Below are 72,089 nucleotides of genomic sequence, written 5' to 3' on the forward strand. Positions count from 1 at the left end.
AGAGTGGAGAGAAAAAAAGACTTTACTTACACACAGTAATTGTAAGGCTCGTGTTGAGTTTGCCAAAAGACATGTGGGAGACTCCCCAAATGTATGGAGGAAGGTGCTGAGACCAAAACTTTTTGGCCACCAAGGTAAATGCTATTTCTGGTGTCAAATCAACACAGCTCATCACCTCAAGAACACTATCCCCACAGAGAAACATGGTGATGGCAGCGTATAGGAATGGCTAGCACACGACTGAGATCGGATTGTAAGGTGCTAGTGAACGGAAATTAATCCCATCAATACGTACAAGTCTATAATCACTGCACTCTTTGTGACAATATTATGCTTCAAGTGAAAAATGTGTTTATTACAGGTGAAGAGGCGACAAGTACAAGACGTTTCGGCCACTCTGTGGCCTTGATCACTGTGTCGCTAGAAAAAATGAAAACAAATATACATAAGAATCACAATATATACAATATATACAATATATACAGAAGAGCCATATAGTATATGGCATAGTGGGCATAATGAGGGGTCGAAGCCATGTCAGGAGGGCTAATGACTTGGGGGATAACCTCTATGGGGTTCCTCAAAAGGGTAAAGAACATTAGCTAGAGACAAGCAAAAAGTGGTTGCTATGTATTCATTAGGGATGACTGATTCAAGTATTCAAGTCTATCTGGATCTAGGTGGTAAGAGAGAGCGAAAGAACATCTAAGCCAATAGAAAGTGATGTGAGGACATACCGTAATGGAGGTGCGTCACTAGGTCATGCTTGTACGTCCCGGATAGAAATGGGCTAGGTATGGCACATATAACCTGGTAAGAGTGGTAGATACTTATTACAACCCCCCGAACAAAGATGGAAATAGCAGTGTTATAATTCTAGGATGATGTACTGTTTAGAGGAGCATGTGGAGGCAATAACCAGTACTCGTAATGAGGTACCGTTTAGCACTAGGAGGACTAGATATACAGGAGTATTGTAATGAGAGTAATATAATTACCACAGTTGGAATACAGCTAGTGCTGGAGCCACAAGGAGGGGTGGAGAGTGTTCGTTAAGCTAAAGGGTATATAAATACATACAGTAAGGGTACACAGTATGTACGATTAATATTAAGCGCAAAGGTAATAGAAAGATATATTTACCCGATTGACAGGGCTGCACAAGCCTAGACAATGTGTGTGCCACTAGAATAAAAGAGCAGATGAATGAACTGGTAAGTGTGGTGAGAGGTAGATGAATGGTATATAGCTGTGTCCAGTTGAGACTTACATGGCGGCAGAGTCCGGTACGGTACGCAGAATGACGTTGGTGGTGGAGTGGGAGGGCTGGCACAACCGTGCCTTAGCCGTAAATAGCCTGAGGGGACTTAGGGCTGAGAGCTAATTCAAAGCGCTCGTAGGTCAGAATGACGTTGGTGGTGGAGTGCGAGGGCTGGCACAACCGTGCCTTAGCTGTAGATAGTCTGAGGGGACTTAGGGCTGAGCGCTTATTCAAAGCGCTCGTAGGTCAGAATGACGTTGGTGGTGGAGTGCGAGGGCTGGCACAACCGTGCCTTAGCTGTAGATAGCCTGAGGGGACTTAAGGCTGAGCGCTTCTTTAAAGCACTCGTAGGTCAGGTGACCGGAAGAGCGGGGGAAGCTGGCGCCTGCGCCATTGTATCAATGGTGGCGCTTGTGTATAAAGGGTTGCCGGGGAACGCCAGCGCATGCGCTGTGCGGAGAACCAGCAAGCTAAGCTGCGCTCTAGTAATGGTTGCGGTGAAGGATGCTGGCGCATGCGCAGTATGTGGTAGGCGGGCCTGCTAACGTAGTCTATCCCTGGGCAGTATGTTAGTGCGGTAACCATGGTAATGCTCGTCAGCGGCAGAGAAGAGAGAATGGAGGAAGTGAGGGAAACGTACAGCTTGTTGAAGGAGTGGGCCTGGGGATTGGGGGACTCACCATGGATACATATATACGGGAACAAATACAGAAACATCAATGGATAAACGAGCCTAGTAGACAAATGTAACTGCTATATGCATATGTAGCGCCCCCACTGCCGCAGGGCCGAGGGGTACCCGGTACCGGGCCTCTGAGTCTCTGCTCTGGGGTTGTCACGGTGGCTAGACCCGGTCCGTGACCCTGCTGAGGGGCGTACAATGATAGGTGGAGGGAATGGTGATGATGTTGTGGTGGTGCGGTGCAGGTTGCAGTAAATAACGAGGACACCAGATTGCAGTCTCTTTACCTCTTTACTGAAGGCTTCTGAGTCCTCAATCCGGAATACTGTTAACAGGGCTGCGCAAGTCCGGCCGGTCCGATGGCACCTCCAGAGTTCCCTTTGCAGGTGGAAATCTGTGCCTACCCGCTAGCGCTTGTGTGTTGTAGTCCTTCCCTGCTGAGCACCACGGGATAGTCCTCACAACTGTTGTGTCTGTTTCTCGTGTTCCCTCACAACTCGATTCTCATGTTCTTCCACGTCCCCCCAGATCTTATGGTTAGGACGCACCCGTATGACGGGGAGGCTCGGAGCTCTTCCGGGACTCTAGCGTCGCCCCACTCCTGTTGTTACCCCCCTGTGTCTTCCTAGGTCAATTGGGTGAGACAGCCCGCCTATAACTGACTGTCCTGCCGTAGGTTTGAAGTTTGGCCTGGAGCTCTATACTTCCTCGGCGTTCCGGCCACCGGTTATGCGCCTCAATAGGATGTTGCCTCGTCTTACAGCACGACTCCTACTGGTATTCTGCTTGTTGCGTTGATCTTGTTTCTCACTCAGCACAATAAATCTCGCTTCTTATCCTTTCTTGGGGTACCGCCGCTATATCGTGCAGGTGCGGTCCCGTAACATTCTCTCTAGTTGCTAGGCCTCTGTCAGGATCCCACCTGTTATGATCCCTAGTGGCTGAGGATCACAAGTAGATCAGCAAGTGATTAAACTAAGGACGAGCTCTAGGGAGATGGTAACTGGACTGATCGCAAATCTGAACCTATTCAAAACAACTAGAGGTAGCCGGTGAACGTGCCTAAAAAATTCCTAGACGTCTCGAACCAGCCTGAGGAACTAGCTACCCCTAAAGAGAAAGAAAGACCTCGCTTGCCTCCAGAGAAATAATCCCCAAAGATATAGAAGCCCCCAACAAATATTAACGGTGAAGTAAGAAGAAGGCACATACATAGGGATGAAATCAGATTCAGCAAAAGAGGCCCACTAGTACTAGAAAGCAGAAAATAGAGCAGGGCTCTATGCGATCAATAAAAAACCCTTACAAAATATCCATCCTGAGATTTCAAGAACCCACACACCAACTAATGGTGTGGGGGGAGAAACTCAGCCCACCAGAGCAACCAGCAAGCGAGGGAATTACATTTTAGCAAGCTGGAACAGAAAACATGATAAACACTGCTGATCAAAAAATGAGCAAACAAAACTTAGCTTATCCTGGATGGACTGGGAGCAAGGTAGTCAGAAGGAATCTGAGTAGCACTGATTACATCGACAGCCGGCAACAAGTGCAAGTAAAACAGAGCTATATAGGAACCTCCCAGAGGATAACGAACCAGCTGATAGCCAGAGACCAGCAGGATAACAGACAAAGCCACCAGGGGGAGCCCAAAGCAAAAGTCACACCATACCACCAGTGACCACAAGAGGGAGCCTGAACACAGAGTTCACAACAGTATCCCCCCTTGAGGAGGGGTCACCGAACCCTCATGAAAACCACCAGGGCGATCAGGATGAGCCACATGGAAGGCACGAACCAAATCGGCTGCATGAACATCAGAGGCGACAACCCAAGAATTATCCTCCTGACCATAGCCCTTCCATTTAACCAAATACTGGAGCCTACGTCTAGAAATACGAGAATCCAAGATCTTCTCCACCACATATTCCAATTCTCCCTCAACCAGCACCGGGGCAGGAGGCTCAACCGGAGGAACAACAGGCACCACATACCTCTGCAACAACGAGCGATGGAACACATTATGAATAGCAAATGATGCTGGGAGGTCCAGACGAAATGACACAGGGCCAAGGACTTCCTGAATCTTATAAGGACCGATAAACCGAGGCTTGAACTTAGGAGAGGAGACCTTCATAGGAACGAAGCGAGAAGACAACCACACCAAGTCCCCAACGCGAAGTCGGGGACCCACACAGCGACGGCGGTTGGCAAAGAGCTGAGCCTTATCTTGAGACAGCTTCAAATTGTCCACCACATGATTCCAAATCTGATACAACCTATCAACCACAACATCCACTCCAGGACAGTCAGAAGGCTCCACCTGACCCGAGGAAAAACGAGGATGAAACCCCGAATTACAAAAGAAAGGAGAAACCAAAGTAGCAGAACTAGCCCGATTATTAAGGGCAAACTCGGCCAACGGCAAAAAAGTAACCCAGTCGTCCTGATCAGCAGAAACAAAACATCTTAAATAAGTCTCCAAGGTCTGATTAGTTCGCTCGGTTTGGCCATTCGTCTGAGGATGGAAGGCCGACGAAAAAGACAAATCAATGCCCAATTTAGCACAAAAGGTCCGCCAAAATCTAGACACAAACTGGGATCCTCTGTCAGAAACAATGTTCTCAGGAATCCCGTGCAAACGAACCACATTTTGAAAAAACAGTGGAACCAACTCGGAGGAGGAAGGCAACTTAGGCAAGGGCACCAAATGGACCATCTTAGAAAAACGATTACACACCACCCAGATGACAGACATTCTCTGAGAGACAGGGAGATCTGAAATAAAATCCATGGAAATGTGCGTTCAAGGCCTCTTCGGGACAGGCAAAGGTAACAGCAAACCACTGGCTCGAGAACAGCAAGGCTTAGCCCGAGCACAAATTCCACAAGACTGCACAAAGGAACGCACATCCCGTGACAAGGAAGGCCACCAAAAAGACCTGGCCACCAAGTCTCTGGTACCAAATATTCCAGGATGGCCCGCTGTTGTGAAATTGGATTCTGGGCTCCCCCGGTGGCCACTTGTGGAATTTAACTTGTGTGCATCATCCCCTCTGTTCACCTGCTCCTATCAGGATGTGGGAGTCGCTATATAACCTTGCTCCTCTGTCAGTTTCATGCCGGTCAACAATGTAATCAGTAGCCTTTCTGTGCATGTTCCTGCTACTAGACAACTCCCAGCTAAGTTGGACTTTTGTCCTTGTGTGTTTTTGCATTTTGTTCCTGTTCACAGCTGCTGTTTCGTTACTGTGTCTGGAAAGCTCTTGTGAGCGGAAATTGCCACTCTGGTGTTATGAGTTAATGCTAGAGTCTTAAAGTAATTTCTGGATGGTGTTTTGATAGGGTTTTCTGCTGACCATGAAAGTGCCCTTTCTGTCTTCATGCTATCTAGTAAGCGGACCTCGATTTTGCTAAAACTATTTTCATACTACGTTTGTCATTTCATCTTAAATCACCGCCAATATATGTGGGGGCCTCTGTCTGCCTTTTGGGAAAATTTCTCTAGAGGTGAGCCAGGACTGTCTTTTCCTCTGCTAGGATTAGGTAGTTCTCCGGCTGGCGCTGGGCATCTAGGGATAAAAAAACGTAGGCATGCTACCCGGCCACTTCTAGTTGTGCGGCAGGTTTAGTTCATGGTCAGTATAGTTTCCATCTTCCAAGAGCTAGTTCTCATATATGCTGGGCTATGTTCTCTCGCCATTGAGAATCATGACAGCCCGCCAACACCGAAGAATGAACCTCGGAGATGACTCTGTTGGTCCATCTATCCGGGACAAACAGTCTCTCCGGTGGACAGCGATCAGGTCTATCAGCCTGAAACTCTTGCAGCACACGTCGCAAATCTGGGGAGATGGCAGACAAAATCACCCCTTCTCTAAGAATACCAGCCGGCTCTGAATCTCCAGGAGAGTCAGGCACAAAACTCCTAGAAAGAGCATCAGCCTTCACATTCTTCGAACCAGGCAGGTACGAAACCACGAAATCAAAACGAGAGAAAAACAACGACCAACGAGCCTGTCTGGGATTCAGCCGCTTGGCCAACTCGAGATAAATCAAATTCTTGTGATCAGTCAAGACCACCACACGATGCTTAGCTCCCTCGAGCCAATGTCGCCACTCCTCAAATGCCCACTTCATAGCCAACAACTCCCGATTACCGACATCATAATTCTGCTCGGCAGGCGAAAACTTTCTTGAAAAGAAAGCACATGGCTTCATCACAGAGTCATCGGAGCTTCTCTGCGACAAAACAGCCCCCGCTCCAATCTCGGAAGCATCAACCTCCACCTGGAAGGGAAGTGAGACATCTGGCTGACACAAGACCGGAGCCGAAGAAAACCGGCGCTTCAGCTCCCGAAAGGCCTCCACAGCCGCAGAGGACCAATTAGTCACATCAGAACCTTTCTTGGTCAAATCCGTCAAAGGCTTAACAACACCAGAAAAATTAGCTATGAAGCGACGGTAAAAATTAGCAAAACCCAAGAACTTCTGAAGACTCTTAACCGATGTAGGCTGCGTCCAGTCATGAATAGCCTGAACCTTGACTGGGTCCATCTCAATAGTAGAAGGAGAAAAAATGAAACCCAAAAAAGAAATCTTCTGGACTCCAAAAAGACATTTTGAGCCCTTCACAAATAAAGCATTGTCACGCAGGACCTGAAAGACCATCCTGACCTGCTTAACATGAGACTCCCAATCATCCGAAAAAAACAGAATATCATCCAGATACACAATCATAAACTTATCCAGATATTCACGGAAGATGTCGTGCATAAAGGACTGAAAGACTGAAGGAGCATTAGAAAGTCCAAAAGGCATCACCAGGTACTCAAAATGGCCTTCAGGCGTATTAAATGCAGTTTTCCATTCATCACCCTGTTTTATACGCACAAGGTTATACGCACCACGAAGATCTATCTTGGTGAACCAACTAGCCCCCCTAATGCGAGCAAACAAATCAGTTAACAATGGCAAAGGATACTGAAATTTAACCGTGATTTTATTCAAAAGGCGATAATCAATACAAGGTCTCAGGGAACCATCCTTCTTAGCCACAAAAAAGAATCCCGCACCAAGAGGGGAAGAGGACGGGCGAATATGTCCCTTCTCCAAAGACTCCCTTATATAACTCCGCATGGCAGCATGCTCCGGCACAGATAAATTGAAAAGTCGTCCCTTAGGAAACTTACTACCAGGAATCAAATTTATAGCACAATCACAGTCCCTATGAGGAGGTAGAGAATTGAGTTTGGGCTCCTCAAATACATCCTGGTAGTCTGACAAAAACGTAGGGACTTCAGAAGGAGTGGACGAAGCAATGGACACCACAGGAGCGTCACCATGAATTCCCTGACAACCCCAACTTGACACAGACATAGCTTTCCAATCCAGGACTGGATTATGAGTCTGCAACCATGGCAGACCCAACACGACAACATCATGCAAATTATGCAATACAAGAAAGCGAATCACCTCCTGATGAACAGGAGTCATGCACATGGTCACTTGTGTCCAGTACTGAGGTCTATTCGTAGCCAATGGCGTAGAGTCAATTCCCCTTAGTGGAATAGGGAATTTTAAAGGCTCCAAATCAAAACCACAGCGCCTGGCAAATGACCAATCCATCAGACTCAGGGCAGCACCTGAATCTACAAAGGCATTAACCAGGTAAGATGACAGGGAACAAATCAGGGTAACAGACAAAATGAACTTAGGCTGTAAAGTACCAATGGTGACAGATTTATCAACCTTTTTTTTGCGCTTAGAGCATGCTGAGATAACATGAGCTGAGTCACCACAGTAAAAGCACAACCTATTTTGCCGTCTATAATTTTGCCGTTCACTTCTGGTCAGAATTCTGTCACATTGCATAGATTCAGGTGTCTGTTCAGAAGACACCGCCAAATGGTGCACAGGTTTGCGCTCCCGCAACCGCCGATCAATCTGAATGGCCAGAGTCATTGACTCATTCAGACCTGCAGGCGTAGGGAACCCCACCATGACATTCTTAATGGCTTCAGAAAGACCTTCTCTGAAATTTGCAGCCAAGGCACACTCATTCCACTGAGTAAGCACCGACCATTTCCGAAATTTCTGGCAGTACATCTCTGCTTCATCTTGCCCCTGCGAGAGGGCCAATAATGCTTTTTCAGCCTGATTCTCAAGATTAGGTTCCTCATAGAGCAATCCAAGGGCCAGAAAAAACGCATCCACACTGAGCAATGCAGGATCCCCTGGCGCCAATGCGAAGGCCCAGTCTTGAGGGTCACCACGCAAAAAGGAAATAATAATCCTAACTTGCTGAACGGCATCACCAGAGGAACGAGGTTTCAAAGAAAGAAACAACTTACAATTGTTCTTAAAATTCAGGAACCTAGATCTATCTCCAGAAAACAACTCCGGAATAGGTATCCTAGGCTCAGACATAGGACTGTGAATAACAAAATCCTGAATACTTTGAACTCTAGCAGCAAGATGATCCAGACTGGAAGCCAAGCTCTGGACATCCATGTCAGCAGATGAACTCAGAGCCACACCAAGATTAAGAGGAGGAGAGAAGCGAGCACAGCAGCTAGACACACGGCAACAACAACAAAAAAAAAAAAATATCTCAAGGCTTCTTTTCTCCTGCTTCTGCCATGCAATTAACACCTTGTTGGCCGGCTGTACTGTTATGATCCCTAGTGGCTGAGGATCACAAATAGATCAGCAAGTGATTAAACTAAGGACGAGCTCTAGGGAGATGGTAACTGGACTGATCGCAAATCTGAACCTATCCAAAACAACTGGAGGTAGCCGGTGAACGTGCCTAAAAAATTCCTAGACGTCTCGAGCCAGCCTGAGGAACTAGCTACCCCTAAAGAGAAAGAAAGACCTCGCTTGCCTCCAGAGAAATAATCCCCAAAGATATAGAAGCCCCCAAGAAATATTAACAGTGAAGTAAGAAGAAGGCACATACATAGGGATGAAATCAGATTCAGCAAAAGAGGCCCACTAGTACTAGAAAGCAGAAAATAGAGCAGGGCTCTATGCGATCAATAAAAAACCCTTACAAAATATCCATCCTGAGATTTCAAGAACCCACACACCAACTAATGGTGTGGGGGGAGAAACTCAGCCCACCAGAGCAACCAGCAAGCGAGGGAATTACATTTTAGCAAGCTGGAACAGAAAACATGATAAACACTGCTGATCAAAAAATGAGCAAACAAAACTTAGCTTATCCTGGATGGACTGGGAGCAAGGTAGTCAGAAGGAATCTGAGTAGCACTGATTACATCGACAGCCGGCAACAAGTGCAAGTAAAACAGAGCTATATAGGAACAGATTCAGCAAAAGAGGCCCACTAGTACTAGAAAGCAGAAAATAGAGCATGGGTCTATGCGATCAATAAAAAACCCTTACAAAATATCCATCCTGAGATTTCAAGAACCCACACACCAACTAATGGTGTGTGGGGAGAAAATCAGCCCACCAGAGCAACCAGCAAGCGAGGGAATTACATTTTAGCAAGCTGGAACAGAAAACATGATAAACACTGCTGATCAAAAAATGAGCACACAAAACTTAGCTTATCCTGGATGGACTGGGAGCAAGGTAGTCAGAAGGAATCTGAGTAGCACTGATTACATCGACAGCCGGCAACAAGTGCAAGTAAAACAGAGCTATATAGGAACCTCCCAGAGGATAACGAACCAGCTGATAGCCAGAGACCAGCAGGATAACAGACAAAGCCACCAGGGGGAGCCCAAAGCAAAAGTCACACCATACCACCAGTGATCACAAGAGGGAGCCTGAACACAGAGTTCACAACACCCACCCCTGACAGGGACCCCTCTGAATCTTCCCCTACAACACCCTCTGCCACAAGGTGTTGCCTGGTTCCAACCCAGTCAGCTTTCTGTCCAACTTCCTGCCTAACCCCCAGTTTTACCAGACTGTGAGGAGTGGCCTAATAAATAGAACCCTTAGCTCCCCCTGGAGGCCAGACTGTGAAATGTATTGGTGTCTGTGATACCTGGTCAGATGAACTCCTTCAGTGCCATCAGACGTACCATAGCCCCCCTTAGCGGCGGAGCCACAGTACTGCAATGACCAGGACTCTGGGGCGCTGCACTCCCCCCGGTTAAATCCAGTACTCCTGGACTGGGAAGAAAACAACAATACATGTCAGCAAAAAGACATACAATTTTGAAAATGCAAGTACAAGTAAACTTTTTAACAGAGCTTCCCTTTATGGGAGGTGAGGACACTTGAACGTTACAAACATAGTTAAATACCTTAACTAACTTACTATGAATAACTTTTCTTACCCAACCGGGTATTCTACTAAGTGCAAAATCTTTGAACAATAATTTAACATTGCCTTTAAGGACGTACTCGCTAAATCCACTAAAGACCTTCTTATATCACATATAAGGCTAATTAACTTTTATGCATTCTCCTTCTTTACATCTGCAGGACCGCCTGTCCTAACTGCTCCAGACCTACTGCCTCTCCTTTCTGTACAGGACCGCCCCTTTCCGCCCGGGCCTACTGTCCTTCCACTACTATACACAGTATAGAACATATCATTTCTCTTTCAGTTCAAGATCACTGAGCCATCTCTGTATGGCTCCTAGGAGGACTCACTAACTAACCCCGTACGGGTTCACTTCCTGTCCTCGTTCTTATATCAACATCATTAAACATTTCTTACAATCAACCAGTTAGCTACATATAACTTTTACATATCAGCATTATCAGTACTTTCTTTCAAAACATCATCATTCTTTAAGTGCTTTTGATGAACATCCCCTTTAAGAGGGGACCAAGTCTCTATGAGGTAGTGCAACTTCTCAAGCTGCAAGTCTGTTTGCAGTAAGGACTCCGATGCTGGTTCTGCGACCAGTGTCTTCGCAAAGAGTCCTTTCGCTTATAAAACCAGTAGAGAGCACCTTTAAGAAGGTGCAAACTATTTACAAGATCAGTTTTTGAATCATTCACCGTCCATGATTCGGCAGTCCTTTGATAACTGTGCAAAAATAGAAAACAAACAAAAAGCAATAGGGATCCCGGGTCAACAAAGGGATCCCTTTAAGAATAACCCTAGTCAGGTTTAAAGCAGCAAAAAGCAGGGAAACAAGCAGTTAACTATTTACATATCCATGGCATCGAGGTTTACTCTCGCTCTGGCGGCCGTAGCTCCACATAGACCTCGCTCGGCAAGGTGATCGGCGAGATCGGGGCCTTTAAGAAGTGCTCCATACCCAGGGCCTGATCCCAGGGTGTAAGGCGCTGGAGTCTATAGGTCCCAGGGAGAGGGAGTGCCGTGACGGGGCCTATCAGCAGGTCCTCTGCTGGCGGGGCAGGGTCGTTCTTTATACCTGCTTCAGATGCGGTCCCTCCGGTGCCGATCTGCTCCGTCTCCGCTGGGATCTGGAACGCTGGTTGCAGGGCCTTGCGCTGCGGCACTGTCATCTCCGTTTGCAGCATCTCGCTTTCCGGCAGGGCCTTGCTTTCTGGCTTCGGAGCGCTGGAACTTCTTTCTTGCTCCGGACCAGACGAGGCTGCCGACAGATGTCTCTTGAGGCTCCCGATGATGGTCTTCTTCCACCCGGCCTCAGTGCTCAGCTGCGTCTGCCGGAGTTGGTCGCCGAGCTCATCCACTCCGGCCTGCGGTGCCCCTCCGGGTAGCTGGGGGAGTCCTCTGCTCCAACCCCACGCTCCGACCCCGGGTGGCTCGTCATGGCGTCCTCCATGTCGCTGACTCCTTCTTCCTGGTCCTTTTCCCGCTCTCTCCTTCGTGGGCGGTTTCGCTTTCTTTGCCTCCGCCCTCCATTAAGGATTAGGAGGCGGATCTCAGCTGCTGACGGACACGTCCTCAAGGGACAGAAATACTTAGACTGGGCGGCCATTGTCTTTCGCGCTCTTCAGCTGGTCCACGCCTACTCCACGCCCCTCTTCTTCTCCTGCACTCTCCTCAGCGCTGTAATGGTGGCGGTTTTGGCGGGAACTTCTGGCGGCAAGTGGCATGGCACAGTCTTTGCAATAAATCACAGTCCAAGTATAATAAATCACAGTTCCAAGGCACACATGACCTGATTCTTCAGGCTTAAGTAGATCCTGTTCGTGACACCAAAAATTGTAGCGCCCCCACTGCCGCAGGGCCGAGGGGTACCCGGTACCGGGCCTCTGAGTCTCTGCTCTGGGGTTGTCACGGTGGCTAGACCCGGTCCGTGACCCTGCTGAGGGGCATACAATGATAGGTGGAGGGAATGGTGATGATGTTGTGGTGGTGCGGTGCAGGTTGCAGTAAATAACGAGGACACCAGATTGCAGTCTCTTTACCTCTTTACTGAAGGCTTCTGAGTCCTCAATCTGGAATACTGTTAACAGGGCTGCGCAAGTCCGGCCGGTCCGATGGCACCTCCAGAGTTCCCTTTGCAGGTGGAAATCTGTGCCTACCCGCTAGCGCTTGTGTGTTGTAGTCCTTCCCTGCTGAGCACCACGGGATAGTCCTCACAACTGTTGTGTCTGTTTCTCGTGTTCCCTCACAACTCGATTCTCATGTTCTTCCACGTCCCCCCAGATCTTATGGTTAGGACGCACCCGTATGACGGGGAGGCTCGGAGCTCTTCCGGGACTCTAGCGTCGCCCCACTCCTGTTGTTACCCCCCTGTGTCTTCCTAGGTCAATTGGGTGAGACAGCCCGCCTATAACTGACTGTCCTGCCGTAGGTTTGAAGTTTGGCCTGGAGCTCTATACTTCCTCGGGGTTCCGGCCACCGGTTATGCGCCTCAATAGGATGTTGCCTCGTCTTACAGCACGACTCCTACTGGTATTCTCCTTGTTGCATTGATCTCGTTTCTCACTCAGCACAATAAATCTCGCTTCTTATCCTTTCTTGGGGTACTGCCGCTATATCGTGCAGGCGCGGTCCGTAACGTTCTCTCTAGTTGCCAAGCCTCTGTCAGGATCCCACCCCTGACAGGGACCCCTCTGAATCTTCCCCTACAACACCCTCTGCCACAAGGTGTTGCCTGGTTCCAACCCAGTCAGCTTTCTGTCCAACTTCCTGCCTAACCCCCAGTTTTACCAGACTGTGAGGAGTGGCCTAATAAATAGAACCCTTAGCTCCCCCTGGAGGCCAGACTGTGAAATGTATTGGTGTCTGTGATACCTGGTCAGATGAACTCCTTCAGTGCCATCAGACGTACCATAGCCCCCCTTAGCGGCGGAGCCACAGTACTGACACGACCAGGACTCTGGGGCGCTGCACGTACATATAACAAATGGTAAATTGAGCCAGGAGCACATAAAGCATAATAATGCAAACATGAATGGACATCGGTGGAAATCAGGAGGAAATGTAAATAAAATGGTACATACGGTAAATAGAATAATGAATAAAAACAAATAAAATGCTAAACAAATGAAAAAACAAAATAAATCATATAGAAATTATAGGAACAAATAAAATGCTGAATAAATGAAAAATTGAATGAAATCATAAAATTAATCAAAATTAAACCCATAATAATGTAGGAGTCCAAACTGTAGAAAAACATGAAAAAAGGGAAAAAAAAGGGGGAAGAAAGTGAAAAGAACAGGGGGGGGAGGGGTTGGGTTCTGAAGTTCAATCTTACCCAGTCATGGTTTGTCACAAGAATACGTAGACTAAGGAGAATTAGTTCATCTATGGAGAAAAAGACCAAACAGGATATTACACTGACCAATCTATATCGCGGTTAAGACCCTTAGGGTGAAGTGTGTCAAGGGTATAGATCCAAAATGTTTCGCGCTGTTTCAACATTTGGATATGGTTGACACCCCTTCTCGGTCTAGGGACCTTTTCTAACACCTGAAACCTGAGTTGGGCTACGTTGTGTCTGGCCCCCTTAAAATGTGTCGGTAGGGGTAACCATGTTTTCTCACACCTGATTGTAGATTTGTGGCTAGGAATACGATCCCTAATGGCCTGGGTTGTTTCGCCCACATATAGTATACAAACCGTGACTGGGTAAGATTGAACTTCAGAACACAACCCCTCCCCCCCTTTCCCCCCTTCCCCCCCTGTTCTTTTCGCTTTCTTCCCCCTTCTTTTTCCTTTTTTTCATGTTTTTCTACAGTTTGGACTCCTACATCATTATGGGTTTAATTTTGATTAATTTTATGATTTCATTCAATTTTTCATTTATTCAGCATTTTATTTGTTCCTATAATTTCTATATGATTTATTTTGTTTTTTCATTTGTTTAGCATTTTATTTGTTTATATTCATTATTCTATTTATGTACCATTTTATTTACATTTCCTCCTGATTTCCACCGATGTCCATTCATGTTTGCATTATTATGCTTTATGTGCTCCTGGCTCAATTTACCATTTGTTATATGTACGCATATAGCAGTTACATTTGTCTACTAGGCTCGTTTATCCATTGATATTTCTGTATTTGTTCCCGTATATATGTATCCATGGTGAGTCCCCCAATCCCCAGGCCCACTCCTTCAACAAGCTGTACGTTTCCCTCACTTCCTCCATTCTCTCTTCTCTGCCGCTGACGAGCATTACCATGGTTACCGCACTAACATACTGCCCAGGGATAGACTACGTTAGCAGGCCCGCCTACCACATACTGCGCATGCGCCAGCGTCCTTCACCGCAACCATTACTAGAGCGCAGCTTAGCTTGCTGGTTCTCCGCACAGCGCATGCGCTGGCGTTCCCCGGCAACCCTTTGTACACAAGCGCCACCATTGATACAATGGCGCAGGCGCCAGCTTCCCCCGCTCTTCTGGTCACCTGACCTACGAGCGCTTTAAATAAGCGCTCAGCCTTAAGTCCCCTCAGGCTATCTACGGCTAAGGCACGGTTGTGCCAGCCCTCCCACTCCACCACCAACGTCATTCTGACCTACGAGCGCTTTAAATAAGCGCTCAGCCTTAAGTCCCCTCAGGCTTTCTACGGCTAAGGCACGGTTGTGCCAGACCTCCCACTCCACCACCAACATCATTCTGACCTACGAGCGCTTTAAATAAGCGCTCAGCCTTAAGTCCCCTCAGGCTATCTACGGCTAAGGCACGGTTGTGCCAGCCCTCCCACTCCACCACCAACATCATTCTGCGTACCGTACCGGACTCTGCCGCCATGTAAGTCTCAACTGGACACAGCTACAGGTCCTTCTCAAAAAATTAGCATATAGTGTTAAATTTCATTATTTACCATAATGTAATGATTACAATTAAACTTTCATATATTATAGATTCATTATCCACCAACTGAAATTTGTCAGGTCTTTTATTGTTTTAATACTGATGATTTTGGCCTACAACTCCTGATAACCCAAAAAACCTGTCTCAATAAATTAGCATATCAAGAAAAGGTTCTCTAAACGACCTATTACCCTAATCTTCTGAATCAACTAATTAACTCTAAACACATGCAAAAGATACCTGAGGCTTTTAAAAACTCGCTGCCTGGTTCATTACTCAAAACCCCCATCATGGGTAAGACTAGCGACCTGACAGATGTCAAGAAGGCCATCATTGACACCCTCAAGCAAGAGGGTAAGACCCAGAAAGAAATTTCTCAACAAATAGGCTGTTCCCAGAGTGCTGTATCAAGGCACCTCAATGGTAAGTCTGTTGGAAGGAAACAATGTGGCAGAAAACGCTGTACAACGAGAAGAGGTGACCGGACCCTGAGGAAGATTGTGGAGAAGGACCGATTCCAGACCTTGGGGAACCTGAGGAAGCAGTGGACTGAGTCTGGTGTGGAAACATCCAGAGCCACCGTGCACAGGCGTGTGCAGGAAATGGGCTACAGGTGCCGCATTCCCCAGGTAAAGCCACTTTTGAACCATAAACAGCGGCAGAAGCGCCTGACCTGGTACTTTTTTCTGATGAAAGCAAATTTTGCATGTCATTCGGAAATTAAGGTGCCAGAGTCTGGAGGAAGTCTGGGGAGAAGGAAATGCCAAAATGCCTGAAGTCCAGTGTCAAGTACCCACAGTCAGTGATGGTGTGGGGTGCCATGTCAGCTGCTGGTGTTGGTCCACTGTGTTTCATCAAGGGCAGGGTCAATGCAGCTAGCTATCAGGAGATTTTGGAGCACTTCATGCTTCCATCGGCTGAAATGCTTTATGGAGATGAAGATTTCATTTTTCAGCATGACCTGGCACCTGCTCACAGTGCCAAAACCACTGGTAAATGGTTTACTGACCATGGTATTACTGTGCTCAATTGGCCTGCCAACTCTCCTGACCTGAACCCCATAGAGAATCTGTGGGATATTGTGAAGAGAAAGTTGAGAGACGCAAGACCCAACACTCTGGATGAGCTTAAGGCCGCTATTGAAGCATCCTGGGCCTCCATAACATCTCAGCAGTGTCACAGGCTGATTGCCTCCATGCCACGCCGCATTGAAGCAGTCATTTCTGCCAAAGGATTCCCGACCAAGTATTGAGTGCATAACTGAACATTATTATTTGATGGTTTTTTTGTTTGTTATTAAAAAACACTTTTATTTGATTGGACGGGTGAAATATGCTAATTTATTGAGACAGGTTTTTTGGGTTATCAGGAGTTGTAGGCCAAAATCATCAGGATTAAAACAATAAAAGACCTGACAAATTTCAGTTGGTGGATAATGAATCTATAATATATGAAAGTTTAATTGTAATCATTACATTACGGTAAATAATGAAATTTAACACTATATGCTAATTTTTTGAGAAGGACCTGTATATACCATTCATCTACCTCTCACCACACTTACCAGTTCATTCATCTGCTCTTTTATTCTAGTGGCACACACATTGTCTAGGCTTGTGCAGCCCTGTCAATCGGGTAAATATATCTTTCTATTACCTTTGCGCTTAATATTAATCGTACATACTGTGTACCCTTACTGTATGTATTTATATACCCTTTAGCTTAACGAACACTCTCCACCCCTCCTTGTGGCTCCAGCACTAGCTGTATTCCAACTGTGGTAATTATATTACTCTCATTACAATACTCCTGTATATCTAGTCCTCCTAGTGCTAAACGGTACCTCATTACGAGTACTGGTTATTGCCTCCACATGCTCCTCTAAACAGTACATCATCCTAGAATTATAACACTGCTATTTCCATCTTTGTTCGGGGGGTTGTAATAAGTATCTACCACTCTTACCAGGTTATATGTGCCATACCTAGCCCATTTCTATCCGGGACGTACAAGCATGACCTAGTGACGCACCACCATTACGGTATGTCCTCACATCACTTTCTATTGCCTTAGATGTTCTTTCGCTCTCTCTTACCACCTAGATCCAGATAGACTTGAATACTTGAATCAGTCATCCCTAATGAATACATAGCAACCACTTTTTGCTTGTCTCTAGCTAATGTTCTTTACCCTTTTGAGGATCCCCATAGAGGTTATCCCCCAAGTCATTAGCCCTCCTGACATGGCTTCGACCCCTCATTATGCCCTCTATGCCATATACTATATGGCTCTTCTGTATATATTGTACATATTGTATATATTGTGAATCTTATGTATATTTGTTTTCATTTTTTCTAGCGACTCAGTGATTAAGGCCACAGAGTGGCCGAAACGTCTTGTACTTGTCGCCTCTTCACCTGTAATAAACACATTTTTCACTTGAAGCATAATATTGTCGCAAAGAGTGCAGCGATTATAGACTTGTACATGGTGACTGCAGCATCATGCTTTGGGGGTGTTTGTCGACAGCAGGGACAGGGGAAATGGTCTGAGTTGAGGGGAAGATGGATGGTGTGAAATACAGGGATATTCTTGAGCAAATCCTGTTTCAGTCTGTCAGTGATTTGAGACTGGGATTGAAATTCACCTTCCAAGAAGACAGTGACCCAAAGCATACTGCTAAAGCATCACTCCAGTGGTTTAAGGGGAAAAGTTTAAGGGTATGTGCACACGTCCGGATTTCTTGCAGAAATTTCCTGAAGAAAAACGGAAATTTTCTGCAAGAAATCCGATTTAGTTTTTTTGCGCTTTTTTTCCGTTTTTTTTCGCGTTTTTTTTAGCATTTTGCAAGCGTAATTAGCTTGCAGAATGCTAAAGTTTTCCAAGCTATCTGTAGCATCGCTTGGAAAACTGACTGACAGGTTGGTCACACTTGTCAAACATACTGTTTGACAAGTGTGACAAACTTTTTACTATAGATGCTGCTTATGCAGCATCTATAGTAAAAGATAGAATGTTTAAAAATAATAAAAAAAATAAAAAAATGGTTATACTCACCCTCTGCAGCCTCCGTTCCTATAGATGCCGGTGTGGTTCAGGGCCTTCGGTGACATCACGGCTTGTGATTGGTCGCGAGCGGTCACATGAGCGGTCACGCGACCAATCACAAGACAGTGACGTCATCGCAGGTCCTGAACCACACCATCTATAGGAACAGAAGCGGCAGCATGCAGCGGTGAGAGGCGGGAACACTCCGGGGACATCGAAGGTGAGTATATGACTATTTTTTATTTTAATTCTTTTTTTTTGACCAATTATATGGTGCCCAGTCCGTGGAGGAGAGTCTCCTCTCCTCCACCCTGGGTACCAACCGCACATAATCTGCTTACTTCCCGCATGGTGTGCACAGCCCCGTGCGGGATGTAAGCAGATCAATGCACTCCTAGATGTGCGGAATCCCCGCAATTCCGCATTTTTAATGAACATGTTGCTTTTTTTTCCGCGATGCGATTTTTTCGCAGAAAAAAATCGCAACATTTGCACAAAAAATGCGGAATACACTGTAAATAATAGGAGGCATAAGTTAGCGTTTTTTTCACGTTTTTATCACGTTTTTATAGCGAAAAAACGCGAAAAAAACGTGAAAAATCCTGAACGTGTGCACATGGCCTAAATGTTTTGACCTAGTCAAAGCCCACACCGTAATCCAAATGAGAATCTGTGGTCAGACTTGATGATTGCTGTTCACCAGGGGAAAACACCTAACTTGAAGGAGCTAGAGCAGTTTTACTCATGGAAAAGTAATTGCCTTTGTAGGAAGTGCTACAAAATACTGGGGGGTGAAGTTATACATACTGAAATTTTCAGCTATTTTGTCCTATTTGTTGTTTGCTTCACAATAAAAAAAAATCACAGTTGAGGGCATATTCTTTACATGAACTGATGCAAACCCTTAAAATAACCAGTGAAATTCCAGGTTGTGAGGTAGATAAACAAAAAAAAAGTCAAGCTGGGTAAATAGTTTCTCAAACCACTGGATATGAGTAAAATATAGAGGATCAACATAGAAGTATTATGTCTATTTTATTATTTTACCTTTGTTCACATTTGCAGTAGACAATGAACAGAGCCCGAGGAGCTGTCATAATCAAGGATCACTTTACTTAACCTTTTGTTTGTAGTTTCATTGAGTAATAACCTAAGACTGATGTAGTTCATCTGTGGACATCTACCTGATATACAAGGACTTTTAAAGAGATGGGTGCCAGTATCAACCTAATTTACAAACAAACAAAAACAAATAAAGTGTGTTTTTGCCATCCCCCTATTTCAATCACAAGGTAAATATTAATAATTTACAGAACCAGTCTGGTTAATTATTTGTAAATGGAGCCAGACATCATATATATTCACAAGACTTTCACATATTCTCCAGGTTTCTGAGAGGTCCTCCCCAAAGAGCTGCAGCCATGAAGTGGGTCACTCTGATTTGTGTGCTCCTCTGCACAATAGCAACTGAGTCAAGATATTTGCAAAAGAGGGATGCAGGTAAGTGAGGATTGTACTAAGTACTAACGAATATGTAATTATTATCAATGTAGACAAACAAAACTTCACTCAACTATTCTTTGTCCAACACACAGAAAATAGTATGTGCTGCACTGTTACATAACAAATATCAAAATTTCCAGATTCATTTTGTGACTGCTTTTAGCCACCAAATAGTAACATATACTTCCATAAATTAGCCATATAAAACTCCGGAGAACAGATGGAAGTTTAGTATAAAAAGTGAACAAACTTTATTTTATATCCATACGAACAATTTAAAAACAAGCACATGTCAAGTAATGAGAGTGTCCCACTCTGACACATTAATGATTGTGCTGTAGACCTTCAATATCTGGTGTCTTTTGTGTTGTTAGCACTCTCATTACTTGACATGTGCTTGTTTTTAAATTGTTCGTATGGATATAAAATAAAGTTTGTTCACTTTTTATACTAAACTTCCATCTGTTCTCCGGAGTTTTATACTGTTACATTACATCCTGAAAAGACCACATGTACAATTTTACAAGTTTTGTAGTCCATACTATATATTATATTTTGCTATTATCTTAAGGGTTGATGCAAATTTATCTTCACAGTTACTGTATGTGCCTAATGGCTGTTGCCAGAAACGCGTCAGTTCTTAACATGTCACCAGTACTGGTTCGTTATTTTATGAACTTCTCATAAAGACTAAGATATTTTAGATATTTTAAGTTATCTCTGTTTAGATGTGCCAAATGTCTACTTTTCCACTAATGAGAATTATAATTTGCATGAAATGTATATTTATATTCTTCCCTGTCTTTTCATTTTCTCTAGAGCATCTTCCCAGGGTTATTGGTAGCATGTATGTTACTCTCGGCCCAGACAACTTTAAACACATGTAAGTATTTTTGATCTGTTTTTCCACAGTTTTCTATCTTTTTAGCTTTTTATAATTTATCCACTGTATTATAGGAACCTAAAATAATCATTGAAGCAGGGTGACTGTGGGCAGCAAAATTAGGCATTAAATTATATGGCCTTTATACATCTCATCATTTAATTCGTCTCTACTAGGGTTGAGTGACTTTTCCTTTTCTGGGGTCGAGTCGGGTTTTGCGAAACCTGACTTTGTCAAAAGTCGAGTCGAGTGAAATCGGCCGATTATTGCGAAAAGTCGGGGATTGACCGAAACATGAAACCCAATGCAAGTCAATGGGGAAGCATAGTCGGCAGTGAGTGGAGGCCAGGAAAACACCTACAGTGCCCACTTTAATGGCAAAAACATCCATTCTTGTTACAGAAGCTTGTCAATATTAATTTACTTTATAATAATAGTTAGGCATTGGAAATTGGGGGTCATTTGGCTAAAGTTGTGGGGGGTAGGGCTGGTTAAAGTTTTTAGTGGGCCCAGGAAACGTGGACTACGTCACGGCGGTGGAGCATTTAGAGGTAAGTATTGCAACGTTGCAAGTGCTGTGATCCTGAGCAAGCAGGGGGTCCCACTCGTTCGCATTGGCACTGGCACAGGGCCCCTCACAGTACGGCGGTGTGTTTGCACGGCGGGGGCACCTCCCACCGGCAGCGACACTTTTGCGTACTATGAGGGGCCCTGTGCCAGTGACGTCGCCAACGAGTGGGCCCCCCCACCTGATGAAGGAACCTGCACTTTCACCTGCACCTTCCTCTTTGTCCCCGTGTAAGGTGGCATAGTATGCGGGAAGAGGAACCTGACTTTCAGCAGGGTCAGATTCTGGCTGTGTAGAGTGCAAGGGGAATGTAGTGGTCTGGGTAAATGTACCAGCGGGCTCATCTAGCAGTGGCTGGGCAATGGGCAGGATGAGGAGGAAACACAGATCTAGGCCCAAATAATAAAGTGGCCTAAATGCAGTTCAAAATTGGTAACAGGACTAACCAGGCGGCATTGCTTTGTTCAGTGGAGGACAACTGTAATGAGAGGCTGACACAGTGAGTAGGGCCAAATAAGTAAGTAGGCTAAATGCAGTTCTAAATTGCTAACAGTAGGAAACAGGCGGCACTGCTTTGTTCAGTGGAGGAGAACACCAAGCAGCGGCAGACACCGTTACTAGGCCCCAACCAAACTAGTAGGCCAACTGCAGTGTTACATTAACAACTACCTAATGAGAGCCTGAAGGTTGAAGCTCAAGAAAACCAAGCAGTAGGAAACCCAGGAGCGGCAGACACCGTTACTAGGCCCCAACCAAAGTAGTAGGGCAACTGCAGTGTTACATTAACAACTACTTAATGAGAGCCTGAAGGTTGAAGCTCAGACAAGGAAACCTGGAGGAGAACATCAAGGAGGAGGAGAACACCAAGGAGCGTCAGACACCGTGACTAGGCCCCAACCCAAGTAGTAGGGCAACTGCTGTCTTATATAAACAACTATTTAATGAGAGCCTGAAGGTTGAAGCTCAGACAAGGAAACCTGGAGGAGATCACCAAGGAGGAGGAGAACACCAAGGAGCGTCAGACACCGTGACTAGGCCCCAACCCAAGTAGTAGGGCAACTGCTGTCTTATATAAACAACTACTTAATGAGAGCCTGAAGGTTGAAGCTCAGACAAGGAAACCTGGAGGAGAACACCAAGGAGGAGGAGAACACCAAGGAGGAGGAGAACACTAAGGAGCGTCAGACACCGTGACTAGGCCCCAACCCAAGTAGTAGGGCAACTGCTGTCTTATATAAACAACTACTTAATGAGAGACTGAAGGTTGAAGCTCAGCTTTTTCAGTGGAGGACAGCGTGATAGAGTTGCGCAGACAGACAAAGGTAGTATGTGTTAACTAAAAAAGTTTGGTCTGTGCAGTTTTAAATTGGTTACAGGGGTACACAGGCAACATTGGTGTGGTCAGTGGAGGACATTTGGAAGGAGGGACCGCAGACAGAATTCCTAGGCCTAAAATAATAAAATAGGCTCTATGCAGCTTCCATTATGTGGCAGGGGTACACAGGCAGCATTGGTGTGGTCAGCGGAGGACATTTGGAAGGAGGGACCGCAGACAGAATTGCTAGGCCTAAAATAATAAAATAGGCTCTATGCAGCTTCCATTACGTGGCAGGGGTACACAGGCAGCATTGGTGCGGTCAGTGGAGGACAATTGGAAGGAGGGACCGCACACAGTAAGTACTCACAAAAACAAAACAGATGTTAATGTCTACCAAATAAAACAAACACCCCCCCCCCCCACAAAAAAAAGGGTGGCATACTTACCATATTTTTCTGACCATAAGACGCACGTTTTTTCCTCCAAATTTGGGAGGAAAGTGTGGGTGCGTCTTATGGTAGGGATGTAGCATGTGGGGAGGGGGGCAGCAGCGAGTGGGATCGCACTGTTATCCCACTTCAGGAGGCAGAAAAATGTCCACGCTGCCTGGAATCAGCTGCTGGGGAAGCCAGGTGGTCCCCATGATTAAGTGCAGTGAATATTCATTAGCTACTCCCCGCCCACCTATCAGCTGAGTGGTGAGCTGGGAGCAGCAAATGAATACTGCACTTAAGCAGGGACACACATGGATAAACCAGTGCTAATTCCTGCAGCAGCTGGGGAGATCCGTGTGTGCGGAGGAGGAGGAGGCAGCAGCAGCAGGGTACGGGGGTGGGGGGGGAAAGAAGATCGCTGGTACCTTCCTGGGCTGCAGCTGAGTGCTGTGCAGTGTGCACAAGGAGGACCTGTGATGATGTCAGAAGTGGGCGGGCTGAAGCATCACATGGCAGCACAGAGCCCTCCCTCTTCTTGACATCATCACAGGTCCTTCAGACTCCAACACTAGAATCTGCTGGCTTCCATTACCTGTGCTGTGGAAAGGCAACAAGAAGGAGGGCTCTGTGTGCAGCCATGGGATGCTTTAACCTCACCACAGGCTGGCTGCCACAATTAAGAGGTTAGTCTTTCCAAAACACAATAAAGCACTCTGCCACTCCTTTAGTGAACTATAACTCCTAGCATGTCATAAGATCTGCAGGACATGCTGGGAGTTATAGTTCTCCCATGGGATTTTAAAGCAGCACTCCAGTGTTATTTTTCAGTGCTGGAGTGGTGCTTTCAATATAAGCCCTGTGCCCCCATTCTTATACTCACCCTCCAGCATCTTCATATAGTACTTCACAGACACCACACTGGTCCCGCAGCTTCCAACATAATAACATACTATTATATATAATAACACCACATATAATAGTATGTTATTTATGTTATTAAATATTTTACCACATTTTTTTTGCTTCAAATATTTTTTTCCCTATTTTCCACCTCTAAAACCTGGGTGCGCCTTATAGTCCGGTGCGTCTTATAGTCCGAAAAATATGGTAGGTACAGGGGTGTGCTCCTATGCTGAATTTCTGACATTGTAATTTGGCGCAAAGTATTTACTGATGTAAATGTAGGACAGGGCCCCTGAGTATTTTAACTAGCATCATACATGTCAACAAATTGTTATTGTCTGTGCCAGCCATTGAAGGATTTCAGCACATAGACTAAACAGTGGTGGAGCAGCGAGAGCTAATTTTGCAAGTGGTAGAGCACAGTTTGACCTGGGTGGGGGAAACTCTCTCCTGGCCGGCGGTACAAGCCCAGGGCTCCTCATGTTACAATGGTGTGTCTGACATTGGGTGCGCACCACCACCGCCAGAGACACTTCATTGTACTATGAGGGACCCAGTGCCAGTGCCGTCGACCAAAAGTGGGCACACCCACCTCTTCAGACAAACGGCACTCTGACGGGTGCTTGCGCCAAGTGGCGAGACCACGGCCCCGTGGGGGGAGTTAGGCCATTTAGGGAGGTGTAAACATATCGTATGCTGGACAAACAGCAGCAGCAAATTAAGAGATTGGAACAGTCAGTAATACCAGTCCCAAAGCAAGACCTTTTTACAGGAAAACTAGGTGTCAGCCAGGAAAGGTGGGGCAAAATAATTTGAAATCCATGAGTGGTTCATTTTAATGAAGGTTAGATCATCAACATTTTGGGTAGCCAGACGAGTCCTTTTTTCGGTCAGTATTGAACCAGCAGCACTGAATACTCTTTCTGATAGCACACTAGCTGCTGGGCAAGCAAGCTCCTGCAATGCGTATTCGGCCAATTCAGGCCAGGTGTCTATTTTGGATGCCCAGTAATCAAAGGGGAATGACGGTTGAGGGAGAACATCGGTAATGGAGGAAAAATAGTAACCATACTGGACAAATGCTGTCTCCTGTCACTTTGAATTGATGCTGCAGTACCTGTCGTGTCTGCGGTCATTGCGAAATCACTCCACAACCTGGTCAGAAAACCCCTATGTCCTATGCCACTTCTGATTTGTGCACCTCTAACACCTCTGCCCTGTTGCCCCCTGCAGCTCGTGTGAGAACCATCACCGGCGCTGTGTGCTGGGAATGCCTGAATCAAACGGTCTACAAGAGTAGCTTGTTTGGTTGCCAATATTTGTTCCAGGTTCTCATGTGGCATGATATTTTGCAATTTGCCTTTATAGCGAGGATCAAGGAGGCAGGCCAACCAGTAATCGTCATCGGTCATCATTTTTATAATGCGTGGGTCCCTTTTGAGGATATGCAAGGCATAATCCGCCATGTGGGCCAATGTTCCAGTTGTCAAGTCAGTGCATATGCTGGGTTGAGGAGCACTTTCGGGCAAATCAACGTCACTTGTCTCCCTCAAAAACCCTGAACCCGGCCTTGCACCGCCAGCACTTTCTATTGCCCCCTGAGAAGCTTCCTCATCCAAAAAATACTCATCCCCATCATCCTCCTCATCCTCCTCCTCTTCACCCGCCACCTCGTCCTGTTGACTTCCCTGAGCAGACAATGGCTGACTGTCATCAAGGCTTCCCTCGTCCTCGGCTGCAGACGCCTGCTCCTTTATGTGTGTCAAACTTTGCATCAGCAGACGCATTAGGGGTATGCTCATGCTTATTACGGCGTTGTCTGCACTAACCAGCCATGTGCATTCCTCAAAACACTGAAGGACTTGACACAGGTCTTGGAGCTTCGACCACTGCACAGCTGACAACTCCATGTCTGCCATCCAACTGCCTGCCCGTCTATGTTTATCCTCCCACAAATACATAACAGCACGCCTCTGTTCGCACAGTCTATGAAGCATGTGCAGTGTGGAGTTCCACCTTGTTGCAACGTCGATGATTAGGTGATGCTGTGGAAGGTTCAAAGACCGCTGATGGTTCTGCATACGGATGGAGTGTACGGGCGAACAGCGGATGTGAGAGCAAAGTCTGCGCACTTTCAGCAGCAGGTCGGGTAACCCCAGATAACTTTTCAGGAAGCACTGCACCACCAGGTTTAAGGTGTGAGCCAGGCAAGGAATGTGTTTCAGTTGTGAAAGGGCTATTGAGCCATAAAATTCCTTCCGTTGTCACTCACTACCTTGCCTGCCTCAAGATGTACACTGCCCAGCCATGACTGAGTTTCTTGCTGCAAGAACTCAGACAGAACTTCCGCGGTGTGTCTGTTGTCGCTCAAACACTTCATTGCCAATACAGCCTGCTGACGCTTGCCACTAGCTGTTCCATAATTGGACACCTCGTGTGCAACAGTGGCAGCTGCGTATGGAGTGGTCGTGCGACTGCGGTCTGTGGACGAGCTCTCGCTTCTCCTGGAGGACGAGAAGGAGGAGGGGGGACGAACGCCTACAGCCAACTGTTTCCTACACCGTGGGCTAGGCAGAACTGTCCCAATATTCCTGTCCCCTCTGGACCCTGCATCCACCACATTAAACCAGTGTGCCGTGATGGAGACGTAACGCACCTGGCCATGCCTACTGGTCCATGCATCTGTTGTCAGGTGCACCTTTCTACTCACAGATTGCCTGAGCGCATGGACAATGCGGTCTTTTACATGCTGGTGGAGGGATGGGATGGCTTTTCTCGAAAAGAAGTGTCGACTGGGTAGCTCGTAGCGTGGTACAGCGTAGTCCATCAGGGCTTTGAAAGCTTTGCTTTCAACTAACCGGTAGGGCATCATCTCTAATGAGATTAGTCTAGCAATGTGGGCGTTCAATCCCTGTGTACGCGGATGCGAGGATGAGTACTTCCTTTTCCTAACGAGAGTCTCATGTAGGGTGAGCTGGACTGGAGAGCTGCATACGGTGGAACTAGCGGGGGTGCCGGTGGACATGGGTGACTGAGAGAGGGTTGGTGATGGTATTCTTGATGTTGCCCTACATACAGTTTTTCCGAACACGAACCTGGTGATTCCCTGACTGCTTTGGCCTTGCAAGGAAACCGCCACATTACCTGTAGGTGGTGTGCTAAACGGTAAGCTTACAGTGAGGGAAGGGATGTCACGTTGCTGACTAGCTTAATTGTGAGAGGGTGCTGCAACGTTAAGGGACGTTTGGTAGTTTGTCCAGGCTTGCAAGTGCATGGTGGTTAAATGTCTATGCATGCAACTTGTATTTAAATTTTTAACATTCTGACCTCTGCTGAAGGTCCTTGAGCATTTCTTACAGATGACTTTGCGCTGATCATTGGGATCTTGGTTAAAAAAATTCCAGACTGCTCTCTTCCTATCGGATACCTTTTCAGGCATTGCACACTGAGCTACTTTAACCTGATGGCCATGCTGTCCTACAACTGGTTTTGGTTTTGCCACACGTTTTTGGCCAGATATGGGCCTGCCAGATGGAACCTGTTGCAATGTTGATGCCTGCTGCGGCTCCTCCTCCTCCGCTTCTGAGCTACTGCCGCCTGCACCCTGTTCCCCCAATGGCTGCCAATCGGGGTCAACAACTGGGTCATCTATGACCTCCTCTTCTATGTTCTGTGCACCTTCCTCTGTGTCACCGTGTAAGCCGGTGCTATAGCGTTCGTGACGGGGCTCCATAGTCTCATCGGGGTCAGATTCTGGGCAATGTTCTGATCTGAGTCAAAGGAACAGCATAATAATCTGGCTGTGGCTGTGCATCTGTGCACTCCATGTCCGATTCATCTTGTAATAGGCATGGCCTGTTAACAATTTCCCTTTCTAACCCAGGCACGGTATGTGTAAAGAGCTCCATGGAGTAACCAGTTGTGTCGCCTGACGCATCCGTCACTGTTGTTCTGGGTGAAGGACACAAGGAAGCGACTTGTTCCTGACCGGGAGCATCCAATGACGATGCACTGCTCTGACATTTGGCACTTTCCGAGGAGGAGGCGAAAGAGCTAGAGGCAGAGTCAGCAATGAAAGCCAATACTTGTTCCTGCTGCTCTGGCTTCAAAAGCGGTTTCCCTACTCCCAGAAATGGGAGCCTTCGAGGCCTTGTGGAGCCAGACGATGACGCTGGCTCAACAACTCGAGACTTAGGGGCTATATTGCTTGTCCCACGATCACCTGATGCTCCACGACAACCACCACTACCATCATTACCAGCTGGCAATGAACGCCCACGGCCACGACCTCTTCCACCAGACTTCCTCATTATTTGAAAAATGTAACCTAACTAACAACCGTTAGGTGGTCCTGTAAAACCAGGTAGAAGGTGTATGTGAACTTGTTGTGAATGTAAATCTCCCTTTTTTATGTGTCGGAGAATGCAGTGAAAAATCAGGCCCACTGTTATACAGTAGGTTTTCTGTGGCAGAAAAAAAAGACAGATGCCACACACAGGACTGGCACTAATGCAGATTTGCCAATCTTAATCTCCCAATTTTTTTTTTTTTTTTATGGGAGAATTAGGAAAAATTCAGGCCCACAGTTATACAGTAGGTTTTCTGTGGCAGAAAAAAAAGACAGATGCCACACACAGGACTGGCACTAATGCAGATTTGCCAATCTTAATCTCCCACTTTTTTTTTTGTTTTATTGGAGAATTAGGAAGAAATCAGGCACACTGTTATACAGTAGGTTTTCTGTGGCAGAAAAAAAAGACAGATGCCACACACAGGACTGGCACTAATGCAGATTTGCCAATCTTAATCTCCCACTTTTTTTTTGTTTTATGGGAGAATTAGGAAGAAATCAGGCCCACAGTTATACAGTAGGTTTTCTGTGGCAGAAAAACAAAGACAGATACCACACACAAGACTGGCACTAATGCAGATTTTTCAATCTTAATCTCCCAATTTTTTTTTTTTATGGGAGAATTAGGAAAAAATCAGGCCCACAGTTATACAGTAGGTTTTCTGTGGCAGAAAAAAAGACAGATGCCACACACAGGACTGGCACTAAAGCAGATTTGCCAATCTTAATCTCCCACTTTTTTTTTTATGGGAGAATTAGGAAAAAATCAGGCACACTGTTATACAGTAGGTTTTCTGTGGCAGAAAAACAAAGACAGATGCCACACACAGGACTGGCACTAATGCAGATTTGCCAATCTTAATCTCCCACTTTTTTTTTATGGGAGAATTAGGAAGAAATCAGGCACACTGTTATACAGTAGGTTTTCTGTGGCAGAAAAAAAGACAGATGCCACACACAGGACTGGCACTAATGCAGATTTGCCAATCTTAATCTCCCACTTGTTTTTTTTTTGTGGGAGAATTGGGAAGAAATCAGGCACACTGTTATACAGTAGGTTTTCTGTGGCAGAAAAAAAAGACAGATGCCACACACAGGACTGGCACTAATGCAGATTTGCCAATCTTAATCTCCCACTTTTTTTTTTTTTTAATGGGAGAATTAGGAAGAAATCAGGCACACTGTTATACAGTAGGTTTTCTGTGGCAGAAAGTGGCTTGAAGAGATATAACAAAAAAAAAAAAAAAAGGGACTGTACTACAATTACTATCTCCCTACAGTAATCTGAGAAAAGTGTGGCAGGCAGCAATAAAAAGGAGTGCTGCACACAAAAGTCAAAAGTGTGGACAAACAAACAAGATAGCTGTGCAGAAAGGAAGGAGCAACAGGATTTGTGCTTTGAAAAAAGCAGTTGGTTTGCACAGCGGCGTACACACAGCAACGCAGCTATCAGGGAGCCTGTACAGAGCTGTTGCACAGAAATGTAGCCTCCACTGTCCTTGCAAAGAAAAGGTGGTGTTGGACAGTGGAAATTGCTACAGCACAAGCGATTTTGGGGTCAATTTACCCTGCCTAACGCTATCCCTGCTTCTGACGAAGCGGCAGCATCCTCTCCCTACGCTCAGATCAGCAGCAGTAAGATGGCGGTCAGCGGGAACGCCCCTTTATAGCCCCTGTGATGCCGCAGAAAGCAAGTCAATCACTACCATGCCCTTTTCTAAGATGGTGGGGACCAGGACCTATGTCATCACGCTGCCCACACTCTACGTGCACCTTCATTGGCTGAGAAATGGCGCTTTAAGCGTCATATGAAATCATATGAAGATCGTGTACCGCATGGCCGATCCCACGCTGGGATCGGATCGGGTTTCATGAAACCCGACTTTGCCAAAAGTCGGCGACTTTTGAAAATGACCGATCCGTTTTGCTCAACCCTAGTCTCTACTAATGGGCTTGTCCTACACTACCCACCAGCAATTAGGATAATTGACTCACTAGGAAAACTAGGAAATGCTGTTAAGTTTATTTTTAGTATGCCATAGAGGAAACATAGTATTTGTGTCCCAGTAGTCTGGATAACAATAATAATTTCCATATAAATGTACACCCTCCTGGGTTTCATACTGCAAATATATATGCAATAGTAGCAACAATCATAAGAATAAAGAAGTACTCAAAGCTGATGCATTGAATGCGCTGCCATTTTGAGAGTCATTAACTTCACACTGTTATTTTGTAGACTGCTCGCTATGATCGCTCAGAACTTCCAGAAATGTTCACTTCAACAACACATGAAACTGGTTCAAGAAGTCTCCGCCGTTGCTGAGCATTGTGTAGATCACAAAGATGAAGCAGATTGCAAGAAACCAATGGTATGAATGTTTGCTAGCGATAATTCCACAACATAACTTTTACTCTGAAACCCCCACATTGAAAGTTATGATCATATAGCATGAAGATCCAAAGTAATCTTCCATATTTTACATATAGATTGGAGTCAGCTTCCATGTCACAAGCTGGCTGGATCTCTACAGAAAAACAAATCTGTTTGATGTAAAAAGGTTTGTTTAAAAAAAATAAAAGGTTGCCCCACAGGCAAAATTCATTTTAATTAATAGATCAGAAAAGAGCAATAGGGAAGCTGTATGCCGTAAAAATATACAAATTTTACTGATTAGATAGTTTAAAAGAACAATTATACATAGGTTAAAATTCAATTAGATGGGGGTAACAGTGCAAAAGAATGCAACCGTACAAGAAATCACAGTACCACAGTAAAGTAATATAGCCACAACATAAAAATGTCCAAAAGATATGTTGCAAAGAATCAAGTACTTAAAGTCAAGATTTATGTATGAGCAAGATTGCTTCAATGGGGAATGTCCCAAGAATGTGCAGATATGCATAAGCCCAAATGGGGTTTTAAAGTGCTAAGTGTGTAAGGCCCTAAAAGAATTAAGCCAGTTTTTTAGAAGTATAAACTAATAGCATCAGCTATATTACTTAGAAAAAGTCAATGGTAATCCATGGGTACTGTACCTTGGATGGCGCTGACACCCTGACGCGCATTTCACGCTTTTTCGAGGGGAGGTGTGTAGAAAAAAAACAGCTCGAAAAAGCTAACGCGAAACACGCGTCGGGGTGTCAGCGCCATCCAAGGTACAGTACCCATGGATTACCAGTGACTTTTTCTCAGTAATATATAGCTGATGCTATTAGTTTATACTTCCTAAAAACTGGCTTAATTCTTTTAGGGCCTTACACACTTAGCACTTTAAAACCCCATTTGGGCTTATGCATATCTGCACATTCTTGGGACATTCCCCATTGAAGCAATCTTGCTCATAGATAAATCTTGACTTTAAGTACTTGATTCTTTGCAATGTATCTTTTGGACATTTTTATGTTGTGGCTATATTACTTTACTCTTTTCTTGTACGGTTGCGTTCTTTTGCACTGTTACCCCATCTAATTGAATTTTAACCTACATATAATTGTTCTTTCAAACTATGTAATCAATAAAATTTGTATATTTTTACGGCATACAGCTTTCCTATTGCTCTTCTCTGATGTGTTGATTCCTGTTGGAAGCATAATTCTTTGATGATTTTAATTAATAGATCTTGTAATAATAATAAGCTACACAATTGGCTGTTATTTCCCCCCCCCCCCCCCCCCCCGTGATCTTATAAAGGTGCCCCTGCTATGTATGGTGTAATGAATGTTTCTGACCATGCAGGGACATGGTCTTCACATAATACATCTTTTGACCAGGGAATAAAGAAATAGCCATTATACAGATGACATAGGAATGGCTTGCAGCTGCTGCTTACTGTGAGGTAAAACATTACTCTGCCTATTTTATCACAGGAGCGAGTGTTTCAGCCACGTCTCCAGTCCCCTGAGCTCATCATAAATCAAATCAGTGAGGTAGAAGCTGCGGATTATGCTGAGCTCACTTGTCATGGAATTGGTTTATGTGAGCTCAAAGTGAGGGAGACATGGCAAGAAACACTCTCTCTTGTGATTAAAACAGGCAGAGTAATGTTTTACCTAACAAAATAAGAATCCGCTGTGCTCCCATGTTCTCCTGTTTGTATCCTCTCTTTTGCTTCCTCCTCTGCCCAGGAGCTGTGGTATGATCAGCTCATGTCCCTGCAGGGTCAGATACAGCCATTACACAGTACACAGCAGGGGCATATTTATAAGATTATCTCGGCACAGGAACATTTTTTAATACATCTAATTGTGGAACTTATTATTATTCCAAGATCCATTGTCTAAAATGTACTTTATCAGTAGAACAACCCCTGTAAGCATTCTGCAGAGGGTTTTTTCACATTGTCTTCGTCAAATGACACATCTGATTTATTTTCTTTCATGCTTTTGCAGAATACAATTTTCTATGATAAAGTATGTACAGCATCAGACGAAACGCAATCTTATCCCTGGAAAGCTGATTGCTGTGGAAAGCAAGACCCAGAAAGAGAGAAGTGTTTCCATGACCATAGAGATACCAACATTGAGCCATTTAAGAAACCAGATGCTGCTGCTGCTTGTAAACTACAGACAGAAGACCCTCATGAAGCTTTCCACTAGTAGGTGTTTGCATTCATTTTTTAAATGTATTTTCTTATTCCTTTTGTCATTTGTGGGTAATGTGTATATGTAGTATACCTATTGGTGCAGTCGTTCATATCACCATATAAATCTATCATAACATGTTTCACAATGGCACATCTGTGCCCAGAAGTGTAATTTGAAGCTTAGGAGCAGTAAGTCAAAATCTGCAAAAAACCTCCCTCAAAACCACATATAGGTGGCTTCATATATTGCCGAGAGCCTGTGTGCAACTAAAGCATCTGCACCCATTATTGCTACCTCTTGGACATCTGCATGAGAAATTATATCTAGACAGAAATTAAATTGGCTATAAAAAGTTGTGAAATGTTACAATATACTTTGTATTTCAGTTCCCCACAGTTTTAAGACCTCTGCTTCCTATCAGCGAACAGAAACAATTCCCCAAACCTGTCCTCATCATGTTCAATATCTGCTGACAGCAAGCAGAGATCCTGAATCTAATTAATAACTAATAGAGAAAGTTGCATAATTTTCAGGAGATGAGGTTGGCGCTTTAGCTAGGATGTAGATGGCTATCCTAACCATATGGTTTGTTTACTTTCAGCTACACTGATACTGTTGCTAAGAGACACCCATCTCTCTACCCCCCGGCAGTTCTGGGGCTTGCTAAACAATACAGCCTTATTATGAATGACTGCTGTGCAGAAGAAGAGAAGGAGAAATGTTTCGATGCCAGGGTATGGTATGCAACGTTTTACTGTAAAATTGTATTAATTTATAATCACAACCATATCTACCGAAAGGACCTGACCCCTGTATACCCTGTGTGCTCTGTATACATCAGTGTTCTTCTTTCCATGCTCTTTGGATTGTTTACATGGAGATCTCCGAGGAAGGGGAATGTGGACAAAGAAAGCTCTAAGTAACCTAGTCCAGGAGCACTTCCCTGCAGTCCAGGAAATAGACTATCAAGAATCAAGTAGCGTGAGAGAACACAAAATGCCAGAACCCATTTACATTTCACAAGACTTTGTAATATGTTTCCTATTTTTTTCTCATTATTTTGTTTTTGCAATTTTCCAGTTCACTGACGTTCAAAAAACCACACTTTCTTTAGAATATCAACAGAAACATACTTGCCATGTTCTTAAATCATTCCCACCAGAGAGAGTCTTATATGCCAAGTAAGTCACAGACTATCTACTGGATTATTGATTGACTGTTTTTTATTGATTGTTATTTATTCATAATTCAAGGGTTTAGCTAGTAGGGGGCTAGTAGGGCACCTAAGGGCTGAGTGCCAGGAAGGGATCAAGTAGGCCGTAGGAAAAAGAGCCACTTTCCCTGTTAGCCACTACCTAGAGTCTGCAATGTCTCTTATTTATTATATGCTCTTTCATAATTTGTCATAACATAATGTGATATCGTGTACCCAGAAAAACCAGAAAATACTACAGGGGTGACATAAATGTCAACTGCATCTACAACAAACTTTGCATAACTTAATAGTATATGGAACTTTTTAGACATCACAAACTTCTGACCTATAAACAGATTAGATGATTAGTGTCTTAACACGAGGGTCACATCACTGGGACTCACATCAACCGGGCGAACGGGGTTCCCATGTTCCTAGTTCGAGTATCAGTGCACATATGCGTCCCCTGCTTCCTTCAAATATTTCCAAATAATCCTTAAATAGAATCACATGGTGTTTTCACAATATCCTATTCATTCAAATGGGGAACACAAAACTCCCATTCTCATGTTTGATGGAGGTCCTAGTGGTGGAATCTTCAGCATCCAAACATTTATCATGCATTGTGAAGATAGGTGAAAATCTGCGATCTTGAGAAAACACCTATAACCTGTTAATATTTCCTAATTTGCATTTCTCTACTTCAGAAAACTTGTTAAACACGCTCAGAAATTCCCTGGCTCTTCTTTTGATGTTATACATAAGCTCACTCTTGAATCGCTGCATTTGAGTAAGGACTGCTGTAAGGATGATGTGGTCGAATGTATGACTGAGAAGGTAAGGCAAGAAAGACACAAATGCTACAGCAAAGATAAAAACTTTGAGTTTATGGATAGGTTTTGTAGGATAGTATATAAGGGCTTAGACATGTATACAGACAATATATGACGACACCTTGATTTCCAACATGTCCATATTACAGGCCTGTATGAAGGGACAGACTGGGACTAAAATCCAGCCCTAGCATTTGAAAGCACACAGGCCCATGCCGGCTCCCTGACCTACCCCAGATTGGGGTCTTTATTACTAGTATTACCCTGCCTGGAGAAAATCAAGATTTACTACAAGACCAATATTTCCAATAATACCTTGGTTATAAGACATAATAATAATAACACCACAATTATAATATTGCAAAGTAAAAAATACCACAAGACCATAATCAAGTATGATCAGCATACACAGTAGTAAAAATGTAACACAGAGACACCCATGACTTACTGATTTTCCAGAACCCTTGTTACATTACCCACCTCTTCACAAGCCTTGAAGTGCTATAACCAGTGATCGAGACAGTAATAATATCCCTCCTGTGCCCTATATAGTAGGAGTACCCACCTATTGTGTCCTACACAGTAACAGTGCCCATTCTGTGCCCCTGTTCCCTCTGTACTTGCTCATAGTAATAATGCTCCCTTGCCTCCTAACAGTTATACAGCATCATATAGAAATAATGTCCCCTGGACCACCTTATAATAATAATACTCCTTTACCCTTTCTAATAATAATGACCCCAAACCTCCTTACAATAATGCAAACACCCCTGTGCTTTAGTATAATAACAATGCCTCCTATGCTTTCCCTATAATGATAACAATTGTCCAATGTGCCTCCTTATAATAATGATCCCTGATTTTTCTTTATTTTAATAATGCAGGGCCGTACATATAAATCATGGGACTCCATAGCAAGAGTCCTATCAAGCACTAATAGAAGGACAAACCCCTCAACCTTGTAAGACATAGAAAGGGATATCTTTTGCTGGACTTACAAAGTTATTTTGCCGCTCCTGAAGCCACTTATTCTTCTCACCCACTAATAAAACTAGTAAACTTTGAGCAGATCCAGGGCACAGCATTTCGGAACATGTCTTCTTCTAGACCTGATTTCACTGTAAGTGGTTAAAGTGCAGCCATAGAACTAAGGCTGCTTTCACACATCAGGTTTTTTGTTTCAGGCACAATCCAGCAGTTTTTGGAAAAAACAGATCCGGGTTTTTTTTACGCCGGATCCATTTTTTTCCCATACAGTTATATTAGCACCGGATTGTGCCTGAAGGACATGCATTTCATCCGTTTTGTGCCAGATCCGTCCCTTCCGGCTTTTTTCCCGGACACAAAAAACGTCCACTGCAATGTTTTTTCTGTGCGGCGAAAAAGCCTGAAGGGACATTTCCGGCAATAAATGCATGGAACGGGTGTGTGAATGAATGGTTCCGGCTACCGAATCCGTTTTTTGCACATTGAGCATGCCCAGAAGCTTTGTTTTCGATTCGATTCTGGCATGGGAAAATCTCTCTCTCTCTCTTTCTCTCTCTCTCCTCCCCTTCCCCCCTGCCCCCTCCGGAATCAGGAAGTAAAAAATCCATGAGCAGTAAGGAAAGACGGATCCAGCTAAAAAACGGATCCAGCGCATCAGTTTTCCACAATTTATGCCGGATCCGTTTTTTTGCAAATTTGCCAGATTTAGCCTGAAACCAAAAACCTGATGTGTGAAAGTAGCCTAATCCTTTATGTCTCTATCTGGCAGATGGAATACATCCAGCATATCTGTGACAATCAGGAAAAGATATCACCCAACTTGAAAGCTTGCTGTGAAAAGAGTCTACTTGAGCGCAAACCCTGCATGATTGCCTTGCCTAAGGACGACATCCCAGCAGATCTGCCTAAAGAAATGAAAGAGTTTGTAGAGGCCGACGATGTGTGCAAACATTATGCAGATGAAAACGATGTCTTCTTAGCAAAGTAAATATACTTAGATTCAGATGTAGCATATTTATACAATTCTATGCTAATAGCAATCTCTATTTTGGTTAAGCAAACTCAGATTGGGTAATGGTGGAAACTCCACAAAACATAGGAGATTTATATACTAATACTATATATATACACTCACCGGCCACTTTATTAGGTACACCATGCTAGTAACGGGTTGGACCCCCTTTTGCCTTCAGAACTGCCTCAATTCTTCGTGGCATGATTCAACAAGGTGCTGGAAGCATTCCTCAGAGATTTTGGTCCATATTGACATGATGGCATCACACAGTTGCCGCAGATTTGTCGGCTGCACATCCCAAAGTTGCTCCATACAAGGCAGGATGGATCCATGCTTTCATGTTGTTTACGCCAAATTCTGACCCTACCATCCGAATGTCGCAGCAGAAATCGAGACTCATCAGACCAAGCAACGTTTTTCCAATCTTCTACTGTCCAATTTCGATGAGCTTGTACAAATTGTAGCCTCAGTTTCCTGTTCTTAGCTGAAAGGAGTGGTACCCGGTGTGGTCTTCTGCTGCTGTAGCCCATCTGCCTCAAAGTTCGACGCACTGTGCGTTCAGAGATGCTCTTAGGCCTACCTTGGTTGTAACGGGTGGCGATTTGAGTCACTGTTGCCTTTCTATCAGCTCGAACCAGTCTGCCCATTCTCCTCTGACCTCTGGCATCAACAAGGCATTTCCGCCCACAGAACTGCCGCTCACTGGATTTTTTTTCTTTTTCGGACCATTCTCTGTAAACCCTAGAGATGGTTGTGCGTGAAAATCCCAGTAGATCAGCAGTTTCTGAAATACTCAGACCAGCCCTTCTGGCACCAACAACCATGCCACGTTCAAAGGCACTCAAATCACCTTTCTTCCCCATACTGATGCTCGGTTTGAACTGCAGGAGATTGTCTTGACCATGTCTACATGCCTAAATGCACTGAGTTGCCGCCATGTGATTGGCTGATTAGAAATTAAGTGTTAACAAGAAGTTGGACAGGTGTACCTAATAAAGTGGCCAGTGAGTGTATATATATCTACTATATAATTGTCTAAGGGTCACTTGCGTCTTTCTGTCTGTCACGGTTATTCATTTGCTGATTGGTCTCGCCAGCTGCCTGTCATGGCTGCCGCGACCAATCAGCGACGCGCAAAGTCCTGAAAAAAATGGCCGCTCCTTACTCCCCGCACTCACTGCCCGGCGCCCGCATACACCCCTCCGCTCACCGCTCACACAGGGTTAATGCCGGTGGTAACGGACCGCGTTATGCCATGGGTTACTGCTATTAACCCTGTGTGACCAAGTTTTTTACTATTGATGCAGCCTATGCAGCGCCAATAGTAAAAACATCTAATGTTAAAAATAATTAAAAAAATAAAAAATGATTATATACTCACCTACGCCACCTTTCCCGCTCCTCACGATGCAACCGGCATGTTCCGGTAGCATGGATGGTCTGGCAGAAGGACCTGCCATGACGTCACGGTCATGTGACCGTGGCGTCATCACAAGTCCTGCGCGCCTGCGCGGAAAGGACCTGCCGTGACGTCACGGTCATGTGACCGCTACATCATGACAGGTCCTGCATGACAAAGACCTGCCGTGATGTCACAGTCATGTGACCGCGACGTCATCACATCCTGGGACAGGAAGCTGCCGCCTGCACCCCACACAGTTGACAGTACTACAACGCGCCTGCGGAAGGTGAGTATATGTTTATTTTTTATTTTTTTAACTTGTGTCATACGTGGCTGGGCAATATACTACATAGCTGGGCAATATACTACATGGGCTGTGCAATATACTACGTGGCTCTGTGCTGTATACCACGTCACTGGGCAATATACTACGTAACTGAGCAATATACTATGTAGCTCTGTGCTGTATACTACGTCACTGGTCAATATACAATGTAACTGGGCAATATACTACGTGGCTGGGCAATCTACTGCATGGCTGGCCAATCTACTTCGTGGCTGGCCAATCTACTTCGTGGCTGGGCAATACACTACGTGGCTGGGCAATATACTACGTGGCTGGACAATATACTATGTGGACATGCATATTCTAGAATACCCGATGCGTTAGAACCGGGCCACCATCTAGTATTATATATATATATATTCCTATACATTATATATATGCACATACAGTGGGTCTATATTTTACAATGAATAGAGTAAAATGTAGGTTACAGACATATACAGTGGGTACGGAAAGCATTCATACGCCTTTAAATTTTTCACTGTTTATTTCATTGCAGCCATTTGGTAAATTCAAAAAAGTAAATTTTTAAAAAAAATTAATGTACACTCTGCACCCCATCTTGACTGAAAAAACAGAAATGTAGAATTTTTTGCAAATTTAATAAAAAAGAAAAACTGAAATATCACATGGCCATAAGTATTCAGACCCTTTGCTCAGACACTCATATTTAAGTCACATGCTGTCCATTTCCTTGTGATCCTCTTGAGATGGTTCTACTCCTTCATTGGAGTCCTACTGTGTTTAATTAAACTGATAGGACTTGATTTAGAAAGGCACACACCTGTCTATATAAGACCTCACAGCTCACATTGCATGTCAGACCAAATGAGAATGCCAAGAGTGTGCAAAGCAGTCATCAAAGCAAAGGGTGGCTACTTTGAAGAACCTAGAATATAAGACATATTTTCAGTTGTTTCACACTTTTTTGTTAAGTATATAATTCCACATGTGTTATTTCATAGTTTTGATGCCTTCAGTGTGAATGTACAATTTTCATAGTCATGAAATTACCGAAAAATCTTTAAATGAGAAGGTGTGTCCAAACTTTTTGTCTGTACTGTATATGCTTATATGAATGTATAACTATATATATATATATATATATATATATATATATATATATATATATATATATATATATATATATACATACGGTTGCTTCTCACAAAATTAGAATATCATCAAAGAGTTAATTTATTTCAGCTCTTTAATACAAAAAGTGAAACATGTATTATATAGAGTCACTACACACAGAGTCATCTATTTCAAGTGTTTATTTCTGATAATGTTGATGATTATGGCTTACAGTCAATGAAAACCCAAAAGTCCATTCAAAAATTTGGGTGAGATTTACAAGGAGTGGACTGCTGCTGGAGTCATTGCGTCAAGAGCCACTACACACAGACGTATCCATGACATGGGCTACAAGTGTCACATTTCTTGTGTCAAGCCAATCATGACCAATAGACAATGCCAGAAGCGTCTATTGCAAAGGTAAAAAAAGAACTGGACTGCTGCTCAGTGGTCCAACGTGTTGTTTTCAGATGAAAGTAAATTTTGCATTTCATTTGGAAATCAAGGTCCCAGAGTCTGGAGGAAGAGTGGAGAGGCACACAATCCAAGCTGCTTGAGGTCTAGTGTGAAGTTTCCACAATCAGTGGTGGTTTGGGGAGCCATGTCACCTGCTTTTGTAGGTTTACTGTGTTTTATCAAGACCAAAGTCAGCGCAGCCGTCTACCAGGAAATTTTAGAGCACTTCATGCTTCCCTCTGCCGACAAGCTTTTTGGAGATGGAAATTTCATTCTCCATCAGGACTTGGCACCTGTCCACACTGCCAAAAGTACCAATACCTGGTTTAAAAGCAACAGTATAACTGTGCTTGATTGGCCAGCAAACTAGCCTGACCTTAACCCCATAGAGAATCTATGGGATATTGTCAAAAGAAAGATGAGAGACACCAGACCCAACAATGATGACGAGCTGAAGGCTGCTATCAAAGCAACCTGGGCTTCCATAACACCTCAGTAGTGCCACAGGCTGATTACCTCCATGCAACGCCGCATTGATGCAGTAATTGATGCAAAAGGAGCCCCGACCAAGTATTGAGTGCATTTACTGAACCTCGTACATTTCAGTAGGCCAACATTTCAGATTTTAAAATAATTTTTCAAGCTGGTGTTATAAAGTTTTCTTATTTACTGAGATAATAACTTTTGTGTTTTCATTGGCTGCAAGCCATAATTATCAACGTTAACAGAAATAAACACTAGAAATAGATCTCTCATATTTATAAATATATTCCAATAATTTTTGTATTTTAAATCTACTGAAGAAAATTTTACTGTGACATATATGTCCATAATTCTCATGATAATGTAGTTTACAGCATCTAATATTGTTTAATATTTATGCTCTCTTGTAGGTTCCTTTTTGAGTTTGCAAGAAGGCATCCAGAATTATCCGACCTATTCTGTATAGGAGTTGCTAAAGACTATGAAGCCCTGCTCAAGAAGTGCTGTGCAGAGGAACATCCTGCGGATTGTTACAAGGCTGCGGTAAGATGTCTTTTACCTAGACAATCACCTGTCAAAGTAAAAAACAGGTTATAGAAATAATCTACTTTTGGTTTCTTCGCAGCCTCAACTATTTGAAGCCAGAACCAAAGAAATCCAAGCTCTAGTAAAGCAAGCTTGTGACGATATTGCAAATGCTGAATCTCATGTTTTTCATGCTGTGTGAGTTTCCATCAGTAATTCTGTGACTAACTTAACTATTGTTGGGGTTAGACAAAAAAGATACAAAAAATTGTTCTGTTAATAGAATACATAGTGATTATAGGTATTATTTTGACCTGGTTGATACTTAGAAATGCACTTGTATTCTGTGGAATATATTAATAATTCTATATGCTGAATGTTTAATTACTGTGATTAAAGCCCAAGAGTCTATTGTATGGAGCATTAAACTAAGTTTATTGATTTGACCTTAGAGTCAATCAAAGTGATTGTAAGTGATTGCTTTATGATTGTACAAATACTGTCTAAAAACATGAATCCTAGTTTTAAGTAATTTGATAAGAAGGTTTCCTAATGTAGGAGATATTTTTGTGCTTGTCAGAGTGCTGGGAATACTCGTACCACAAATGCCACAGATGTCAGATGAAAATCTTCTTAGAATCTTTGGTAAAATGACGAAATTTGCTGGCAAGTGTTGTGCACTTCCTGAGAACCAAACACTGTCTTGTTTAGAAGACAAGGTATGTTTCATGTGTTCTGTCCTAAAGTCCTAGGTGCGGTCCTAGATACTGATTCCTTTAATTTCATGGATCAGGCCACATTAGAAAATAATAATCCAAAAAAAGCTTTTAAACCTTACCACTTGAATTGGCGTAGATACTGTGAAGGGTCCATGAAAATCATTGCACAAAATTTTTACAATCTTATAGAAATAATCCAGAATGTCCCCTCAACATTTGTGCATACTGGGTACATATATTCAGTGCAGGATAACAATGATCCCAAAAATTGATTCTCAAATAAAGAAATAAATCTTTAATTGAAACTTGGAAATGTATATTGGCTGCCAAAGAGCTCCATAGGTATCTACCAACATACAAATCGTCCAGAAAAATATGTCAGGTTCATTCAGACTCCAAAATTATGCTTCTAGCAGTTAATCAGTTTATACCGACAGTGCAAAACAGCCACTTATGGATGCCATACAGCTAAGTGCAGCCTTCATATGCAGAACTCTGCTGGCTATATAGAAGAAATGGCCCATTTTGACGAAACAATAATCAGGGAATGAGTGTTCATAAGAGCACTCGTTCCTTAGTCTAGGACCATCCAAATATTCCACCAAACTCCCGATTAACTAGAAAATGTTTGTTCATCGTGTGCAATGATTACTAAACAGGCTTAAAATATGTATTGGCATCACATTCACCCTGCCAATAACAAGTAGCTTCATGGGGACAGAATGATAGCTTTAATGATCTTTCTGTGCATATAGAATGTTTGTTGGCCTATGTTGAGAGCCGATTGGCTAATATATAGTCGATTGGCAATTATTTAATGACGGCAGTTGGGACTTCTAAAGGGACCATAAGAGTCCTTCCTAAAGTCAATTATATAAATTCTTCCAAGAAAAAAACCAACCACAAGGCGCACTACTCAATTATAAATATTATAGACAATGGGGTGCAATATCAGTGGAGAAACTGTAACATGCAAAAAGAGAAAAAAAGAACCACTGTAGTATATGCATACCACCACTGTTATGTTAAAAGGGAAAAACGTTATTAACAATTGTAGGTTAAAATATAATTAAAACCATGTGGGTCCCCCCCATGCAATTAACATACCAAATTGGTAACAATGGCCCCTAAAAATACATGCCCCTAATGCATCAAACGTGACAATAAATACAGCAGCATGATCAAATAAAAAATAACGATCAAAATCCTAGGATGTGGGAAACACAATACTTATCCTTTAAATATATGTATCACAATGTTATAGAGTAGACCAGGCAACACACTCAATTAAATAAATAACATCAAGCATTCACCTATCACAGCAATAACTATACTGCTGGGTGACAGACAAGCCCTAGGGTGTAAGCTAAATCTAATATATAAAGCTGAATGTGTGTGTGTGTATGTGTGTATGTCTGGGATTGGCATCTGCACCGTCGCAGCTACAGACACAAAATTTTGCACAGTCACACATCTGGACCCCGAGAGCCTCATAGGCTATGTTGTGAGGCAAAATTTTAACCCCGCGCATTCCAATTCACCAAACAATTTTGCCCCTATCTACATAATGGGGAAAAAGTGAAAGGAAAAGTGTTGGAGGCAAATTGACAGCTGCCAGATGTGAACAAGGGGGCTTAAAGAGTGAGAGCGATGGCGCCAAAGAGTATATACTGTACAGTTGCTAAGGTGGGGCCCCGACATGGGATACTCACCACACACGGGGATATGAACACACACACAAAATGCGCCACACACTACCATGTGCTTGAACACATATATCACCCTCAGCACACATTTCACCACACATACACCAACCTCGCCACATAAAAGTCGAAACCCAAAAGTCACCTCTCAAAATTTGCCACACCCAAAACTCGCCACATGCAAAACTAGGCTCACGCAAAACTCGACACACATGCAAAACTCACCTCATGGAAAATCGCCACATGCAAAACTTGCACACGCGGAAAAATTGCCACATGCACAAAAGTTGCAACACATGCAAAAGTTGTCTCACACAAAACTTGCACATACTCAAAACGCACCATGCATAAAACTCGCCACACGCAAAACTCGCCATGCGCAAAACTTGCTGCACACAACTTGCTACACTAACCTGTCACATGCAACTCGACACACAAAAAGTTGCTACACGCATGTCGCCACACAAAACTCATCTCACAAAAGTCGCTACATGCATGTCGCCACACGCAACTCAACACACACAACTTGACACATGAAACTCGCCCTAAAACACACACAAGTCTGGTATTATCCTTCAAAAATAAAAATCTGATTAATAAGCAGACAAACTACAAGAACAACAACTATACCATATAGGAAATCCGGCAGCTGTCAGTCACATGACCTGTCTATTATGTGTGAGCTAATATATACTGCCAGGGGGGAGGGCTTCCTGTTTGCTGGGGATTTATCAGGCTGCCAATTTAGCTTACAAATACTGAGGTAAAAATACTGAGCAAATAACGTGTGAACGAGGTCTAATACAGGAGGAGATGACACACAGGTATATACTATATACAGGAGGAGATGACACACAGGTATATACTATATACAGGGGAGATGACACACACACATATATACTATATACAGGGGAGATGACACACAGGTATATACTATATACAGGAGGAGATGACATACAGGTACATACTCTATACAGGGGAGATAACACACAGGTATATACTATATACAGGGGAGATGACGCACAGGTATATACTATATACAGGGGAGATGACACACAGGTATATACTATATACAGGAGGAGATGACACACAGGTATATACTATATACAGGAGGAGATGACATACAGGTACATACCATATACAGGGGAGATGACACACAAATATATACTATATACAGGAGGAGATGACACACAGGTATATACTATATACAGGGGAGATGACACGTATACACTATATACAGGAGGAGATGACACACAGATATATGCTATATACAGGAGCATATGACACACAGGTATATACTATATACGGGAGGAGATGACACACAGGTATATACTATATACAGGAGATGACATACAGGTACATACTATAAAAAGGAGGAAATTACACACAGGTATATACTATATACAGGAGCAGATGACACACAGGTATATACTATATACAGGAGGAGATGACTTACAGGTATATACTGTATACAGGAGGAGATGACACACGTATATACTATATACAGGAGTAGATGACATACAGGTATATACTATATAAAAGAGGAGATGACACATAGGTATATAGAGGAGGAGAAGACATACAGGAGGTATATACTATATACAGGGGAGATGACATACAGGTATATACTATATATAAGAGATGACATACAGGTATATAGTATATACAGAAGAGATGACATACAGGTATATAGTATATACAGAAGAGATGACATACAGGTATATACTATATACAGGAGGAGATGACACATAGGTATATACAATTTACAGGAGATGACATACAGCAGGTATATACTATTTACAGGGGAGATGACATACAGGTATATACTATATACAGGAGATGACATACAGGTGTATACTATATATAAGGGAGATGACAAACATGTTTATACTGAGGGGAAAATGAGAGGTGTGAGGTGAAAATGAAAAGGTGTGAGTGCAAAATGAGAGGAGTGAGGGAAAATAGTGGAGTGATCGGAAAATGACAGATGTGAGGTCGAAATGACAAGTGTTAGGGGGGAATGAGAGGAGTGAGGGGGGAATAAGAGGAGTGAGTGGGAAAATAAGAGGAGTGAGGGAGAAAATGAGAGGTGTAAGGGAGAAAATGAGAGATGTGAGGGGGAAAATGAGAGGCGTGATGGGAAAATAAGAGAAGTGAGGTGCTATAACTAACCACAGATATTTACTATACCCAGGCAACGCCAGGCTCTTCAGCTAGTAGCTAGATAAAGGTGCCGAAATCGCACCTCACTGAACCTGCAACATGGGCCCTGCATGAGAAAAACATGCATGGCCACCTGGAACCCATGTGAGACGGGGATCAAGGGAGAAGAGGAGCAAGGGGGAGGAGGAGACCAGTACCCCACGCGTATCGCCATCAACAGAACGGCTTCGTCAGGGGAAGTACCACTAGCAGTTAATGCACATTTTAAATACCTTAAATCATTAGTGGTCAGTGTGTGCCAGTTAGCGTCGGTGTGTCATGGCAAGAACCGGAAGTCACGTGGTACCAATGTGGTATGTTAATTGCATGGGGGGGACCCACATGGTTTTAATTATGTTTTAACCTTCAATTGTTAATAAAGGTCTTCCCTTTTAACATAACATTGGTGGTGTGCATATCCTACAGTGGTTCTTTTTTTCCTCTTTTTGCAAATTATATAAATTCTTGTCTCACGCACAACCCAAAAACTTCTCAAAATTCTTTGGCCCCAATTCTTTAAGGCTGGTGTTTTGTATGCCAGAATCAGTGAGGAAATATTGGAGTAAAATGCATCGCGTTCATACCAGGTGTGCTCCTTTTATTGACTTTGGCGCATCTGGCAACTGCCCTGCACTACCTTTAGAAACCTATGCCAGCCAGGGCCCGACATACATTTCTTATGTAATTTATGCCACTTTTGTTGTTTAAATTATGATGAGTTTGTTGGTCGCGCTTGACCATGCCCCCAGTTTCTGCCCACTTTTCAAAAAATTGTTGGAACAGGCAAAAAAATGGCAGAAATCAAACATTTTTAAGTAACTTTGACTTTTGCAAAAATCTGAGTAACATTCAAGCAATTTAACGACAGAGTTACGGTCCTTTTGAATACAGTGCACATAATCCACCTTATAAATTAGTGACATTTAGATAGTAGAAAACCCTGTTAATAAGATGCCAAAAATGCCCAAAAATTATCAGAAGCGCTGTGTTTGAAGGCACCCTAAGGCTAATTACAAGTTGGCATTGCTAATAACATTTGATACTGAATACAGAAGGCACAATTTATTAGATTTTTGGCTATAATCTATACTGACAACAGTTTTTCATCAATTAAAATATACTTATTTTTGCATTTCCAGCTGGATATATTACTAGGAGAAATATGTGAAATAGAATCACAAACATTCATAAACGACCAAGTTCATCGTTGTTGCATTGAATCTTATTCGGACAGAAGACCATGCTTTAAAAACCTTGGTCTTGACCCATCTTACAAAGCATACAAAGCACGAGCGACTGATGTATCTCACTACAAAGGTGGTGCTGATATCTGTGAGGGGACAGAAGAGGAGCAGAAAGACAAGAGGCTTGGGTAAGTTCGCTATTTACATCTGGAGCCAATGTTATTATTGCTTATGTTCCAAACTTACCCGTTGATAAAAACCTATCTAGATAAGTAACATCCAATTCTTGAGTGAGGCTACATTTCATAAATTCTATTGTAATAGAAAAAGATCTCGAATTGTAGATGAGTCGGGGTGCCAAATATCCTAGCGGTTTTTTAGGCTTGGGCGATGCTGAATATGTAATGTACAGATATTCTTTTAGTTTGTTCTTGTTGCCTTTATTGTTCTATCCTTTTATAAATAAATTGCAGATTGTTCATTCGTATCCTGAAAGATAAGCCTGATACCCCACAAGACAAAAGACTTCAGATTATGGGAAAATTCAATGAAATAAGAGTGAAGTGCTGTGAAGCAGAAGATCAGCAAGCCTGCTTTGACAGTGAAGTAAGTTTCTTGTATTATTGTTCACTGTGACTGCAGCTATTTTACATCTAGCGTGAATTAACCTGCATTTACACTTGAAAGATTATAGTGAACGAGTGTTTTTAATAATTCGCTATAATTTTTCAGTTTGAATAGGCTCCTGCTCCCTTAAAGAAAAGGCATTCATTGGGTGAAGTGATCTTTTGCATAAGATCACTGTTCTCGTCAATGTATCGTCCACTTATGAGAAATATGGAAACTTATTTCAGTGCACATCGTTTACCACGGTCTGCCTGTGTAAACAAGCTAATAAACGACCACCGATTAGAAAAGCTTTACCGATCAGCGGTCATTCAGTGCTGCCGGTCAGTCCATGTGAACAGACCTATTAAATAGGTTGCTTTACTTTACTGTAATTGAAGCTATTTTAGATCTAAGGTGAGTTAAGGTGAGTTAAGGTCTGTTTACAGGGAAAGATCGCGGATGAGTAAACATTTACCGATCAGCGGTGGTTTGACTAGATACCCCATACTAGATTGCTTATTGCACATCGGCTACACAGGACTACGCACAGCGTCGCACTGGAGCACCTTGGGCCCACCAGAGAAAATCATTCTTAGGGCCCACTATGTAGCTACATAGAAATAAATACAGGACCACCGATTGTGTGGTAAAACACGCTACTATTAGGGTATAATATAAGGTAGTACAGATCTTAATTATGTAGCAGGGGTTGAGGTACAATCATAGAGGGGTAGCCCCCTCATAGAATATAATGTCGCCCCCTCATAAAATAATGTAGCCCCCCTCATAAAATATAATGCAACCCCCTCTCATAGAATATAATGCAGCACACCACAAATTATAATGTTGCCCCCGCAGTTATAACGCAGTCCCCACCATAGACTATAATGTAGCACCCTCATAGGGTATAATGCAGCCCCCCTCATATAGTATAATGCAGCCAACCACAGAATATAATGCAGCCCCACCATAGAGTATACTGTAGCCCCCTCATAGGGCATAATGCTGCCCCCCTCATATAGTATGATGTAGCCCCCCCAGAATATATGGTAGTCCCCTGATAGAATAATTCAGCCCCCCCGTAGAGTATACTGTAGCCCCCTCATATAGTAATATGTAGCCCCCAGAATATAATGTAATCCCGAGAGAATAATGCAGCCCCACCACAGAATATAATGCAGCCCCCCATAGAGTATACTGTAGCCCCCTCATATAGTATGATGTAGCCCCCAGAATATAATGTAGTCCCCCCACAGAATATAATGTAGCCCCCTCATAAAGTATAATGCAGCCCCTCTGCACCCCATCATTGTCCTCAACACACGTCCATCATTGCCTTCTCCCCCACCACCCCTATAATTCTCCCCCACCACCCCATCACTGCCCATTCCACCACCTCCATCATTGCCTCCTCTCCCACCACCATCATTGTCCATTTCATCACCACCATCATCACCTCCATCATTGCCTCCCCCCACCACCATCATTGCTGATTTCATCTCCTCCATCATTGCCTCCCCCACCATCATTGCCTAATCACCTCCATCATTGCCTCCCCCCACCATCATTGCCTATCACCTCTATCATTGCCTCCCCCCACCATCATTGCCCATCACCTCCATCATTGCCCATCACCTCCATCATTGCCTCCCCCACCATCATTGCCTAATCACCTCCATCATTGCCTTCCCCACCATCATTGCCTATCACCTCCATCATTACCTCCCCCCACCACCATCATCATTGCCTCCCTCACCATCATTGCCCATCACCTTCATCATTGCCTCCCCCACCATCATTGCCCATGGCTTCCATCATTGCCTCCCCTCACCATCATTGCCCATCACCTCCATCATTGCCTCCCCCACCACCATCATTGTCCATCACCTCCATCATTGCCTCCCCCACCACCCTCATTGCCCATTACCTCCATCATTGCCTCCCCACCATCATTGCCCATCACATGCATCATTGCCTCCCCCCACCCAATATCATTGTACACACACACACCTTATCTCACCTCACCTCTCCGCAGCAGCACGTCACCCAGCCTTTTCCTCGCCAGCAGCTTTCTGTCTCGGACAGCATGCTGGATGATGAATTCATCCAGCTGGCATGTCTCAGGCAGAAAACAGGACGCCGGGATGTGCTGCACTGTGTGCCTGCGTGTGTGTGTATCTGGTGCGGTACTTTGTGTGTGTGTGTGCGTGCGTGCGTGTGTATGGTGCGGTGGTGAGGCTTTACATGCGGGCAGTGTTAGCTGCAGTCTGTGGCTAACGCTGCCCGCTATTAAGGAGAAATGGTATTCACGCTTCTCCATGCCCACAGGGGCGTGGGGAAGCATGAATATTCATTTTGCTTTAGCAGCGGGGACAGGATCCTGTCTCCAGCTGCTTCTAGGCTGGCACAGGGCGGGCCCCCTTGATTCAGAGGCCCCATAGCCACTGGCTGTGAGCCCCTGGAGCAGTGGGGCCTTTGAAACTGTGGGGGCCCTAGACAGCTGCTGGCCAGTATGCCAGCAGGTGTCAGTGCCTGGGCCCACCGGAGAATCCTCCGGTTCTCCAGTGAGCCAGTCCGAGCCTGACTATGCAACACTGATAATGGTGATCTTTTACTGTGCACAAAAGATCATTTCACCCAAGGAATGAGAACTTTTGATTTGGTGATCAGCAGCCTGTTTACACGGCAAGATAATCGCTTTTTTAAGAACACTCGTTCAAAATTATCTTGCAGTGTAAGTGAAGACTATCGTGGACTTAAATAAATCATTAAAATTATGGCATATTTTGTATTTAAACCCATTAATACATTTCTGTTTCTAGATATAGGACTTTTAAACTAACTAAAGTGTAATCTACAGTTTCCTCCTATATATTTGTCGTAATTTTCTTTGCTTTGAGCTCAGCTTGCCTCAATACACTTTGGCCTACTGGCTGTCTGAGAATCTGCAATGACTTTTCTGCTGATCAGAGGAGATGTTGAGCAAATGTAATGTCTTTCTCTTCCTCTGTAAAACAGAAAAGATACAGTATTAGTGCAGCGGGACAGACATCATAATAAATACCAAAGGATAAGAGGGTCTACTGTGTATGTCGCCTGCGGGAAGGGACACTGTACAAGACTAGGAATTAGAGAGTGCAAAAAATAGAGAGAACGTGAATCACGTGGTACTTGTCTGCTCACACTAGCAATGGAGAATAGAAACTTCAGGGCTCAAAGGATGAAACTTCTTGACTGCTTGATACATATTTGCAAAAAAACAAAAATCACAGACAAAAAACTAATCTCGCTGCATAGTATGTCTCAGGTCATATAATTTATTAGGCTTTCTTATATAGCTCCATCACATTCCCCAGCACTTTGCAGACATTATTGTCACTGTCCCCGATGGGGCTCACAATCTAGATTCCCTATCAGGATGTCTTTGAAGTGTGAGAGGAAATCGGAAAACCTGAAGAAAACCCACGCAAACAGGGGGAAAACATACAAACTCCTTGCAGATGTTGTCCTTGGTGCGATTTGAACCCAGGACCCCAATGCTGCAATGCTAACCACTGAGCCACCGTGCTGCCCATATGTGTCCTGTCTGATCAGTGGCTTAAGTTGTTTCTCTGTCAATCCCCACCAAATTAGACAAAATCAGCACATGAAGGAAAAAATTATGTATGGTCAGTGATAAAAAATAATACTAACATTTACCCAACTTTTTGGACAAATTTACTACTCCTGGCTAATATTTACATGTACGTTTAGTGGGAAAATATACCAAATATAAATAAGAATTGTTGCATATCTTCAGACACTTTTGTATAACTTTATACCATCTATTGAGTGGCTTTTTTACGCCAATATTTTGAGACAATGTTTGGTGCAATTGTGGTTCACTTTGTTGCATTTAATTCAAGCCCTCTCCCTCCACGTCAAGCAATGTTTATTTGTAACTAAAAGTGCCCAAAACAAATGATAGTTTTGAACTTTTGATGCAAATTAAACCAGAGTTTTGGCAAATTTGTATTAGTAAATGAGACCAGAAAACTGAAGAAAATGAGTTTCAAGAAGGGATGTCTATTCTGTAAACGTCCCTTGTATTTTTGATGGATTAAATTCTTGATATTTACATTTGGGTTTTTTTATTCCAGAGACCAGATTTTCATGTACAGTTAAGAACTTTGCTCTTGCACTAGTATAAAGGAGGTAAATATGTGAAATTCTACACAAATAGCCATACCAGAAAGTAGATCCTAATAGAATAAGATGGTTTTGCCATGGTAAAATCGTGAGTTGGCATTAATAGCGAAACACCGATACATTATTATAATCCTATATAGAATATTAATATACAGTAACTTCTATCTTTATCTGTGAATCTGTTGACCCGCTTGAACAGATTTTTATATCCTTCATCCTCTGTTCATTTTTGTCTGTATTCAGTTAGGAAAAAGAACACAAACTTTAGTCACGTTGGACTTTTTAAGGTGCACAGATGATATTATTCTATGATTTTACAGCAACTCACAAGCAGCCCAATGCCCCATGTGTCCCTTGTATGATTACATCTTGAACTTGATGATTTAATTGCATTTATGCCAATTATTCTAATTATTCTTTCCACAGACTGCAGTCTCACTGAGGAACAAGACCAGGAACTTTTGATATTCGATCATTAGTACAAGTTTCAGAAGACTCAAATTAAGAAAGTATACAGAGCTATTTTACAACTTGAAATAAAAGATCTTGTGAATTAAAGTTCAGCCTCTTGTTTTCTTTGTTGGAGTAATAAAATAAATTATGTGATCAATTAAGGCATATGAAGAAGATACCTAAGGGTTATTGAAAACAGCAAAAAGTTCATGTACAAAGAGCACAATAAACTGTAATACACTGCATGTATATTAAAAGGAATCTGATTTTGCTAAGAATCTGACAGCCCCATGAGGTAGGGGCAGAGACCCCGATTCCAGTGATGTATTACTTAGTATACTGGTTGCAGCATCTACAGTGGGGCAAAAAAGTATTTAGTCAGTCAGCAATAGTGCAAGTTCCACCACTTAAAAAGATGAGAGGCGTCTGTAATTTACATCATAGGTAGACCTCAACTATGGGAGACAAACTGAGAGAAAAAAATCCAGAAAATCACATTGTCTGTTTTTTTATCATTTTATTTGCATTTTATGGTGGAAAATAAGTATTTGGTCAGAAACAAAATTTCATCTCAATACTTTGTAATATATCCTTTGTTGGCAATGACAGAGGTCAAACATTTTCTGTAAGTCTTCACAAGGTTGCCACACACTGTTGTTGGTATTTTGGCCCATTCCTCCATGCAGATCTCCTCTAGAGCAGTGATGTTTTTGGCTTTTCACTTGGCAACACTGACTTTCAACTCCCTCCAAAGGTTTTCTATAGGGTTGAGATCTGAAGACTGGCTAGGCCACTCCAGGACCTTGAAATGCTTCTTACGAAGCCACTCTTTCATTGCCCTGGTGGTGTGCTTTGGATCATTGTCATGTTGAAAGACCCAGCCACGTTTCAACTTCAATGCCCTTGCTGATGGAAGGAGGTTTGCACTCAAAATCTCACAATACATGGCCCCATTCATTCTTTCATATACCCGGATCAGTTGTCCTGGCCCCTTTGCAGAGAAACAGCCCAAAAGCATGATGTTTCCACCACCATGCTTTACAGTAGGTATGGTGTTTGATGGATGCAACTCAGTATTCTTTTTCCTCCAAACACGACAAGTTGTGTTTCTACCAAACAGTTCCAGTTTGGTTTCATCAGACCATAGGACATTCTCCCAAAACTCCTCTGGATGATCCAAATGCTCTCTAGCAAACTTCAGACGGGCCCGGACATGTACTGGCTTAAGCAGTGGGACACGTCTGGCACTGCAGGATCTGAGTCCATGGTGGCGTAGTGTGTTACTTATGGTAGGCCTTGTTACATTGGTCCCAGCTCTCTGCAGTTCATTCACTAGGTCACCCCGCGTGGTTCTGGGATTTTTGCTCACCGTTCTTGTGATCATTCTGACCCCACGGGGTGGGATTTTGCGTGGAGCCCCAGATCGAGGGAGATTATCAGTGGTCTTGTATGTCTTCCATTTTCTAATTATTGCGCCCACTGTTGATTTTTTCACTCCAAGCTGGTTGGCTATTGCAGATTCACTCTTCCCAGCCTGGTGCAGGGCTACAATTTTGTTTCTGGTGTCCTTTGACAGCTCTTTGGTCTTCACCATAGTGGAGTTTGGAGTCACACTGTTTGAGGGTGTGCACAGGTGTCTTTTTATACTGATAACTAGGGTTGAGCGACTTTCATTTTTTTAATATCGAGTCGGGTTTTGTGAAACCCGACTTAGTCCAGAGTCGAGTCGAGTGAAGTCGGCCGATTATCGCTAAAAGTCGGGGATCGACCGAAACACGAAACCCAATGCAAGTCAATGGGGAAGCATAGCCGGCAGTGAGTGGAGGCCAGGAAAACACCTACAGTGCCCATTTTAATGCCAAAAACATCCATTCTTGTTTTCTGAAGCTTGTCAATCTAAATTAACTTTATAATAATAGTTGGGCACTGGAAATTGGGGGTGATTTGGCAAAAGTTGTGGGGGGTAGGGCTGGTTCAAGGTTTTAGTGGGCACAGGAAACATGGACTACGTCACGGCGGTGGAGCAGTGAGAGGTAAGTATGTCAAGTTTGCAAGTGCTGTGATCCTAAGCAAGCAGGGGGGCCCACTCGTTGGCATTGGCACTGGCACAGGGCCCCTCAAAGTACAGCAGTGTGTTTGCACGGCGGGGGCGCCTCCCACCAGCAGCGACCCTTTTGCGTACTCTGAGGGGCCATGTGCCAGTGACGTCGCCAACGAGTATGCCCCCCCACCTGATGAAGGAACCTGCACTTTCATCTGCACCTTCCTCTTTGTCCCTGTGTAAGGTGGTATAACATGCGGGAAGGGGAACCTGACTTTCAGCAGGGTCAGATTCTGGCTGTGTAGAGTGCAAGGGGAATGTAGTGGTCTAGGTCAATGTACCAGCAGACTCATGTAGCAGTGGCTGGGCAGTGGGCAGGATGAGGAGGAAACAGATATAGGGCCAAAGAATAAAGTAGGCTAAATGCAGTTCAAAATTGGTAACAGGACTAAACAGGCGGCATTGCTTTGTTGAGTGGAGTAGCAAACCCAGGAGCAGCAGACACTGTTTTAAGGGCCCAAACACACTAATAGGCCAAATGCAGTTTAATATCTGATACTATAGGCCGAAAGCCATAAGGTTGAAGCTCAGCTTTTTTTAGTTGAGGACAAACACCAGGGAGGAGCAAACAGAGCTATTAGGCCCCATCCAGCAATTTAAAAAAAAAAAAAGAGCCAGAAGGTGGAAACTCAGCTTTGTTCAGTGGAGGACAACACCAGGCAGGGGCAGACACCGTTAGTAGGCCCTAACCACCAATTTTTAAAAACACAGCACTTAATGAGAGCAAGAAGGTTGAAGCTCAGCTGTATTCAGTTGAGGGCAACACCAGGGAGGGGCAGACACCGTTAGTAGGCCCTAACCACCAATTTTTAAAAACACAGCACTTAATGAGAGCCAGAAGGTTGAAGCTCAGCTGTATTCAGTTGAGGACAACACCAGGGAGGGGCAGACACCGTTAGTAGTCCGTAACCAAAGTTGAAGGCCAAATGCAGTTTAATATCTGATACTATAGGCCGAAAGCCAGAAGGTTGAAGCACAGCTTTATTCAGTTGAGGGCAACACCAGGGAGGGGCAAACACTGTTAGTAGGCCCTAACCACCAATTTTTAAAAACACAGCACTTAATGAGAGCCAGAAGGTTGAAGCTCAGCTTTATTCAGTTGAGGGCAACACCAGGGAGGGGCAGAGACCGTTAGTAGGCCCTAACCACCATTTTGTTTTTTAAAAAACACTTAATGAGAGCCAGAAGGTTGAAGCTCAGCTGTATTCAGTTGAGGACAACACCAGGGAGGGGCAGACACCATTAGTAGGCCGTAACCAAAGTTGAAGGCCAAATGCAGTTTAATATCTGATACTATAGGCCGAAAGCCACAAGGTTGAAGCACAGCTTTATTCAGTTGAGGGCAACACCAGGGAGGGGCAGACACCGTTAGTAGGCCGTAACCAAAGTTGAAGGCCAAATGCAGTTTAATATCTGATACTATAGGCCGAAAGCCACAAGGTTGAAGCACAGCTTTATTCAGTTGAGGGCAACACCAGGGAGGGGCAGACACCGTTAGTAGGCCGTAACCAAAGTTGAAGGCCAAATGCAGTTTAATATCTGATACTATAGGCCGAAAGCCAGAAGGTTCAAGCACAGCTTTATTCAGTTGAGGGCAACACCAGGGAGGGGCAGACACCGTTAGTAGGCCCTAACCACCAATTTTTAAAAACACAGCACTTAATGAGAGCCAGAAGGTTGAAGCTCAGCTTTATTCAGTTGAGGGCAAGACCAGGGAGGGGCAGACACCGTTAGTAGGCCCTAACCACCATTTTGTTTTTTAAAAAACACTTAATGAGAGCCAGAAGGTTGAAGCTCAGCTTTATTCAGTTGAGGGCAACACCAGGGAGGGGCAGAGACCGTTAGTAGGCCCTAACCACCATTTTGTTTTTTAAAAAACACTTAATGAGAGCCAGAAGGTTGAAGCTCAGCTGTATTCAGTTGAGGACAACACCAGGGAGGGGCAGACACCGTTAGTAGGCCGTAACCAAAGTTGAAGGCCAAATGCAGTTTAATATCTGATACTATAGGCCGAAAGCCACAAGGTTGAAGCACAGCTTTATTCAGTTGAGGGCAACACCAGGGAGGGGCAGACACTGTTAGTAGGCCGTAACCAAAGTTGAAGGCCAAATGCAGTTTAATATCTGATACTATAGGCCGAAAGCCACAAGGTTGAAGCACAGCTTTATTCAGTTGAGGGCAACACCAGGGAGGGGCAGACACCGTTAGTAGGCCGTAACCAAAGTTGAAGGCCAAATGCAGTTTAATATCTGATACTATAGGCCGAAAGCCAGAAGGTTGAAGCACAGCTTTATTCAGTTGAGGGCAACACCAGGGAGGGGCAGACACCGTTAGTAGGCCCTAACCACCAATTTTTAAAAACACAGCACTTAATGAGAGCCAGAAGGTTGAAGCTCAGCTTTATTCAGTTGAGGGCAAGACCAGGGAGGGGCAGACACGGTTAGTAGGCCCTAACCACCATTTTGTTTTTTAAAAAACACTTAATGAGAGCCAGAAGGTTGAAGCTCAGCTTTATTCAGTTGAGGGCAACACCAGGGAGGGGCAGACACCGTTAGTAGTCCGTAACCAAAGTTGAAGGCCAAATGCAGTTTAATATCTGATACTATAGGCCGAAAGCCAGAAGGTTGAAGCACAGCTTTATTCAGTTGAGGGCAACACCAGGGAGGGGCAGACACCGTTAGTAGGCCCTAACCACCAATTTTTAAAAACACAGCACTAAATGAGAGCCAGAAGGTTGAAGCTCAGCTTTATTCAGTTGAAGGCAACACCAGGGAGGGGCAGACACCGTTAGTAGGCCGTAACCAAAGTTGAAGGCCAAATGCAGTTTAATATCTGATACTATAGGCCGAAAGCCACAAGGTTGAAGCACAGCTTTATTCAGTTGAGGGCAACACCAGGGAGGGGCAGACACCGTTAGTAGGCCGTAACCAAAGTTGAAGGCCAAATGCAGTTTAATATCTGATACTATAGGCCGAAAGCCACAAGGTTGAAGCACAGCTTTATTCAGTTGAGGGCAACACCAGGGAAGGGCAGACACTGTTAGTAGGCCGTAACCAAAGTTGAAGGCCAAATGCAGTTTAATATCTGATACTATAGGCCGAAAGCCAGAAGGTTGAAGCACAGCTTTATTCAGTTGAGGGCAACACCAGGGAAGGGCAGACACCGTTAGTAGGCCGTAACCAAAGTTGAAGGCCAAATGCAGTTTAATATCTGATACTATAGGCCGAAAGCCAGAAGGTTGAAGCACAGCTTTATTCAGTTGAGGGCAACACCAGGGAGGGGCAGACACCGTTAGTAGGCCCTAACCACCAATTTTTAAAAACACAGCACTTAATGAGAGCCAGAAGGTTGAAGCTCAGCTTTATTCAGTTGAGGGCAAGACCAGGGAGGGGCAGACACCGTTAGTAGGCCCTAACCACCATTTTGTTTTTTAAAAAACACTTAATGAGAGCCAGAAGGTTGAAGCTCAGCTTTATTCAGTTGAGGGCAACACCAGGGAGGGGCAGACACCGTTAGTAGTCCGTAACCAAAGTTGAAGGCCAAATGCAGTTTAATATCTGATACTATAGGCCGAAAGCCAGAAGGTTGAAGCACAGCTTTATTCAGTTGAGGGCAACACCAGGGAGGGGCAGACACCGTTAGTAGGCCCTAACCACCAATTTTTAAAAACACAGCACTAAATGAGAGCCAGAAGGTTGAAGCTCAGCTTTATTCAGTTGAGGGCAACACCAGGGAGGGGCAGACACCGTTAGTAGGCCGTAACCAAAGTTGAAGGCCAAATGCAGTTTAATATCTGATACTATAGGCCGAAAGCCACAAGGTTGAAGCACAGCTTTATTCAGTTGAGGGCAACACCAGGGAGGGTCAGACACCGTTAGTAGGCCGTAACCAAAGTTGAAGGCCAAATGCAGTTTAATATCTGATACTATAGGCCGAAAGCCACAAGGTTGAAGCACAGCTTTATTCAGTTGAGGGCAACACCAGGGAGGGGCAGACACCGTTAGTAGGCCGTAACCAAAGTTGAAGGCCAAATGCAGTTTAATATCTGATACTATAGGCCGAAAGCCACAAGGTTGAAGCACAGCTTTATTCAGTTGAGGGCAACACCAGGGAGGGGCAGACACCGTTAGTAGGCCGTAACCAAAGTTGAAGGCCAAATGCAGTTTAATATCTGATACTATAGGCCGAAAGCCAGAAGGTTGAAGCACAGCTTTATTCAGTTGCAGCTTCTTTGCAATAATATAAAGAAGACGCAACAGGACAACACTCGGTGGATGCCATATCTGTGTTTTCAATGGAAAAAAACCTTTCAGTTAACTACTTGCAGGAGAAAGTTTTTGTAGCTGGTGGCCAATTTTGGTACTGTACCAGTTTTTGGTTGTATGTGTTTTTGTTTTCAATGTTAAAATGTATGCATTTGATATCTCTCCAGTATTTTCTTTATTATAAGCAAAATACTTATTTTTATATTTTCTGATGTTTTATACCGGAGTGTTCCTCGGGACACGCTTATAAACTTGATAATTGGTTCCAGGGGTACACGGGCAGCAGTGATCTGGTCAGTGGAGGCCTAGTGGAAGGAGGGACCGCAGACAGGCTTCGAAGGCCTAACATAATAAAATGGGCTGGCTGTAGGCACTGTAAAATAGGTTCCAGGGGTACACGGGCAGCAGTGGTCTGGTCAGTGGAGGCCTAGTGGAAGGAGGGACCGCAGACAGGCTTCGAAGGCCTAACATAATAAAATGGGCTGGCTGTAGGCACTGTAAAATAGGTTCCAGGGGTACACAGGCAGCAGTGGTCTGGTCAGTGGAGGCCTAGTGGAAGGAAGGACCGCAGACAGGCTTCGAAGGCCTAACATGATAAAATGGGCTGGCTGTAGGCACTTTATAATTGGTTCCAGGGGTACACGGGCAGCAGTGGTCTGGTCAGTGGAGGCCTAGTGGAAGGAGGGACCGCAGACAGGCTTCGAAGGCCTAACACAATAAAATGGGCTGGCTGTAGGCACTTTATAATTGGTTCCAGGGGTACACGGGCAGCAATGGTCTGGTCAGTGGAGGCCTAGTGGAAGGAAGGACCGCAGACAGGCTTCGAAGGCCTAACATAATAAAATGGGCTGGCTGTAGGCACTTTATAATTGGTTCCAGGGGTACACGGGCAGCAGTGGTCTGGTCAGTGGAGGCCTAGTGGAAGGAGGGACCGCAGACAGGCTTCGAAGGCCTAACATAATAAAATGGGCTGGCTGTAGGCACTTTATAATTGGTTCCAGGGGTACACGGGCAGCAGTGGTCTGGTCAGTGGAGGCCTAGTGGAAGGAGGGACCGCAGACAGGCTTCGAAGGCCTAACATAATAAAATGGGCTGGCTGTAGGCACTTTATAATTGGTTCCAGGGGTACACGGGCAGCAGTGGTCTGGTCAGTGGAGGCCTAGTTGAAGGAGGGACCGCAGACAGGCTTCGAAGGCCTAACATAATAAAATGGGCTGGCTGTAGGCACTTTATAATTGGTTCCAGGGGTACACGGGCAGCAGTGGTCTGGTCAGTGGAGGCCTAGTGGAAGTAGGGACCGCAGACAGGCTTCGAAGGCCTAACATAATAAAATGGGCTGGCTGTAGGCACTGTAAAATAGGTTCCAGGGGTACATGGGCAGCAGTGGTCTGGTCAGTGGAGGCCTAGTGGAAGGAGGGACCGCAGACAGGCTTCGAAGGCCTAACATAATAAAATGGGCTGGCTGTAGGCACTGTAAAATAGGTTCCAGGGGTACACGGGCAGCAGTGGTCTGGTCAGTGGAGGCCTAGTGGAAGGAAGGACCGCAGACAGGCTTCGAAGGCCTAACATAATAAAATGGGCTGGCTGTAGGCACTTTATAATTGGTTCCAGGGGTACACGGGCAGCAGTGGTCTGGTCAGTGGAGGCCTAGTGGAAGGAGGGACCGCAGACAGGCTTCGAAGGCCTAACATAATAAAATGGGCTGGCTGTAGGCACTTTATAATTGGTTCCAGGGGTACACGGGCAGCAGTGGTCTGGTCAGTGGAGGCCTAGTGGAAGGAGGGACCGCAGACAGGCTTCGAAGGCCTAACATAATAAAATGGGCTGGCTGTAGGCACTTTATAATTGGTTCCAGGGGTACACGGGCAGCAGTGGTCTGGTCAGTGGAGGCCTAGTGGAAGGAGGGACCGCAGACAGGCTTCGAAGGCCTAACATAATAAAATCGGCTGGCTGTAGGCACTTTATAATTGGTTCCAGGGGTACACGGGCAGCAGTGGTCTGGTCAGTGGAGGCCTAGTGGAAGTAGGGACCGCAGACAGGCTTCGAAGGCCTAACATAATAAAATGGGCTGGCTGTAGGCACTGTAAAATAGGTTCCAGGGGTACACGGGCAGCAGTGGTCTGGTCAGTGGAGGCCTAGTGGAAGGAGGGACCGCAGACAGGCTTCGAAGGCCTAACATAATAAAATGGGCTGGCTGTAGGCACTGTAAAATAGGTTCCAGGGGTACACGGGCAGCAGTGGTCTGGTCAGTGGAGGTCTAGTGGAAGGAAGGACCGCAGACAGGCTTCGAAGGCCTAACATGATAAAATGGGCTGGCTGTAGGCACTTTATAATTGGTTCCAGGGGTACACGGGCAGCAGTGGTCTGGTCAGTGGAGGCCTAGTGGAAGGAGGGACCGCAGACAGGCTTCGAAGGCCTAACACAATAAAATGGGCTGGCTGTAGGCACTTTATAATTGGTTCCAGGGGTACACGGGCAGCAGTGGTCTGGTCAGTGGAGGCCTAGTGGAAGGAAGGACCGCAGACAGGCTTCGAAGGCCTAACATAATAAAATGGGCTGGCTGTAGGCACTTTATAATTGGTTCCAGGGGTACACGGGCAGCAGTGGTCTGGTCAGTGGAGGCCTAGTGGAAGGAAGGACCGCAGACAGGCTTCGAAGGCCTAACATAATAAAATGGGCTGGCTGTAGGCACTGTAAAATAGGTTCCAGGGGTACACGGGCAGCAGTGGTGTGGTCAACGGAGGCCGATTGTAATGAGTGTCTGCCAGTTAGTAGTCAAAAAACAACAAATAAATGTGAATGTCTCGCATTAAAACAAAGACACTAAAGGGTGCAATCATTAGGTTCAGGGGTGCGATCCTCTGCGTTGTTTCAGACCTACTAATTTAGCGCAAAGTATTTACTGTGGTAAATAGAGGACACTGCCCCTGACTATGTTATGTACCATCATACATGTCAACACAATGGTATTGTCAGTGGCAGGTATGGAAGGATGTCAGCGCATAGACTAAACATTGGTGGAAGTGTGAGAGATAACTGTGGAAGTGGTAGAGCAATGTTTGACCTGGGGGTGGGTGAACTCTCTTGTGGCCGGCGGTACAGGCCCAGGGCCCCTCATGTTACAACAGTGTGTCTGACGTTGGGTGCGCACCACCACCGCCAGAGACACTTTATTGTACTATGAGGGACCCAGTACCAATGCCGTCGACCAAAAGCGAGCACACCCACCTCTTCAGGCAAACAGCTGTCTCACGGGTGCTTGCGCCAAGTCGCGATACCACGGCCCCGTGTGGTGAGTTTGGCCATTTAGGGAGGTGTAAACATGTCATATGCCGGACAATCAGCTGCAGAAAATTAGACATTAGAAAAGTAATTCACAGTAGTCCACAGGCAAGAGCTTTTCATAGGAAAGCTAGGTGTCGGCCGGGCAAGGTGGGGCAAAAGATTTTGAAATCCAGTTGTGGTTCATTTTAATGAATGTTAGATCGTCAACATTTTGGGTAGCCAGACGAGTCCTTTTTTCGGTTAATATTGAACCTGCAGCACTGAATACTCTTTCTGATAGGACACTTGCTGCCGGGCAAGCAAGCTCCTGCAATGCATATTCTGCCAATTCTGGCCAGGTGTCTAATTTTGAGGCCCAGTAATCAAATGGGAATGACGGTTGAGGGAGAACATCGATAAGGGATGAAAAATAGTTAGTAACCATACTGGACAAATGTTGTCTCCTGTCACTTTCAATTGATGCAGCAGTACCTGTCCTGTCTGCGGTCATAGCAAAATCACTCCACAACCTGGTCAGAAAACCCCTTTGTCCAACGCCACTTCTGATGTGTGCACCCCTAACACTACTAATCTGCTGCCCCCTGGAGCTCGTGTGATAACGATCACGTGCGCTGTGTGCTGGGAATGCCTGAAGCAAACGGTCAACAAGAGTTGATTGTTTGGTTGCTAATATTAGTTCCAAGTTCTCATGTGGCATAATATTTTGCAATTTGCCTTTATAGCGTGGATCAAGGAGGCAGGCCAACCAGTAATCATCATCGTTCATCATTTTCGTTATGCGTGTGTCCCTTTTTAGGATATGTAAGGCATAATCCGCCATGTGGGCCAAAGTTCCAGTTGTCAAATCTCCGGTTGTGATTGGTTGAGGGGCAGTTTCAGGCAAATCTACGTCACTTGTGTCCCTCAAAAAACCAGAACCCGGCCTTGCCACGCAACCAATTTCCAGTGCCCCCGGGAAAGCTTCCGCATTAAAAATATACTCATCCCCATCATCCTCCTCGTCCTCCACCTCCTCTTCGCCCGCTACCTCGTCCTGTACACTGCCCTGGCCAGACAATGGCTGACTGTCATCAAGGCTTTCCTCTTCCTCTGGTGCAGACGCCTGCTCCTTTATGTGCGTCAAACTTTGCATCAGCAGACGCATTAGGGGGATGCTCATGCTTATTACGGCATTGTCTGCACTAACCAGCCGTGTGCATTCCTCAAAACACTGAAGGACTTGACACATGTCTTGTATCTTGGACCACTGCACACCAGACAACTCCATGTCTGCCATCCTACTGCCTGCCCATGTATGTGTATCCTCCCACAAAAACATAACAGTCCGCCTCTGTTGGCACAGTCTCTGAAGCATGTGCAGTGTTGAGTTCCACCTTGTTGCAACGTCTATGATTAGGCGATGCTGGGGAAGGTTCAAAGACCGCTGATAGGTCTGCATACGGCTGGAGTGTACAGGCGAACATCGGATATGTGAGCAAAGTCCACGCACTTTGAGGAGCAGGTCGGAGAACCCAGGATAAGTTTTCAATAAGCACTGCACCACCAGGTTTAAGGTGTGAGCCAGGCAAGGAATGTGTTTCAGTTGGGAAAGGGAGATGGCAGCCATGAAATTCCTTCCGTTATCACTCACTACCTTGCCTGCCTCAAGATCTACTGTGCCCAGCCACGACTGCGTTTCTTGTTGCAAGAACTCGGACAGAACTTCCGCGGTGTGTCTGTTGTCGCCCAAACACTTCATAGCCAATACAGCCTGCTGACGCTTGGCAGTAGCTGGCCCATAATGGGACAACTGGTGTGCAACAGTGTCATCTGCCGATGGAGTGGTTGGCCGACTGTGGTCTGTGGAAGAGCTGTAGCTTCTGCAGGAGGAGGAGGAGGAGGAGGAGGTGGTGCGAACGCCTACAGCCAACTGTTTCCTAGACCGTGGGCTAGGCACAACTGTCCCGAAATTGATGTCCCCTGAGGACCCTGCATCCACCACATTCACCCAGTGTGCCGTGATGGACATATAACGTCCCTGGCCATGCCTTCTGGTCCATGCATCTGTAGTCAGGTGCACCTTTGTACTCACAGATTGCCTGAGTGCATGGACGATGCGCTGTTTAACATGCTGGTGCAGGGCCGGGATGGCTTTTCTGGAAAAAAAGTGTCGACTGGGTAGCTCGTATCGTGGTTCAGCGTACTCCATCAGGGCTTTGAAAGCTTCGCTTTCAACTAACCGGTAGGGCATCATCTATAACGATATTAGTCTAGCTATCTGGGCGTTAAAACCCTGTGTACGCGGATGCGAGGATAAGTACTTCCTTTTTCTAACCAGAGTCTCATGTAGTGTGAGCTGAACTGGAGAGATGGAGATCGTGGAACTTGCGGGTGTGCCGGTGGACATGGCAGACTGCGAGACGGTTGGAGATGGTATTGTTTCCGCCGGTGACCTAGATGCAATATTTCCTCCTACAAAACTGGTGATTCCCTGACCCTGAGTGCTTTTGGCTGGCAAAGAAACCTGCACAGATACTGCCGGTGGTGCGGAAAGTGGTGGCCTTACAGTGACGGAAGGGATGTTGCGTTGCTGACTAGCTTCATTGGCCGAGGGTGCTACAACCTTAAGGGACGTTTGGTAGTTAGTCCAGGCTTGAAAATGCATGGTGGTTAAGTGTCTATGCATGCAACTAGTATTGAGACATTTCAGATTCTGACCTCTGCTTAAGCTAGTTGAACATTTTTGACAGATGACTTTGCGCTGATCAATTGGATGTTGTTTAAAAAAATGCCAGACTGCACTCTTCCTAGCATCGGATCCCTTTTCAGGGATTGCAGACTGAGCTTTAACCGGATGGCCACGCTGTCCTCCAACAGGTTTTGGCTTTGACACGCGTTTTGGGCCAGATACGGGCCCGGCAGATGGAACCTGTTGCAATGTTGATGCCTGCTGTGGCCCCTCCTCCACCTCCGCTTCTGAACTACTGCCGCCTGCACCCTGTTCCCCCAATGGCTGCCAATCGGGGTCAATAACTGGGTCATCTATTAACTCCTCTTCGAGCTCGTGTGCAACTTCGTCTGTGTCAATGTGTCGGTCGGTGGTATAGCGTTCGTGGCGGGGCAACATAGTCTCATCTGGGTCTGATTGTGGATCAGTACCCTGAGAGAGCAATGTGGTGGTCTGAGTCAAAGGAGCAGCATAGTACTCTGGCTGTGGCTGTGCATCAGTGCACTCCATGTCAGAATCAACTTGTAATGGGCATGGCCTGTTAAGTGTTTCACTTTGTAAGCCAGGGACGGTATGTGTAAAGAGCTCCATGGAGTAACCCGTTGTGTCGCCTGCTGCATCCTTCTCTCTTGTTGTAGTTTTTGCTGAAGAGGACAAGGAAGCGACTTGTCCCTGACCGTGGACATCCACAAGCGACGCGCTGCTTTTACATTTACCAGTTTCAGAAGAGGAGGCAAAAGAGCTAGAGGCTGAGTCTGCAATGTAAGCCAAAACTTGCTGTTGCTGCTCCGCCTTTAAAAGCGGTTTTCCTACTCCCAGAAAAGAGAGCGTTCGAGGCCTTGTGTAGCCAGACGACGAAACTGGCTCCACAGCTCCAGACTTACGTGGAATATTTTTATCCCCATGACCACCTGATGCTCCACTACCACTACCATCATTACCAGCTGACAATGAACGCCCACGGCCACGACCTCTTGCACCAGACTTCCTCATTGTTTTAAAAACTTAACCAAAGTAACTTTATTTGTTGCTGTCAAACAACTTACACGGTAAGCTATAACTTCAGTATGATTTCAATATCCCTTAACAGGTTGGTGAGACCACAAGGAAAATCAGGCACAATGTTACACACTCTGTTTTCTGTGGCACAAAATCACAGAGATGCCACACACGCAGGACTGTCACTCAAGCACAAATGTCAATATTAATCTCCCACCTATTTTTTTTTTTTTTTTTTCCTCAGGGAGACTTTAGAAACCAAATAAGATAAATTGTTTTTTTCAGGGACAATTTAGAAACCAAATAATAATTAAAAAAAAAAGCTTTCTATGGCCCAGTGCCCACTGAGTGAGAGATGGCACACACAGGAGTCAGGATAAGGAGTGGCACACAAGCCCTGAGGACAGTATTAATCTCCCACTGATGGATGTAGTGTTTTTTTTTTCAGGTAGATTTTAGAACCCAAATCAAGCAAAAAAATAAATAGGCTTTCTATGGCCCACTGAGTGAGAGATGGCGCGCACAGGAGTCAGGATCAGGAGTGGCACACAAGCCCTGAGGACAGTATTAATCTCCCACTGATGGATGTAGTGTTTTTTTTTTCAGGTAGATTTTAGAACCCAAATCAAGCAAAAAAATAAATAGGCTTTCTATGGCCCACAGAGTGAGAGATGGCGCTCACAGGAATCAGGATCAGGAGTGGCACACAAGCCCTGAGGACAATATTAATCTCCCACTGATGGATGTAGTGGTTTTTTTTTCAGGTAGATTTTAGAACCCAAATCAAGCAAAAAAATAAATAGGCTTTCTATGGCCCACTGAGTGAGAGATGGCGCTCACAGGAGTCAGGATCAGGAGTGGCACACAAGCCCTGAGGACAGCATTAATCTCCCACTGATGGATGTAGTGTTTTTTTTTTCAGGTAGATTTTAGAACCCAAATCAAGCAAAAAAATAAATAGGCTTTCTATGGCCCACTGAGTGAGAGATGGCGCTCACAGGAGTCAGGATCAGGAGTGGCACACAAGCCCTGAGGACAATATTAATCTCCCACTGTTTGATGTAGTGTTTTTTTTTTTCAGGTAGATTTTAGAACCCAAATCAAGCAAAAAAATAAATAGGCTTTCTATGGCCCACTGAGTTAGAGATGGCGCGCACAGGAGTCAGGAGTGGCACACAAGCCCTGAGGACAGTATTAATCTCCCACTGATGGATGTAGTGTTTTTTTTTCAGGTAGATTTAGAACCCAAATCAAGCAAAAAAATAAATAGGCTTTCTATGGCCCACTGAGTGAGAGATGGCGCTCACAGGAGTCAGGATCAGGAGTGGCACACAAGCCCTGAGGACAGTATTAATCTCCCACTGATGGATGTAGTGTTTTTTTTTTCAGGTAGATTTTAGAACCCAAATCAAGCAAAAAAATAAATAGGCTTTCTATGGCCCACTGAGTGAGAGATGGCGCGCACAGGAGTCAGGATCAGGAGTGGCACACAAGCCCTGAGGACAGTATTAATCTCCCACTGATGGATGTAGTGATTTTTTTTTCAGTTAGATTTTAGAACCCAAATCAAGCAAAAAAATAAATAGGCTTTCTATGGCCCACTGAGTGAGAGATGGCGCTCACAGGAGTCAGGATCAGGAGTGGCACACAAGCCCTGAGGACAATATTAATCTCCCACTGTTTGATGTAGTGTTTTTTTTTCAGGTAGATTTTAGAACCCAAATCAAGCAAAAAAATAAATAGGCTTTCTATGGCCCACTGAGTTAGAGATGGCGCGCACAGGAGTCAGGAGTGGCACACAAGCCCTGAGGACAGTATTAATCTCCCACTGATGGATGTAGTGTTTTTTTTTTCAGGTAGATTTTAGAACCCAAATCAAGCAAAAAAATAAATAGGCTTTCTATGGCCCACTGAGTGAGAGATGGCGCTCACAGGAGTCAGGATCAGGAGTGGCACACAAGCCCTGAGGACAGTATTAATCTCCCACTGATGGATGTAGTGTTTTTTTTTTCAGGTAGATTTTAGAACCCAAATCAAGCAAAAAAATAAATAGGCTTTCTATGGCCCACTGAGTGAGAGATGGCGCGCACAGGAGTCAGGATCAGGAGTGGCACACAAGCCCTGAGGACAGTATTAATCTCCCACTGATGGATGTAGTGATTTTTTTTTCAGTTAGATTTTAGAACCCAAATCAAGCAAAAAAATAAATAGGCTTTCTATGGCCCACTGAGTGAGAGATGGTGCGCACAGGAGTCAGGATCAGGAGTGGCACACAAGCCCTGAGGACAGTATTAATCTCCCACTGATGGATGTAGTGTTTTATTTTTTCAGGTAGATTTTAGAACCCAAATCAAGCAAAAAAATAAATAGGCTTTATATGGCCCACTGAGTGAGAGATGGCGCTCACAGGAGTCAGGATCAGGAGTGGCACACAAGCCCTGAGGACAGCATTAATCTCCCACTGATGGATGTAGTGTTTTTTTTTTCAGGTAGATTTTAGAACCCAAATCAAGCAAAAAAATAAATAGGCTTTCTATGGCCCACTGAGTGAGAGATGGCGCTCACAGGAGTCAGGATCAGGAGTGGCACACAAGCCCTGAGGACAATATTAATCTCCCACTGATTGATGTAGTGTTTTTTTTTCAGGTAGATTTTAGAACCCAAATCAAGCAAAAAAATAAATAGGCTTTCTATGGCCCACTGAGTGAGAGATGGCGCGCACAGGAGTCAGGAGTGGCACACAAGCCCTGAGGACAGTATTAATCTCCCACTGATGGATGTAGTGTTTTTTTTTTCAGGTAGATTTTAGAACCCAAATCAAGCAAAAAAATAAATAGGCTTTCTATGGCCCACTGAGTGAGAGATGGCGCTCACAGGAGTCAGGATCAGGAGTGGCACACAAGCCCTGAGGACAGTATTAATCTCCCACTGATGGATGTAGTGTTTTTTTTTTCAGGTAGATTTTAGAACCCAAATCAAGCAAAAAAATAAATAGGCTTTCTATGGCCCACTGAGTGAGAGATGGTGCGCACAGGGATGGCACACACACGGATGGCACTGTAGCAGAAATGCAAATCTTAATCTCCCACAAAAAAAAAAAAAAAAAACGGACTGTCCTACAATTACTATCTCCCTGCAGTAATCTCAGCCAGGTATGGCAGGCAGCAATAGCAGTGGACTGATGCACAAATTAAATAAAAAGTGTGGACAAACAAAAAAGATAGCTGTGCAGAAAGGAAGGAACAAGAGGATATGTGCTTTGAAAAAAGCAGTTGGTTTCCACAGTGGCGTACACACAGCAATACAGCTATCACGGAGCCTTCTAGGGCAGCCCAATGAGCTACAGCGCTGAGAGAAAAAAAAAAAATGTAGCTTCCACTGTCCCTGCACACCGAAGGTGGTGTTGGACAGTGGAAATCGCTACAGCACAAGCGGTTTGGTGGTTAGTGGACCCTGCCTAACGCTATCCCTGCTTCTGACGAAGCGGCAGCAACCTCTCCCTAAGCTCAGATCAGCAGCAGTGAGATGGCGGTCGGCGGGAACGCCCCTTTATAGCCCCTGTGACGCCGCAGACAGCAAGCCAATCACTGCAATGCCCTTCTCTAAGATGGTGGGGACCAGGACCTATGTCATCACGCTGCCCACACTCTGCGTTCACCTTCATTGGCTGAGAAATGGCGCTTTTAGCGTCATTGAAACGCGACTTTGGCGCGAAAGTCGCGTACCGCATGGCCGACAAGCACAGGGGTCGGATCGGGTTTCATGAGACGCTGACTTAGCCAAAAGTCGGCGACTTTTGAAAATGAACGACCCGTTTCGCTCAACCCTACTGATAACAAGTTTAAACAGGTACCATTACTACAGGTAATGAGTGGAGGACAGAGGAGACTTTTAAAGAAGAAGTTACAGGTCTGGGAGAGCCAGAAATCTTGATTGTTTGTTTCTGACCAAATACTTATTTTCCACCATAAAATGCAAATAAAATGATAAAAAAACAGACAATGTGATTTTCTGGATTTTTTTTTCTCAGTTTGTCTCCCATAGTTGAGGTCTACCTATGATGTAAATTACAGACGCCTCTCATCTTTTTAAGTGGTGGAACTTGCACTATTGCTGACTGACTAAATACTTTTTTGCCCCACTGTATATATATGAGAGGCATCATGATTACTCGCTAATCCCACCCACTGCACAGTAGCTCCGCCCCCCCACACATCACCACACATAATCCTGCCCCCCACCCCATTACCACATACAATCCCGCACCCCACCCCATTACCACACACAATCCTGCCCCCACCCCATTACCACACACAATCCTACCCCCACCACATTTCCACACACAATCCTGCCCCCCCACCACATTACCACACACAATCCTGCCCCCCACCACATTACCACACAAAATCTCGCCCCCCCACCCCATTACCACACACAATCCTACCCCCCCACCCCATTACCACACACAATCCCGCCCCCTCCACATTACCACACACAATCCCGCCCCCCCACCACATTACCACACACAATCCCGCCCCCCACCCCATTACCACACACAATCCCGCCCCTACCCCATTACCACACACAATCCCGCCCCCCACCCCATTACCACACACAATCCTGTTCCCACCACATTACCACACACAAACCCGTCCCCCACCACATTACCACACATAATCCCGCCCCCCACCACATTACCACACATAATCCTGCCCCCCACCACATTACCACACATTACCCTGCCCCCTACCACATTACCACACACAATCCCGCCCCCCACCACATTACCATACATAATCCCACCCCCCACCACCTTACCACACATAATCCCGCCCCCACCACATTACCACACATAATCCCGCCCCACCACATTACCACACATATTCCCGCCCCCCACCACATTAACACACATAATCCCGCCCCCCCACATTACCACACATAATCCCACCCCCACCACATAACCACACATAATCCCGCCCCCCCACATTACCACACGAGGCTCCGTACCCACACATTACCACACAAGGCTCCATCCTCACACATTACCACATGAGGCCCATCCCCACACATTACCATACGAGGCTCCGTCCTCACACATTACCACACAAGGCTCCATCCCCACACATTACCACACGAGGCTCTGTCCCCACACATTACCATACGAGGCTCCGTCCCTCCACATTACCACACGAGGCTCCGTCCCCACGCATTACCACACGAGGTTCCGTCCTCACACATTACCACATGAGGCTGCGTTCCCACACATTACCACACGAGGCTCTGTCCCCACACATTACCACACGAATCCAGTTTGCTTTTGATTTTACACTGTGAATAAAATGTATTAGTATTATTCTGATTTTAATTATTATTATTATTATTATTATTAATAACTTCATTTTAAGTTAATTTACCACCTGCGTAAGCGCTATTGAATGTTGTCATTATTTACTTTAATTTAATCACTAGCAGCGTTAATTAGATAGCAATGAGCATGCCGAGCATTAGCTGGCTGGAAATAGCTAGTATATGATAGAATCACAGTATTCTCTGCTGCAGATAGCAGAGCTCAGTTGTGGAGCTGTAGATAACCACGACCACACCACAACTTTCTGTGTACATTCTATAGTGACAGAGAGCTGCTAATCAGTGGAGGGGGTGTGGCTGGACTAGGATGCACAAGGCCAGTTGTCCTGTAGTGATAGTCTACTTCTGATAAGGCACTGATTGTATTGAAACAGTAGAGCACAGCTTTGTAATGTATATATCACTGGAATCAGGTCTGTGTTCCTACAGCATGTTAGTTTCAGATTACATAGCAGAAACCCAGTTCCCTTTAAATACCTTGTCAATGGGGCTATAATGTAATTTTCATAAGGAATCATTTTTACATTCATTTTTAGACGAACTGGAAATTTGTGGTCACATGGGAGATGAAGGGGTAAAAGAAAACTAAGGATTACATGAAACTTACAAACAGAATCAGTTAACTAAATATTTTATTTATAATATGGTTCATTTAGGTATTAACAGTTATTTATTCACTATAATATTTTTTAAATATAACACATTTTCCATTATGTATGGAGAATGTATTTTTGGTTGATGTACGGAGATCACATTGATGAACAACATAACAAAATTCATATCTTGGACCCTGCAAAAAAACTTTATGCGGTGTGATGCAGTGACCCCTGTAACAGATAAAGGGCTCTGCATGGTCTCCCCAGTATACGCACGGAGGCATATTGAGGCTTTGAGAGTGCATGGCAGCTGCATGCATGGATGTGATGAATTGACAAAGTCCGGCATTGCTGTGAATGGCCGGTATATGTGTCGCAGAGGAAGACATTCTGCGCTGCCAGCCTGAAATGTTGTGGGACCTGTAGTCCCACAAGCAAATGTATAATAGTTATGGGAGGCTGGCAGGGCTAGTTATGTGAGATGGGCGGGACAAACTAGCCACACACGCACACTCCCACCCAGGGGAGTGGTTACGGGTATGTAATGTGACCAGGGTGTGGGTCACATGGTCTGAGTGTGTAGACCTGTATGGTACAGGTGCAAGGTCCTGATAGAAACCTCTGTGTTGGGCGTGCTAGCCCTAAAGAGCATGTGG

General features: G+C 44.6%; 1 protein-coding gene across 1 annotated transcript; it reads left to right on the plus strand.

Annotated features, from left to right (window-relative positions):
- The first annotated feature begins 19,576 nt into the window (after nucleotides 1-19,576).
- LOC143787859 (albumin-like) lies at nucleotides 19,577-52,218 on the plus strand. Its single transcript, XM_077276974.1, has 15 exons — nucleotides 19,577-19,689; nucleotides 20,512-20,575; nucleotides 30,389-30,521; nucleotides 32,542-32,747; nucleotides 33,338-33,470; nucleotides 33,817-33,917; nucleotides 34,639-34,768; nucleotides 36,521-36,735; nucleotides 40,941-41,073; nucleotides 41,156-41,253; nucleotides 41,636-41,774; nucleotides 46,819-47,051; nucleotides 47,337-47,469; nucleotides 51,612-51,666; nucleotides 52,087-52,218. Exons 1-14 carry the CDS (start codon nucleotides 19,611-19,613, stop codon nucleotides 51,654-51,656), a joined length of 1,842 nt encoding a protein of 613 aa, XP_077133089.1. The 5' UTR covers nucleotides 19,577-19,610; the 3' UTR covers nucleotides 51,657-51,666; nucleotides 52,087-52,218.
- The last annotated feature ends 19,871 nt before the right edge of the window (nucleotides 52,219-72,089 follow it).

This window comes from Ranitomeya variabilis, chromosome 1 (genome assembly GCF_051348905.1).
Source record: "Ranitomeya variabilis isolate aRanVar5 chromosome 1, aRanVar5.hap1, whole genome shotgun sequence".
NCBI classification, from domain to species: Eukaryota; Metazoa; Chordata; class Amphibia; order Anura; family Dendrobatidae; genus Ranitomeya; species Ranitomeya variabilis.

Bases quoted from the DNA above. Each gene is read 5' to 3' on its own strand.
- LOC143787859 (XM_077276974.1), top strand. From the start codon at position 19,611: ATGAAGTGGGTCACTCTGATTTGTGTGCTCCTCTGCACAATAGCAACT. The intron at 30,522-32,541 runs GTATGAATGTTT...ATGCTTTTGCAG, and splicing joins CAGATTGCAAGAAACCAATG to AATACAATTTTCTATGATAA. The intron at 41,074-41,155 runs GTAAGATGTCTT...GTTTCTTCGCAG, and splicing joins CGGATTGTTACAAGGCTGCG to CCTCAACTATTTGAAGCCAG.